The sequence below is a fragment of the Phascolarctos cinereus genome, unplaced genomic scaffold (genome assembly GCF_003287225.1).
Source record: "Phascolarctos cinereus isolate Bilbo 61053 unplaced genomic scaffold, phaCin_HiC Scaffold_726;HRSCAF=1367, whole genome shotgun sequence".
Lineage (NCBI taxonomy): Eukaryota > Metazoa > Chordata > Mammalia > Diprotodontia > Phascolarctidae > Phascolarctos > Phascolarctos cinereus.
The window spans coordinates 288,589,692-288,661,780 of record NW_027556098.1 but is presented as its reverse complement, the minus strand read 5'-3'; the positions used below and the strand labels follow the sequence as shown (position 1 = coordinate 288,661,780).

At 34.9% G+C, this 72,089-nt stretch overlaps 1 pseudogene; it reads left to right on the top strand.

Annotated features, from left to right (window-relative positions):
* The first annotated feature begins 20,082 nt into the window (after nt 1–20,082).
* On the top strand, nt 20,083–26,472 carry LOC110214978 (dihydrolipoyl dehydrogenase, mitochondrial pseudogene; annotated as a pseudogene).
* The last annotated feature ends 45,617 nt before the right edge of the window (nt 26,473–72,089 follow it).

Sequence of the window (72,089 nt, the reverse complement as noted above, 5' to 3'; positions counted from 1 at the left end):
TTGTAGAAGAAGATGTTATCTATGCAAAATCTATCACACCTTCAGCACCACCAAATCCCCCACCTTTATATAGATCAAGCTCAAAAGGAGAAGATAGTGAGGAGACAAGTAAAGATAAAAAAAAAGATGTAAAATATATTGTAAGGGGATATTAGACAAGCAATCATAAAAACAAAGAAAAAAAGAATAAGAGGAACCACACATTTTCAAGCACAAGCGATAGCAGCTGCCTTTAATTATGTCCCAAAGCCTCAATGTACACTAAAATGTTTTAATTGTGGGAAACCAGGTCACCCCAAAAGGGAGTGTAGAATACCCAGAAAAATCTCTCAAAATTCTCTTCGTATGCCCTGGCCCAAATGTGGCTGTGGTAAGCATTGGGCTTTTCAATGCAGATCTTCTATTGATATTGATGGGTAACCTTTAAACTACCAGTGGGCCCACTCCGGCCCCAGCAAGCAATAGGAGCTGCACTGTCTTTTATGCACCCCAGGCCAGCTCTGACTCCTAGATAACTATTGTTCTTGATCTTATACATGCTACCTCTGGTAGTGCTGCATTGGATTTAAGTTCCAATATCTCTACAGAAGTTAGTGATATAGTTTACATTCCCACCGGTGTTTATAGTCCTCCCTCCTGGGACTGGGGGACTTATATTAGGTAGGAGTTCACAGTCACTTCATGGTCTCATGGTTATCCCTGGAGCAATAGATTCTCATTAGGTTGGGGAAATTGATGTTATGTTGTATGTTTTCCCTTGTTGCCACATTTCTATGAAATAAGGGGAAAGGGTAGCTCAAATGATTATCATGGAATATAAAAAGTTAGGAAAAACAGCTAAAAGAGTAAGAGGAGCAGAAGGCTTTGGGAGCACAGGGATGTTTTGGCATAGAACTATCACAGATGCCAGATCTGCTTTAAAGATAAAAGCACAGGGAAGAGATTTACTGAAACATATGAATGTCACCATAAGTAGCAAGAATTTTTCATAGGGGTCACAGCCAAAGATTAAAGAACAGTACAAGTTCCAAAAATAACTTGGAAAGATGGGCTTCCAATATGGCTGGACCAGTGGCTCCTAATCTAGAAAAAATCAGGGCTCTTCAACAGATAGCAGAGGAACAATTAGCTGCAGGACACATAGAACTATCCACAAGTCCATGAAACTTTCCAATATTTGCCATCAAAAAGAGGTCAGGAAAGTGGAGGATATTGAAGATCTGAAACAGAAAAACATGTTAAGAAACATTTGGAACTTAGAAATGTATTTACCAGTTATAGAGAAGTGGTTTAAGCAGCCAGAAGGTGCATCTTTGTAAAGAATTGATTAAAGTAGACCAACTAAAAACAGCTGGAAAAAGAGAAGTGTTATTGGATACCACATACAGGGACGTTTAAATACTCAAAGACTGAACTTAGATGTCAGCAAAATAATATTATAGTACTAGAAGATACAATAAAGTTCAAAATAGGGATTCCTATTATTATGGAACACTAGACAGGAACAGAGATCAAAAACTTTTAACAACAAAATAAGAGGTACAGGCAGCTTAGGTTTTTACTTAAAAACATAATTTTGAAAAGGCAATTTACTTGTACATAGGATATTTTTCCTTCTTTTTAATGAGGAGAGGGAAAACAGTAGAAAAAGACTTTAATAACAAGAGATTTTGAAAGATTTCTTGGTAAGTTTTACAAGAACTGATTCATAGCTAAAATAAAATTCTCCTATTCCTAGTCTTTACATGCTTCATATCATCACTGTCCCAAGTAGAAGGGAAAATCAATTTTCAAAACTTTATCACTAACAAATGGTGGAGGTATAAGCACAAAAATTAGGATCTGGTTATGGTTCTTATTGTGTGTACCTTGTCATGAGGTGGAAAAAATATCTGTCCACTCTTAGAGATTTATTTCACCCCTCCAAGAAAGCAAGATCACATATAATTTCCAATCTAAGCCAATTAAGGTGCTCTACATCAGAATAATATGACTAGCACAACTTAAGATTGAGGGGTATTGGGAAAGCTGTATAGGAAACTTATACTTTCTCCTACTTCTGAATCTGCTTGAGTTTTGACCTTTCAGAAGCATCTAAGTTTTTCAAAAGGAAAAAAAGCCTTATAGAGAGTTTATGTAATCCCTAAATGTTTTTTCAGAGCATATATAGACCTGTAAGAACAATTACAATTGGTTTACCTAAGAGGAAAAAATGAATGTTTCAGATGTTGTCTTTATTTCTGCAAACAGCCAGGGCTCCACACCCATTTGTTCACCAACATGTTTAGAGAGGAGGAAAGCTCAAGTCCCTGAAATGAACAATGATGAAGTAGATAATGAAACTGTACTTAAACTACCACCAATTGTTAACAAGAAAGTAACATCATTGACTCAGACTCCACCGAGTTAAAGAAGAAAGGCAAAGAATAATAAAGAATTATCCTGAATACGGCATCTGCTCAGGGAACTTGGGTTTTGTTATTAGAACCTATTCTTGTATGTGTTGGCAGTTCTGCGTAGTTTTTTTTTAACCATTTGTTGTTTAGAAGGGGTGTTCTTATCAGCACAACCAAAGTACACTCTCCAAACTATCAAAGAATAGGTAGTGGACAAATGGCCAACAAAGAATTCTTTGCACATACTTCAAGGCATTCAAGTGATACAATGACACTATGAGTGACATGTACTACTGTGAACTTAGAGAAATTGAATTTCATGACACTGAGTTTTTAGGATATTTGGAAATTTTTCAAGTTGGATTTTTTCTAGTTAAAAGCACCTGTTTATTGGTTAGAATATCAACTCATGGCAACCTGTTTCACTGAACCACTGTACAAATACAAAAATCAAATCATTGGAAAAAGTTATAAACAGAAGTTCATAGTAAGTGACCATTTTATGAGGAAGTCATTAATGTAGAAGCACTGTTGGAGAATAAGTCCCTGGTTTTTGTTAGCTTAAATTGGAGCTGTTAAGACTTTATTTGGATACAGACACACTCCAAAGGCAATGTGGAATGGATTCATCTTTTGTAATATTTACTGACTTATCTGGTTCAAGTCATCACTGAGTGTGTAAAAAAATATTCTAAGATGAGAAGGGATATAGTGGAAATTTGACTAATATACAGTGACTGCAAAACAGAAGTTTTTAGAAAAACCAATTACATTTAGACTCCTTTGGATGTAATATGTAATATAACTGTTCAAACGCATCTTGGAAAGGAATAAAAACACAGAATAGAGCACCATTGTGTAAGTAAAACAAAGGCTTGAAATATCTAAAGACTATTCCACTGAAGTCCATAATAGTCAAAAACCTAACATACTGTGTATGATACAAGATTTTGTCAGACTCATTTAATCTGTTATCAGTTATATCAGTTAGTAACACTTTACACATTTTCACCATTACAACACTGCATTAACATTCTGCATGTATGTTATATAATCAGTAACTGAATGAAAAGGCCTGTGGTGCCTCCAAAGTATAGGAAGAAATTTGCCAGCATGTATGCCAGATTACTGAATATAAGGTGTACCAGCAGCCCATGCTTGCTTAATTTATACATGAAATGCAATCTTAAAATCAGCGATTCTGCTATACAACACCACAGATAATGCATCTGTTTTCACTAATTCTAACCAGTCTGGTGGCATCGACTGTCCTTTGAATGAAGGGAGAAAAATAATAATGGAATGTTTTTCATGCTTTTCCAAATAAAACACATCACTGGAATCCCATGTAACCCTATGGGACAAGCAATTGTGGAATGAAAAAAAAAAAAGATCCCTGAAAATGCTTCTTCAAAAGCAAAAAGGTGGGAGAAGCAAGGGGAAGGACACAACAAGTGGTATATACTCTGAATTTTCTTTCACCTGGTAGAGAATGCTATACCCTGGCTGAAAACACTTTCAGGTTTAGGGGAAAGACAATAATGAAGAACAAAAGACTCAAAAGAGTCATGTGGAAGACCCCAAAAACCAATCATTGGTTTGGGCCAGATAGGTTATTGACTTGGGGGTGAGGATATGCTTCTGTCTTTCCAGATGGTGCAGAAATCCAGTATGAGTTCCTCAATGGAACATCCGGAACTGCACTCCAAGTAACCCAGAAACTTCAGAAACTCAGACTGCAGAACAAGCTCAGAGACAAAAGAACAAGGAAGGAATGGTCAAGACAATGGGGCAAGACCCTGAAGTTTGATAAAAGCATTGACTCTCATTTTCCCCTGCAGCCTTGAGGTGTTGTTTTTCTTCAGTGCCTGTAAAATGTATTCTTTCATTTTACAAGGACAAGCCGGTCAGAATTGAGTCTCCTCCACCCCACTTGGGAAGTGATTTCTTAAGGGAAGAGTCAACCCCAGGACACATTGCTAAAGTGACTAACATCATACAAGGAGAGTCATGTTTGCATTGCTTACCACCTTGCAGGGGGATTATACCATGGCAAAGGGAAATCCAATATGTTTCCAATGTGTTTTAGGATAAAGGTGACTTTTGATCATTGTGTTATCTGGGATATTATATCCCTTGTATCACTTATTGTCTCATCAATGTCATTTGGCAACAGCTTCATTTTGTTATCTAGGATATTGTAACCTTTGTATATTTACTAGCTTTAAGAAGCAAGAAGCATTGGCTTGAAATTTATCTGATTTGTCTTTTGCTAACAGTCATTTCCCAGGGACTCCACCTCAGAACCTAGCCTGAGAAATTCTGGAAAATTGGGCGTAACCAATATAGTTAAAAAGTACCTGCTGTTTTCATGGGCAACATTGTTTGTTATATCTCACTATTGCTTGTTATATTATCTATGGTAAAATCATGGTTCAAGTATTTGGGTACAGATATTCTTCACCTTAAGTCAATTTATAGAAAAAGAAAAGGGGAGTTGTTGAGGGCCAGAGCTGGAAGTCTAAATATGGGATTAGGAATTTAGATTAGAGCTTGCCTCTTCCCTTTTCCTGCCTGTAAAAGCTTAATTATTCAGACCATTTAGCTCACCAACTTTCTAGTGCCTAAAAGGTTAAAATACTCTGACCCTTAGACTTTGATGGTAAGCAGGTGTAAACAAATAAGGATGCACATAAGGGCCAGGGTTAGTCAAGTAAGAATGGTGAGAATGCCTCGGGGATGATTGTTAGCTTTCCCTACATAATCTAGACCCTCAGAATAATAAATGGCTCAGTCTCGCGCTGACCCACCTGGCCGATATCTTTATTTCACACTCTTCCGTTTGATGCAATTCTTAGTGGCAAGAATCCAATAGTTGTGGAGGAAGCACAGCTCTGCTTCTCTCAAGTCAAATTCATGAACAAGTCAAGACACCATGTTCATGATATCACTGGTCCTCTTCAAGAATGAAAGATGAACAACAACAACTAGTTTACAGGTAGTCCTTGATAAAGTCTTGTTACTCTTGTCAATATAAAGAAATGAGTGCTGGATAGCAGAGCACGTCATTGGATTAAAAACGCTTGAATATTTGGAATAAATAATATTTATTGATGGTTTTATGACAACTTGGAAAAGATTATCTAGTTTATACTCCCTTAGCATATACTCCCTATGCACTCTCTTCCTAATTCTTGTGTCATTAGTGTGGAAATGTGAACAAAACAAACAAACAAACGTGTGAAGTATTTTCCTTTGCTTCTCATACTATTCTTGTGGAAAAGATGGAGAAATATCAACATAGCATGACTCGGCGAAGATAGATGGAATCATGTCTAATTAGACAATGGCTAAGATGGAAATCTCTGATTCAGGTATCTGTGTACCATAAGAAATTGAATATTAGAACAAGGTAGTAGAGAGAAGCTTGGCAGACTTGACACCCATAGAACATGCCCAGGAGAACTTAATGAGACTAGCAGGGAACTAATAGATACAATATAATATAAGCAATTTATCCAGCAGTGACTTCATACCATACCTGGCCAATGGAGGGGAGGCTAAGTAGAATCAGTTCAATGACATCAGGAGACATAAAAATGTTCCCTAGACACGTATTCCTTTTTGTGTTTTTGCACTGTTAGTCTATGAATTCATGCATGTGTCTGAGATTTATGGTGAAATATTTTTATAATTTTTTATGTTCTTTTCTTAATTGGTTTTATTTGAACAATTGAGTCTTCTCTCTGACTAATAGAACTAAATACATCTTTCAAGGAATTTCATGATTTTGAAATTTTCAAAGGCTGAGGGCTAGAAATCTAGAGTAGCTTTGCTGAATGAAACATTCAGCAAATGAAATCAGGTAGGGGGAGAGGCAGATACTACATAGCTACACATAACTAAGGATGAAAGAAGTTCTAAGTTCATCCACACCCTGCCTTTGGCAGGATACATCAACTCTGGGAGCCTAATTTCGTCAAGAATTTTCATTAACTAGAGGTCATCTGGAGGAAGATGATCAAACGTTTGAATCAAGTCCTATGAGGACTGTTTTCTTAAACTGGAGCTATTTAACTAGTAGAAAGGGGAGATTTGCTGATAGCATTATGCTTGCTTTCAGGTATTTTAAAATTATGTTGCAAAAAGGATATTCATATTATTTTACTTGTCCCTGAAACAGAGGCAGATTTGACTCAATGTAAGGAAAATCTTCCCAAAAATTAGAGCTATGTAAAAGCAGACTAGATTTTCTTGAGGCAATCTTGAGAGGTAAATAGGTTTTATTTCAATCGACATCTTCAATCAAAGACTGGTTGTGTGGTTGGTATTGATATATATGTTTTAGAGTAGATGACTCCTTCCAAGTATGACATAATTTGATGCTGTGGGATTAGGTTAGTCCCATTCCATCAGAAGAATAATTCCTGTCAACTCAGTTTCCCTGGTTAAGGTACATAGGATACCAAGATCACCTTTTAGTCTACATCATTCTGTACAGCTAGATCAATTATGAGTTTAAAAAGCCTTAGAATTTAAAGGGACAATATTCACAAGATTGGAATCTTTCAAGATACTTATTTCAATTGTAAATTTTAGACTTCCAAAGCTCAAGTAGGCTTAAAATTAATTCAAATTTCTTCTTCCCTCCAGAGTTGGTAGCATGCTATTCAAGTCAATTTATATGCAAATGTTTATTTGGAAAAGGTATGAAATTATTGGGATGAACATGCAAACTATATTGCAAGTCAGTAGCATTTAAAAAATAAAGATAAAAATATTTCAATTTGTTTTACATATATTGACTTGTATGTGACAGATGTTTTCTTGACTATATAATTTGGAACCAGCTAGATTTCTCAATTGTCTGTGAACTCCAAATGTAATGTCTCTTCATGTTGGCAAAACTCAGACATGTTGGTTCCTTCAGAATGTGAGTGATGTGAAAAAAGGAGCATGGGAACAAACTCTTTAAACTTTACTGCAAGTGCTGAACAGAAACTTTTCTTATATGTCTGGATAGAATCCTGAAATAATCAAAATTCTGAATGTCACAGGACATAGATTAGAAGAAGCCGATGAAGAAATAATTTAAATGGAAATAGTAATACCAATAAAATACATGAACAGAAAACAACAACAATAGCAACAAAAATAAATTTAACTCAGTTCATTTACCAAGCTTAATCCAGAAGGAAGAAAAAAATAGATTTGCCTTCCCTTCTTCATTGGAGAGAAGGACTATGGATATAGAATATCATATGTATCATAAAACTCGATTGTCATTTTTGTGGACCTATTTTATTTTATTTTTTTTTTCTTTTATTTTTATTAGAATATTTTATTAAAATATATGTGGAAATGAATATGATATAAAATAGCAATAAAACAAACAAATAGGAAGTTGGAGATTTGAGGTTATTGGTAAATTGTACAAGACTACAGTGGAGTTAGTTTTAGTGGAAGCTGATGGTCACCAAATCATGCAGATCAGCTTTCAAGATCATTAGTATCGGAGCAGCTAGGTGGCGAAGTAGATAAAGCTCTGGCCTTGGTGTCAGGAGGACATGAGTTCAAATCCAGCCTCAATACTTGACAGTTACTAGCTGTGTGATCACTTAACCCCGATTGTCTCACCAAAAAGCAAAAAAAAAAATAAAATGAGATAAAAAGATCATTAATATTGTCCTTTTTTGATAAGTTGAGAATAATAATACCCTTTTCTAAATAAAGATTGGTAATGCTTCAATGACTTTCCAAATATTGCACCTCATAAATCAGTTGAGTACTCTCTCCACTACATCACAATGATATTTCTTAGCAGTCAACTTTTACAAGTTTCTTACAACTTTATGCCAGAAGACTGTCAGACTCAAAGGTACCTTATCCCACACAATTTTTAGTCTAAGACCAGTCACCTTGGGAGACAATGATGGTAATATGCTAAGTTAAGAGGACATTCAGTTGGCCCACTCTCCAATCAGGACAGCTCACTTTCTTAATAGACACTGAGATGGAAGAGAAAAGATTCCCAAAGAGTATCTCATCAACAGTTCTTTGCCCTGTAGGAAAAGGAAAGGGTGACTCTGGCACCTAATGTATTATGACTACACTGATACCTTGTACTATTGGCTGTGAACCAAGCAAAGACAAAGGATCAATCAGAAACTTTGTTGCTGTATAAAGTTTGGAATGGATGTTCCATAATCAATCATTATGTCTATGGCACAGTCCCAGAGTAGAACTGTAGCTGTAACAAGTTGAGTTTGAAAACTGGCCTACAGTAAGGATGTCTGGGACTCAGGGATGCATAGGGGACCTCAGAGCAGAGGAAAATGAGGAGTGATGCTTCCTAAGTAGTCCTGGCTCCTTTGTTCCCATGGGGCCCAGGGGTGAGAAGTAGCACCCACACCCTCCATGAGACTAATGACAAGGAGAAAAAAAGGGGGCTATAGATTGGCTCACTTTGTGCTGAGTTGTTCTGGCTGGGGAAATCTGAGCTGGACCCTCTGTCTCCTCAGAACCATACCCCTAACCAGCTGACCTCAACCTTCATTTTAGTCTTCCTTTCTGGACACCCTACTAACTATTCTCTACCCACCCCACCATACCCAATCTTGCCTGGTCCTTTACTCTTGGTCCAAGCGGTAGACAGTGACTACTGACTGACTGAGCCTCCCGCTCTGGTTGCCTCAGAATCTACCCATCCCCCATGCCATGTTCCCTTATCCCTTCCTCCAGGTCATAGCCAATTGGGAGGGGCCTGGATACCCCAGTAACTGGTGGAGGTATTTGTTACTTACCAGCTGATCTGTTCTGGAGGTTCTCCTGTGTCTGGAAACCTGAAAAGATAGATGAAACATTGCCTGGAAGAAACTCAGACACTTCTCAGGGAATAGCAAATCAGAAATGTCCAATTCTGAGATTAAAAGCTTGGGTTCCCTTCCTGGAGGGTATTCTTCTGCTTCCTTTGGTACACAGGTGCCCAGAAGAAGCTTCTGCATTCAGGAAAGGAAGTTCACTGAGGTTGTGTTTGATAAGCTATGCTCTGATATCATGCCGAGCTGCCTCTTTGGAGAACTCAAAGTCACCCATGTCTACCATCAGGAAGAAATGATCCTGGCCCAGATCACCAGAGACAATTCTTCTCCTTGCCTTTGGTGGGACATTGGTACTTAGCCTCCCTGGCAAATCCTCGAACATAAAATCACTTTTAAGCTACTGCTACATAAAATGTTGGTTAAAGGGTTATCACTGGTAGAGGTACTCCCTATGACTTTCTTCAGAATATCATTTTTCCAATCAGCTTCCCAAGTACTCTGGGCAAGCTGGTAGATGGCACTTCATATTTGCTATTTGGGATGAGGGGCATGTATTTTTGAGATTTGGGGCAGAGTCCCAGTGGATGATGATGTCTCATGATATCTTAAAGTGCACTAGTTTTTTTTGGGGGGGGTTGTTTGTTTTTTTGAGACAGTCTAGTTGAGTTTGGCAGGGTCTATGTGAATGGTTGTGGTTGTATTCTTTACCAAGAGTGGCATGCTTTGTCAAGGGCCATAAGTAGCAGTTGCTACATGTGTCACTTTGTCTTGTTAGCCTGTAATCAATGGCAGGGCAGCAAACAATGAAACAGGGCAAAGAGGGTTCCAAGAGGCTGCTATTTTCCCTCACTCATCTTTGGATAAGAAAAGTCTTGAGACACAACGAGAAAGGTTCACACATAAAAGGAAGACAGATCTTGGAATTCACATTGAAGCCTGACCATTCCATATGGATCCAACTCAATTATTTCCTTTCCTTTACTGTAACCCTTCTAATCTGCTTACTACTTAATTCCTTACTGCTAACTTTATTCTGCTCCTGCTGGCATCTTGGCAACAACATCCTCAGATCCTTACACCTCAGCCATTGTCCTGGAGGAGCTGTGTGATACCAAGAGGATGGCCATTGCCTTTCTACTATCAGACAAGGCCTTCCATAACTTCCCTTTGGGGCTATCAGGACAGCTGTACTGCTTCTGCTACAACTTTTAGGAAATGCTTCCTATGCGTTTTATACTCCTAGTTGGTGAAGCATGACACTAATCTGGTTTCTCTCATGGATCCTTCCTTCTCTGCTTCTTTATAGGCTGAACTAATAGTACTTTCTTGAAAATAGAAGTAGCATTATGGATTACCAATATCTACATATTGCCTTTGCACATAGTATGTGCTTAATAAATGTGCATAGGCAGCATATTGTATTGAATTCTGAAGGCATATTCAGGAAGACCTGAGTTTGAATTCTATATTAGAGATTTACTGGTTGTATGATGCTGTGAAAGTCACTTAACCACTCAGTTTCATCATCTTTAAAAGTGGAATGATAATAGCATCTCCCTCACAAGGTTATTGTGAGAGTCAAATTGGATAGTAACTGTAATAGAATTTGTGAAACTTAAAAAAAGTATATGAATGCTTATCTACCATTTCCTGAATTGGATAGTATTAAAATTAACATTTGAAGAAAAAGCCTGCCATTTTTTAGAACTAATTTCCTCTTATTTAGGAAAGAAAATAACCTAATTTACTATAAAAATATTTCTTTGAGCTGTGAGCTATGGAAAAGTAAATTAACAAAAAACTGTAAGCGAACTTAAATCATTCCAAGTATTCCTCAACCTTTGAAAGACAATTTTAGTGAAGTTATGAAGCAATAGTAAACCTTTGTGAAAATCTGGAGTGAGGAAGGAAATTATTTGAATTAATCTGTGTATGGGTTGGAACAAATAACTGTATAGCTATATCAAGACACAATATATATCATCCTCAAAATCTGGACAGCAAGATCTCCTTGAAAAAATGAGAAAGTGAATAAAGTATCAGAGCCTGGACTGGGGTTAATTGATATTCAGGATGGTTTCCCAATTAGTTGGGGCTGTGGTTGGACATTTTTATAACAATAAAGGAATGATAAGCTGGAGAGAGAATAGGCTGAGCATCCTAGGACAATTCTGGCAATCCACTACTAGAAATTCAGGATGTAGGAACATATGTAAGGCAGCTCTGTGGTGCTCAATAAGTACATGGCTGGTGGCAAAGGGAGAATCTGGCCAAGCCATGAGCTGACAAAAAAATTAAAAGAGCTTGATTTGCATCATTGACCAGATATTATATTAGCATTCTGATTCTTTTACTTCATATTACTTTCTATATTGACTTTTTCCTTATAAATACATGAAAAAAAAACTTGCATTCACTTATATTTGTATATATTTTTATTCCCAATAGAATTTGCCTAGATTTGAATATAAATTTGTTTAATTGATAACTGAATGAAACATCCTTTGAATCCTAAGGTACCTTTGTAAAGTGAGAAAGGTTGGAAGCTCCAACAAAGAGAGAGGTAGTCCTATAGATATGGTAGGTAGATACCAGTAGGATTAGAACAAGGGGTAGGTAGTACCATTGAGAAGTACCAAGACAGAGCATTTGGCTAGCAGCAAAAAGAGTTATAGGTCAGATAAAATGCTTAAACAGATGAACATGAGAATTGTGAGCCTCTGCTTGAACAGCCATAGAAAAATCTGTGAAGTTCTCAATGACATGTCTATAAATATAGAAGTAAAAATAAATAGAATTGATGCAGAAATATTCTTTGAGAGTAAATGGATGATCATATTCAAAGAGTTAAAAATAAATTAATAAGCATTTATTAAATGATTGTTATGTGTCAGACTCTATCCTAAGCCCTGAAATTAAGAGTAAAACAGTCCCTGTCTGCAAAGATCTTGTGTTCTTGAGAATGATGGGGCAGGAAGAGGAAGTAGAACAAAAGAGTGTTTGTTCTGGCCTTAGGCAGAATTGACTTCAAATCTGCCCTCAGGCCCATACTAGCTGTGTGACCTTGGACTATCACTTAACAGTGCCCTGTTTCAGTTTGGTCATCTGCAAAATGGAGATAATAATGGAACTTATCTCCCAATGTGATTGTGAGGATTAAATGAGCTAGATTTTTTTAAAAAAAGCCCAATATGAATTCTATTCATTATTTGTTGGATACTATATGTATATATATATATATATATATGTATATATATATAATATACGTATATGTGTGTGTGTGTGTGTATATATATATATATATATTATATATATATATATATATATATATATATATATATATATATATATATATATATATATATATACTATGGTGACATTATTCTTTCATTTACTTGAGGTTATGAAACATCTAAAACCAATATATCATTTAGAGTCTAGTAATAAAAAAATCACCTTAGTACAACCTCTAAGAGTAATAATTCTGTTAGACTGTTCATGACTACAAATGCTATCTGATTGGTTTCACTTTATATGCCAATACAACATAGATCCACAGTTTATCTATTGGATAAATGCCTATCTATAGGCAGATGGCAATCTGCTTAAGTGCTTAAAATAATAACATATTAATACAGCATTTTAAATTTTATAAAATGCTTTACATGCATTATGCCATTCAACTCCCACAATAATTGTTGGGTACAAACTATGAGGTTCATTAACTTAGTTTTACAGATGAGAATAACAGGATTCAGAGAAGTTATGAAACTTGTTTGTGGTCAAAAAAGATATTGTACCTTGGAGGGAGATGTGAACCGGGTCTTATTGACTCTAGGTCTAATGCTGTAGTCTATAGGCAACTTTGTCTCTCAATTTCATAGAGTATAAGAAGTCTTCCAAATTAACTGAAATGACATTTTATCATTGTCATCTGAAAAAAAATTATTTGACTAAAGACAGTAAATAATTCTTAAAGTATTTCAGTTCTTTTCAATAAATCTCTGACTATGATTATTTTCTGAATCTATTGCATATGTGCATCATCACTGATATTTGATGCAAGGTTCCTGAAGAAAGGAGCTAAGTCTTATTACTCCCAAAATATCTTATATGGTTCCTTTCACATGGTGGATATTCAACGGAGTTTGAACCATGTGGTATAAAATTTATACCTTCACTTAATTTATTTGTATCTAGGTGGTGCAGTGCATAGAATACTGGACCAGGAGTCAGGACAATGAGTTCAAATCAAGTCTCAATAGGGTAGCTAGGTGGCACAGTGGAGAGAGCACCAGCCCTGGAGTCAGGAGGACCTGAGTTCAAATCAATCCTCAGACATATAACTCACTAGTTGTGTGACTCTGGGCAAGTCACTTAAATCCAATTGCCTCAGCAAAAAAAGAAAAGAAAATATCAAATTACATCTCAAACACTTACTGGCTGTGTGACTTAAATAATTTTACCTCTTTCTTGCTTTGTTTTATAAATGAAGGGGAATAACATTAGCACCTACCTCCCAGAGTTGTTATAAAGTTGTAATGAGAAAATATTCATAAAAATTTTTGCACACTTAAAAAAAAGTTTCCATTCAAAGTCTTGCACTAACCCAGAGGCCCTGAGAGGTGTTTTTCTTGTACTCTAGTGCATAATCACCACTGCTGTGCTTCCTGTTGTATGTTTCCCTCATGATCATCAGTTGAAATCAATTAAGAAGACAGAATTAATTAGCTTTTAGAGATGAATACTTACTAAAATAATATAGTTGATAGAAGCCAGTCCCCCAAAAGTCTGTGATACACTGTGCTATAGATATACACAAAGTCAAGGGGAAAGTGAAATTCAAGTTTAGACTGTGTTAAAGTTGTTTTCTTTTAATTTAATTTTATTTGCTTCTTCTTAATGATATTGACAAGAAATCAAGCCCATTGTCTAGAGGCAACAATTATGGTGGGAAATGTGAAAGACTAGGTGTTTAGGCCCCACTCTGTTGCTACCTTGAAGGATCACTTTGGACCAGCCATTGTTCATTTCTAAATTTCTGTTTCCTCATTTGTAAAATGAAAGGGTTAGAATTTAAACCAAATGATTTCTAATACCTTTTTCAAGTCTGACAATATATCCCTTCATACATAACAATGAGAATCAATTGAGTAAACCAATCACCTCATTTACAATAAGTAGCTATATGTTAATTAAGCCTTAATACCCTAACCACAGTATAATACTGATATTGAATCAATTAATCATAAGTTTTAGAATAAGCATGGATGGGGGAAAATCTTGTGATCAATTTATGTGTCCTTTAAAGCTACTGTATGAACTTGAGAATGTTCAGAGTGATTGAGGAGGTTTTGCCCTGCAAACCTATAAATTTGCAATTCAATTCAGGATCAAGGAATTTAACACCTAGAAATTAGGATGAGTGTTTTCCAACCCAACCCTTGAGAAGGAATTGTGTGTGTGTGTGTGTGTGTGTGTGTGTGTGTGTGTGTGTGTGTGTGTACATTAACGTATGCACATTTGTGTGTTGGATGTGAGGGATTGTGGAAGAAGACTATTTTGGCTTCTGTGTTTCCTCTTTCCCTCCTTGACTGGAGAATGCCTTTTGTACTTCAGAGGAACTAAAATATAGCCTGTTTCTATGGCATCCTAGCAGCATTCTTGGAATAACTTTTATACTTGTAGGAAAGTGCATCATAAACTTTCGGGGGGGGGGTTGTTTTGTACCAAATCCACTATTCAATGTGACACTAGGAGTGGGGGTTAGGAAATAAGTACAAAGAATGCATTATACACATCATCAATAACTTTAAATGGTAAGTCAATAACTGAGGTGCATTGATGTTTTTCTAAGACATTGTTTAATAATAAAGTACATATCGGTGCCTACCTACATTACTCCTAATACCCAATACACATGATGCTGATAATATAATATTGACTGCTCTTTTGTTTTTGCTTCTGAAAGCTAGTATTTTGAACATAGGCTTTAAAATCCATGGTTTCCCTTCATCTTTGTCATCTAAGTTCCAATAGATAATCATTTTTGGTAACAAGGAAAAGAGCTAGTGAGACATAATCTTAATAATAGTGTTGTACCTTAGAAAGCATTTGCTTCAACCTCATTTTATGGATAAACAAACATATAGAGAAAAAGTGACTTGCCCAAGGTGATATCACACAGGTATTACATAGTAGAATTGTGATTTGATCCCATTCTTTGACTACATATCCAACATGTTATTTGCTCAACTGCATCATAAGCCCATTGATATTACATTGCAAGCTCTTCAAACTTTATACAAAACATCAACACAAAAGAACTTTGTAATCACTCCATCAAAAGTGGATTTTACTAAAGGTCATGTATCTCTAATATATGACAAGGTCTAGAGATTTGGTTTTGTCTTTCATTTCTCTTTTCAAATTAAGTATATATCAAATTCATTAATAGCAACACCACATAATACTTCTTTCATTGTATTTTGATTAATTTTGAAATAAAAATACTTATTTTTTTATTATTCCTTTTGCTTTACCTTTTATGATCAAAGTATCAAAATTATATACAAAATATTAATAAAAATAAGAAACACAATTTTTCAAAATGAAGTATAACATAATGGGCTTAAATAAGTCTGATTGCACTATAAACAGAAGCATTAGCTCAAATATGCTACTGCACATGTTAACAAAAGATTGTCAGGTGATTTCCTTTAAAGGCACTGATGATTTCATGCACCAATTAGAGACATTGACTTCAGCATCAGTCTTTATTAGTTACGGTTGTTGACTTTTTATTTAAAATCAAAGAAAATGGCTTCAATTCGCATTTCAGGTGTTTACATGCATGGATACTTGAGTAATTTCGTGAAAACTTTTAAGAATGATACCTTCCAAAGGACATATTTTAGGAATGAAGGATTAAGACTTCAGATATCATGTGGTACAATTTCATTTTATACTTGCAAAAAAAAAATGAGGCCCAATAGGGTAAAATAACTTCTTCAAAGCCATAAAAGTAGTAATGATGTCGTTGAAATTTAAACCTAGTTCCTCTGGGTCTATGTATAATGTTTTTGGTCCATAAGACTATACTGCTCATTTTTCCCAAACAGGAGAATGCAAACACAGACACAAAAGAAGGCTGTTGCCCCAAACTGGCATGATAATTATTAGAAAATCATTAGGAAATTATCAAGCCTTCATTTTGTTCAAAACACTTAAATAAATGTATTTCAAAAGGCTTAGGACTTATAGTGTCTGTCTTCTAAGAGTTCGTGTAAAATCGTAAATAATATTGAGATTTCTCATATATTATAAACATATCTAAATGTGGTAGGTGTAATGGTGGATATGTTAAGGGAGGACAGTAATTACCATATATGAAATAAAGTTAAGTCTTTAGCATTAGCATGATTTAATAGGTTGGGTGGGTGGTGATTTATACCTGACCCTGAAATTAAATTATTTTTATTTAATGATTCAATCTGTATTTGTGGTACTATTACCTGAGACTACTAAGAGCTACTAAATTATGTGTAATAGGCTTCTGTTGTTTTTGCTCATATAGATTATTTAAGTACACATGGGTCTAACTAGATGTGGCTCACAGGGAGGAATGAATAAACATTTCTAGTTTCTCCTGCCCTAACCCTTATCCTGGGGAGATTTTGATTCCTGCTATGAAGGGAAACAGGAGAATCAGACAGAGAATAACCACTCTGCTCTCATTGGTAAGAGGGGAGTTCATATCTGTATTCTCCCTTAACTATTATTAATTTAGTGGAAATAGTTTTAAGGTTTAGACCAAACTCTTCATTACTTCTATTAATATGGAAGGAGTTCCCTAAGTTCAATATCTGAGGATTGACTTCCTTTCCACCAGATGCCAATTCCTCAATGAAAACAAATAACAAATTGTAAATGAACCCATTTATCCAAGTCAGTAGTAAAAAAGGAATCAGAGGTTGTATACACAATATAATATGTTCCAGACAACACAGAGAAAAGCAACATTGACTTTGGTAGCAATATAATTCTGCTCAAACAAGAGAAAGTTTCTCAGATCTCCTGCAAGGGATTCCTTGAAGTCTCTAAAATAGCAACCTAGGGAGAAGGACATGATAGAGCTTGTCAGTTCCTCTCATATCACCTTCTTCCCAGAATTTTTCTCTGCTTTCAGTAACCTGAAGAAAAATTGGAATATTGCATCATCCGTCTTAATTCTGCAACTTACAAAATCTGAAAACCCTAGTATCTCTGTTCTCTTTCACAATTACCAACTCTGGCCCAAGCCTCATGCAGGTGGGCAGCATTGTGTAATCAATACCTGGCAATAAGGAAAGAGTACCCTAAAATTGATCTTTTGATCTAAGGATTACATATGAACTCCCAGTTTAAGAGGCAATGTAATGATGAAACAAGTGATTAATGTGCAAGCAGAAAACCTGTGTTGAAGTATCAACTCAGTCACTTTAACATATGAGTAAATAAAATGAATTTGAATAAGTCACAATTCCTCTCTGGACATTAGTTTCCTCCTTTGTAAAATAAAAAGAGTTTATCTAGACTCTGAATTCTTAACTGTTTTTATGTCATGGATCCTTTATTTTGTCTGAGGAAGCCTATAGACCCCTCAAAATGGTATTTTAAAATTCATAATATATAGTACCAATAAAAATTAATTATATTATAGCTAGCACTTATTTAATGGTTCAATGCTTGCAAATCACTTTGTAGATATTAATTCAATTTGATCTTCACAACAATCCTGGGAGAGAAAATGCTACTATAATGATAAAATTATTATTATATCTACATCTATCTTAAAGATTATATTATCATATTTGTTGGATTAGGTAGTATCATGCCATATGCATTGTTTCATGTCATGTTTTGTTAATTATATTATATTATACAATATTATTTTATAATATGTATTATATATCTTTGTCTAGGTACATATCTATATATTATCCTATTGTTCTCTAAAATAAAGTATAAATATTTTGGGGTACAAAATAATCTTGATTGAAATCATACAGAAGTATAGGGGTTTTGCTGAACTACATATCATTTGTTATTTTTTAAGAAAAAAAAATTCTGGCCACACAAGATGCCTAAATATAAAAGGAAGTAGAGATTGACCAGTTGTTTTGAAATATAAAAATGGAGACATCAAGTACAGAGAAATCACCTCCCCACCACTGTGGAATTGGCCCTTTTCCTGAATTCCTCTGGATTTCAATGTATAACCCCTCTGCTATAGGGTCATCATACAACTTCTTTAAGCATTTGAGGTCTCTTTACCTTGGAATACACTACTATCTCTTTATTTCACTCACCATTAGTTATCTCACCCTCTACCCCAGTCAAGTCCTAACTCCTCCTTCCTATTAGTTGATTCTCCCCAGAGTTCTATTTTGTAGAGGCGTCCAGACAAATCCCTCTTCATTTTCATCCTTAACACCCATGTTGTTGAATTTCTCTGAACTTCAAAAGCATGTCAACAAGCATAATCAAAGGGAGGACCTGGACAGCAACTTTCAAGAAATTATTAAGGAAAACTGCCTTGATAGCCTGGAACCAGAGGGCAAAATAGGCATTAAAAGAATCCATTTATCATATCAGGAAAGAGATCCCAAAATAAAATCTCCAAGAAATATTATAGAAAAGTACAGAATAATCAGGTCAAAGGAAAAAAATATTGAAAGTGGCCAGAAAGAAACAATTCAAATTTAGAGACCTCCATCCCATCTATACTCATATACCTTCCAGCTCCTTTATGTGTACTTCATTCTCTCCATTAGTATATTAGTTGCTTGAGAGAAGAAAGTATTTTTTCCTTCTGTTTTATCCCTAGCATTTAGCACAGATCTCCCTTTCTGCAGCATAAACACAAGGCATTATGACCATTCATAATTGATTTGGAGTTCTGTCAAAACTTCTACATTTTCTTACCTCATCATTGCTTTTGGGCAAGGAAATAAGTGAGGTTTCCATTGATTTTTTCTTTAGGATTCCTTTCTTTATTCGTAAACTGACCCTTTTTACACTGTTGTGTTTAATAAGAACTGTGGCCTAAAACCAGTGTAATAGAAGCACAAATGCCCCAGTAAAAAACAACACATAAGAATGATTGCTATCAACTACATAGAAGATATATAATCCATGCAGTCTGGGCAGGTTGTTAACTCTAGATCCATTTGGGGATGGAAATGCTATTTCATAATTCATGAACTACTATTTCATATTTTACAATATTTTACACAGACCAGATAAATTTATGACTTTAAATGAATCTTGAAATATGTACAAATAAATATTTTAAATTACCTGACAGTGGTAAAGTCACACATGAGATTTAAAATTTTGCTTAATATATTTATTTTTATTTTTTTGCTTTTAGGCAATTGGGGTTAAGTGACTTGCCCAGGGTCACACAGCTAGTAAGTGTCAAGTGTTTGTTCTAAGACTGCATTTGAACTCAGGTCCTCCTGACCTCAGGGCCGGTGCCCTATCCACTGAACCACCAGCTGCCCCCCAAAATTTGTTTAATCCAAAGGAGATTTAATCCACTTTACAGCAGAGAGAAATTATTCTTTTTCTATTATATTGATAATGAATTAATAAATTAGGCCAAGGATTTTTTTCAAGAGCCTATAAGTTGTTCAATGTCTTAAAGATGTTGATGATTGATTTCTGGGGGATGGAGCCAAGATGGCGGAGTGAAAGCAGTGACTTGAGCTCTCCCCCAAACCCCTCCAAATACCTATAAAAAATGGCTTTAAACAAATTCTAAAGCAGCAGAACCCACAAAAAGACATAGTGAAGCAAATTTCCAGCCCAAGACAACCTGGATGGTTGATCCGAAAGGTATATCGCATCAGGCAGTGTGGTGTGGGGGTGCAGGCCACAGCCAACTTGGAGCAGGCCTCAAAGGACTAAATCATGGGCAGCTGTTGTGGTTTCCAACATCTCAACCCATGAATGCCAAAGGCAACTGAGAAGTTCAGTGGGAACAGTCTAATTCTGCGGTGCTGAGAGAAGAGCGTGGGGTATCAGATCCAGTTCCAGAGCATAGAGGGCAGAGTGCAGGCCCTGGGGCTGTGGCTGTGTCCTGAGCTTCTGACCCACAGACTGAGGGGGGAAATTGAGTGGCTGATCAGAGAGGGATGTAGGGATCTCTTTGCCAGTGCTGAGGCGGGAATCTCTTGCTTTGTCTGTGCTTAGATCTGGGTCACAGTTCTGGGTGGCAGTCCTGGAGCAAGGAAGAGCACTGGCATGGTAGACCTTGTAGTGTCTGTGAAGAGGAAACCTTCCTCACAGTTCCCAGACAGAAAGGAGTGCTTGTGGTCACTAATAGACCGCAGCACAGGCCAGGAAAGGAGTAAACACCTTGCCCCTTATCATACCACCTTGGAAGAACTAAAAATTTGCAGGTCCCTACAAGTATCTCTGAAAACAGCTGTACAAACCCCTGAAGCTTGGGACACTACATTCTCCACATTGGAAGCAGACTCTTATCTGAACAAAGAGTTTAAAACTCAAGTAATTGGCTGGATCATGAACAAACAGTGCAAAAAGAGTCAGAGTACATTATCTTATTTTGGTGACAAAGAAGATCAAAACATACAACCAGAAGAAGAAAACAAAGTCAAAGCTCCTACATCCAAAGCCTCCAAGAAAAATATGAATCAGTTCCAGGACTTGGAAGAGCTCAAAAGGGATTTTGAGAAGCCAGTAAGAGAAGTAGAGGAAAAACTGGGAAGAGAAACGAGAGTGATGCAAGAAAATCATGAAAAACAAGTCAACAGCTTGCTAAAGGAGACCCAAAAAAATACTGAAGAAAAAACACCTTAAAAAATAGCCTAACCCAAATGGCAAAAGAGGTCCAAAAAGCCAATGAGGAGAAGAATGCCCTAAAAAGAAAAATTGGCCAAATGGAAAAGGAAGTCCAAAAGCTTACTGAAGAAAATACTTCCTTAAAAATTAGAATAGAGCAATTGGAAGCTAGTGACTTTATGAGAAATCAAGACACTGTAAAACAAATCCAAAAGAATGAAAAAATAGAAATGTGAAATATCTCATTGGAAAAACAACTGACCTGGAAAATAGATCCAGGAGAGAGAATTTAAAAATTATTGGACTATCTGAAAGCCATGATCAAAAAAGCCTAGACATCATCTTTCAAGAAATTATCAAGGAAAACTGCCCTGATATTTTAGAACCAGAGGGCAAAATAGAAATTGAAAGAATCCGATCTCCTCCTGAAAGAGATCCCCAAAGGAAAACTCCTAGGAATATTGTAGCCAAATTCCAGAGTTCCCAGGTCAAGGAGAAAATATTACAAGCTGCCAGAAAGAAACAATTCAAGTATGTGGAAACACAATCAGGATAACACAAGATTTAGCAGCTTCTACATTAAAGGACACAGGGCATGGAATATAATATTCCAGAGGGCAAAGGAGATAGGATTACAACCAAGAATCACCTACCCAGCAAAACTGAGTATAATCCTTCAGGGGAAAAAATGGTCATTCAGTGAAATAGAGGACTTTCAAGCATTCTTGATGAAAAGACCAGAGCTGAATAGAAAATTTGACTTTCAAATACAAGACTCAAGTGGAACATGAAGAGGTAAACAGGAAAGAGAAATCATAAGAGACTTATTAAGGTTGAACTGTTTACATTCCTGCATGGAAAGATGATATTTATAACTCATGAGACCTTTGTCAGTATTAGGGTAGTTGGAGGAAAAAAATATATGTATGTATAGTAGATAGATAGTAGATAGATGGATAGATAGATAGAGGGAACAGGGTGAGTTGAAGATTAAAGGGTCATATCTGGAGGATAAAATTAAGGGATGAAAAAGGAGTATACTAGGAGAAGAAGAAAACAGAAAAGAAAAGGCTCTTACAGTGGAGGGAAATGGGGAAGGTGAGAGGGAATGAGTGAATCTTATTCTCATAGGATTTGGCTTAAGGAGGGAATAACATACACATTCAATTGGGTATGGAAATCTGTCTTACCCTACAGGAACATGGGGGGGGCAAGAGAGCAGGGGTATTATAGAGAGGAGGGCATATTGGGAAAGGTTGTAATCAGAAGCAAATACTTCTGAGGAGCAACACGGTAAAAAGAAAGAATAGAATAAATGGGGGGGGCAGGATAGGATTAAGAGAAATAGATTTAGTTTTTCACAACATGTCTACTGTGGATGTGTTTTGCCTAACTGCGCATGTATAACCTATATTGAGTTGCTTACCTTTTCAATGAGTGTGGATGGGGAGGGAGGAAGGGAGAAAATTTGGAACCCAAAGCTTTAAAAACACATATTTAAAGAAAATATTTTCACATGCAACTGGGAAATAAGAAATAGGGCAAATGGGGTACAGAAGTATATCCTGCCCTACAGGAAAATAGAAGGTGTGGGGTATAAGAGAAGGGGGAGGAGAGATAGAAGAGAGGGCAGACTAGCAGAAGGGGTATTCAGAATGCATGCCATCTTGGGGTGGGGGGAGGTGTGAGATGCAATGAAAATTTGGAATTCAAAATTTTTGTGGAAGTAAATGTTGAAAACTAAAAATGAATAAATTTATATTAAAAATAAAAAAGATGTTGTTGATGAATGAGATTGCCAAAATCACCAAGGTCTTTGAATACTGGATGGGAGACCCCTATAACTAGAGAAACTTACAAAGGATTTACTCTAATTTACTTCCAGGAGCAAAATGGTGGAGTAAACAATAAATCACAATGTATCTCCCATGCTTGGTTCCATACCGCAATAAAATAGCACCCCAAACAAATCCTGGAGTAACATAACCAGCAAAAAGTCAAGGTAAAACAATCTTTAAGGCCAAGCAGGGAAACACCAACACCAGGATCCTCCATGTGCCTCAGCATAGCTCGGGGCAAACAGGCAGCTTCCAGCAGCCAGACCTCCACCTGCTTCCATATATTCCTGGACAAACAGGCAGCTACCAGTGGCCAGATAGACACGTACTTCAGAACACACCAAGGGAAATGCAGAAACACCCCCATTGACCTCAGCACATGCTAGACATCAATACTAGGACCCTGGCTTAGCAAAAGGTAAGCTGCCAGACTCCCAAGGCATAGTGCCAGCGACCCCACAGCACCCCATCATTGCAGTACTGGAAACAAATATCACCCATGGAATTCAGGGCAACATCACTGCAGCAGGAGGTAAACAGCCAGGGTCTGCAGCCAGTGGGCCCAGATGCCGGAGAGAGTACCCCTTCCACTGGAGGAACAGATTTCAAATTTAGAAGAAAGGGGGCACCTATGTGGTACAGTGAATAGAGATTTGGCCTTAGAGTTAGGAGGACCTGAGTTCAAATCCAGCCTCAGACACTTAACACACTAGCTGTGTGACCCTGGGCAAGTCACTTAACCTGGATCACTTTATCAAAAAGGGAAAAAAATAAAAGAAAGGAAAAAAAAGGGAAAAAGATGAGCAAAAAACAACAAAAAAGATTCTTCCCATAGAAAGGTATTATGATGATGGGAATATCAAGACACAAACTCAAAAGAGGGTAATAATGTGAAAACGTCTATGTGTAAAACCTCAAAGAAAAGAGGGAAGTGGTCTCAGCATAATGGAAGAGCTCAAAAAGGATCTTAAAATTATAAAAGTGAGGTAGAAGAAAAATTGGGAAAAGAAATGAGACTGATGTGAGAGAATCATGAGAAATAGTCAACAGCTTTGAAAAAAAACTTCTTAAAAAGTAGAATTAGCCAAATAGAAAATGAAATAAAAATGCTAATTAAGGAAAACAACTCTTTAAAAGTTAGAATTGGGCAAGTGGAAGATAATGATTCTGAGACATGATGACTCAATCAAATTCAAAAGAGTGAAAAAAAATATAAAATACCTCATAGAAAAAAAATAAAACAGAAAGCACGTGCACACACACACACACACACACACACACACACACACATACACACACACACACACACACACAAAGAACTGACCTGGAAGATAGATGCAAGAGAGACAAAATATCAGAGTCATTGGATTACCTGAATGCCATAATCAAAAGGAGGACTTAGCAACTTTCAAGAAAGTATTAAGGAAAATTGCCTTGATAGCCTGGAACCAGAGGACAAAATAGGCATTAAATGAATCCACTGATCATGTCAGGAAAGAGATCCCAAAACAAAACGTCCAAGAAATGTTATAGAAAAATAACAGAATAATCAGGTGAAGGGAAAAAAAATACTGCAAGTGACCAGAAAGAAACAATTCATATATTGAGGATCCAAAATCAGGATTGCACAGGACTTAGCAGTTGCGATATTAAAAGAACAGAGGTCATGAAAAATTATATTCCGGAAGGCAAAGGAGCTAGGACTAAAACCAAGATTCACCTACCTAGTTCTTTGGACTATTTTTAATAATTTTAATATTGTAAAGTCTTTATGAGACTAAAAAGTTTGTGAGCCATTGCCTTAAGCCATTGTCTGTTTTAAATAATACAAGTTCAGACTGGATACACACTTGCAGCACTCTGAGCCTTTGGTAAAGGTGTGGAAGCATTGGGAGGTAAAAGCCCAAGGGAGAGAGGTCAAAAAAGATAAAAATGTGAAAATAGAGCTATAAGGCCTGTGCCCTGCCCAGCTGTGGTCATTTCAGTTCCCCTTAGGACTTATGCAAATTGATTGACTCATATCAATGAAATTGTCAGTGGTTCTGGTCCTGTAGAATATTTTACTACTATTAAAGTTGCTCAACTCATCTTTTAGACAATTTATGTTGAAAAAAATCGAAACAATTGATGAAACTAGTTTGAGTGTTGACTGAATTCCTTCTCAGCCTTTTTTGAATAATTGGCACTTTTGCCATTTGTCTCACAAACATTTTGCATCTAGAAACAATTGAAATTTAAGAAATTCACTTGAATTTAGAGATGATAGAGCATATGAGTAGAGGAATAATGATTTTGATTGGTGCAATTGCTTATTTGTTTAAGAAAAATGAGTTGACCTACAGTTCAGAATGGGGAAAAATATTGGGCAAAAAAGAGGTCATAGCAGTAAAATCCAATGCCAGCTCTACGGTTATTAAAACAAAGAACATTCTCAAAGTCACAAGTTTAAATTTTGATCAATTACCTGGAATCACAATTGATGAAAATACAATTATGTCATCTAACAATCTTGTCATTTATAAGTGTTTTTCCCTTAAAATATATTCCAGAAAAGATGGTTATCTTTGTTGCAGAAGTAATAGATATGTAATTAGATTCAGTTTGGCAATAAGTTGGTACAGATGTGACAATAGTTGGATTCTTTGGCAGTGTTGGTGGTATGGAAATTGACATACAGATCTCTAAAAGTTTAAAACAAATCCTTCAAAAATATAGATTTAAATTTAAACTGAATGCCAAAATTACAGAGACTATCAAGAAACCGGATGTAAATTTTGATGTAGTTATTGAAGCTGCTTCTAGTGGGAAATCTGAAGTTATCATTTGGGATTTACTTTTGATTTGTTTTAGGCAAAGATACTTTACCAAAAATTTGGGACTGGAAGAATTTGAAATTGAGTTGGATCCCAAAGGTTGAATCTTAGTCAATACTGGATTCCAAGTCCAAAGTCAAATATTTATGCTATTGGAGATGTAATTGCTGGCTCCATGTTAGCTCACAATGCAGGAGAAGGCATTATCTGTATGAAAAGATTGATGATGATGCTGTCCACATTGACTATAATTGTGTGTCTTTAGGGATCTATACATAGCTTTAAGTTGCATTGATTGGCAATTCAGAAGAGCAATTGAAAGAATAGCAAACTGAGTACGAAGTTTAAAAAGTTTCCTTTTGCTGCCAAAAGCAGAGCAAAGATGGTTGCTGACCCAGATGGCAAGGTGAAGAACCCTGGGCAGAAATCAACAGACACAGTGTTGGGAACACATATTTTAGGAGCAGGTGTTGGAGAAACAGGAAATGCAGCTGCACTGGAGTATGGAATGTCCAGCGTAGATATTACTAAAGTTTGTCATATCCATTATACTATAACAGAAGCTTTCAATGAAGCAAACCTATCTGCATTTTTTGGCAAAGTTATCAACTTTTTTCCCACTTTATATTTATTTTTTCCGATTACATATAAAAATGGTTTTCAACATTCATTTTTTAAAGATTTTGAGTTACAAATTTTTATCCGTCCCTTCATCTCCTACCACCTCCCAAAGAGAACAAGCAATCTGATGTAGGTTGTACATTCGCAAGCATGTTAAACAAATTTCCAAATTAGCCATGTGACGAAGGAAGAATCAGAACAAAAAGGGAAAACCATAAAAAAGAGAAAGCAGAGAAAGAGACAAAGAGAGAGAGAGAGAGAGAGAGAGAGAGAGAGAGAGAGAGAGAGAGAGAGAGAGAGAGAGAGATCTGTATTCAGACTTTATAATTTTCTTTTTCTGTGGATTTGGGTAACATTTTCCATTATGTGTCTTTTGGAATTGTCTTACATCATTGTATTGCTGGGAAGAGAGAGCTAATCCTATCATAGTTGATCATTACACAATGTTGCCGTTGCTGTGTACATGTTCTCCTTGTTCTGCTCACTTCACTCAGCATCAGTTCATGTAAATCCAGATTTTTCTGAAAACCACCAGGTCATCATTTCTTATAACATAATAGTATTTCATTACATTCGTAAACCAGTGTGTTCATCCATTCCCCAATTGATGGACATTTCCTCAATTCCTAATTCTTTACCACCATGAAAAGAGCTGCTATGAATATTTTTGTACATGTGGACCCTTTTCCCTTTTTTATGATCTTTTTGGGATACAGACCTAGTAGTGTTATTACTGGATCAAAAGGTATGCACAGTTTGGTTGCCCTTTGGGCTTAGTTCCAAATTGCTTTCCAGAATGGTTGGATAAGTTCACAACTCCACCAACAATGCATTGATGTTCCAATTTTCCCACATCTTGTCCAACATTTAACATTTTCCTTTTTCTGTCATATTAGCCAATCTTATAGGTGTGAGGTGGTACCTCAAGGTTGTTTTAATTTGAATTTGTCTAATCAATGATTTAGAGCACTTTTTCATATGACTATAGATAGCTTCAATTTCTTTATGTAAAAACTGCCTTTTCATATCCTTTGACCATTTCTCAGCTGGAGAATGACTTATAGTCTTAAAAATCTATTTCAGTTCTCTAATTACTCTATAGATCACTTTGGTTATTTACTACTGTGCATTATGCACCTAATCTATTACAATTATCTACTACTCTATTTTTTAGCCAGATGCATTTTTTCTGATGGTTACCACTTTATAATACTATGTGAGATCTTTATAGCTAAGCCATCTTCCTTTACATTTTTTTCATTGATTTTCTTGATATTCTTTACCTTTTGTTCTTTCAGTTGAACTGTAATATTTTTTCAAGTTCTTTAAAATAAAAAGCCTTTTTGGTAGTTTGCTATAGAACTAAATAAGTAAATTACATTGGGTAAAGTCATTTTTATTATATCGACTTAACCTACCCATGAGAAATTAATATTTTTCTAATTATTTAGAGATCTGACTGTACTTGTGTGAATAATGTTTTATTGTCATATTGATATACTTCTTGTTTTTTTCATGATAGATATAATTTTAATTATTTTATATTATCTACAGGTATTTTTTTTCAGCCAAAGACAAGGTTTATTAGAACATCTGTCATATTAGGCAGACACTTAAGAAGTCTGAACATTAGTGAACTAGTGCCTAGCTTCTAAAAATCAGAGCAGTGGCTAGATTTTAAGTATCTAAGCACTTTAATGGTGACAAGATGGACCTTATATTCAGAAAGACTGTGGGAGGGATCTAGGAGTGGCCAAATAGTTTGAGGTGACTGGAGGAGGGGTCTGAGGAGGATCTGGATGGGAGGGGCCAGTAAACTGGAATGAAAAGAACACTTGGGACCTGGACCACAAGGCTATGGGAGAATGGAGTCTAGCTAGGATTAAGAGTGGGAAATGGCTTGGGGCTTTAAGGAGGTAAGACAATGGAGGGGAGATTGGGTGTAGCCACAATGAAAGGCCAGTTGATGGGATTATAGCCTCTGGCAAATGCCAGAGATGTGGCCTTCTGGGAAAGTCCAGGGTTTTTCCTTTCTGGGGTCCAGATCCCAACTCCTCATTTCCCCCTCAAACAAATGGGACTGAAATTTTTTGCTATAAAGGGCGAAGATCTTGGCTTCTGAAACTGCTTCCTGCTAGCAAGGGGCATAGAGCTATCCCTGCGTTAAGGGGTACCCAAAGAGGAAGTTGGCCGGAACAGAACACAGGCTGCATCTAGGGAATAATAGGGAGACGTTGGCCAGTACCTGCTGTTTGCTACCAACTGTAGGTGAATGGCCTGTAGTCTGGAAGACACAAATCTGACAGAAAACACTGCAGGGCCCAGATATGACAGGATAAAACATCCACATCTCTGTTTGGGTTCAGATAATTCAGTTTTCCAGCCATGCAGTATCAAATACACCTTATAGTCAGACTCAGGAATAGCAAGGTGGGTCACATTCCTTTTCAAAGGTACGTAATGGGAAAACTGAGCCAGGAGGATCCCATTTTCCACTGAGAATAAAATTGTCCTCTCAGCTTTTCCCAGTGCTGATTTCCCACCAGTATCACATTCTCTGAGTAGCTTGAGGCATTTCTCTCAGAAGGTGGATTACTGATTCTCAATGGATTATTGTGGTTCATCATAACAACTCAAAATGAAATCCTATGAGCTTTTACCTCACAAAACAAGTTTCCGTTTAGGAAATCACAGTTAGGAAAAACTTTTCCAGGATTTACATCTCAAATTTAATTTATCCTGCTGTAAAAAGCCAGTCATTAGAGATTTCTATACACTTAACATATTCTCAGCAAGCCATAAACCAAACAAGCTTTTTGGCTAATCTACACATTAAAACAATAAGCAACAATAGCCAAATTATTTTAGTGTTAACTAAATTATGAAAAGTTGCTCGACATAACTGATACAAAAAGTTCACTAATTTGAAGCCAATTTATTACCAATCAAGTGACTTCAATTTTGTTAAATTTATTTCCAAATTAACTTACATAGAGAACCAACATCTCATCATTAACAGTTAAAACTACAAATTTAGAGGTGCATACTTACCCAAGTTCAGAGGCCAATTTCTTTACCTTGAGCAGGATATGCTGAACCTGGGTGATACTTCCAGAGAAAGGTTGCCCCAGGGTCCAAGCTGCTGCCCTCTCCCCTCCTACCTTTGGTAAGTGGGTGAGGGCAAAATCAAAGGTGAGGGGTGTTCACTTGAAAGTTGGTTAAAGAGACAGTAAGTTAGGTGATAAGTAAATTCATATTGTTTTATTCCCTTAAGTTAACACATGTACCTGGAATCAGAGGTTTAACTCTGATTGACTCGAGCAATTTTAGGAGGACATTTAAACCCTGACTCAGGATGTCTCTGTTACTAAAAACAAAACAAAACAAAACAAACAAACAAAAAAAACAGCTTCCATATGTTTTTTAACATATAGTGTGAGAAAGGAAGTTTTTTAGTTGAGTAGGTTGTAAATACAAAAATATTGACAAAGTGTCAATTGAAATTACAGATCCAGGATATCTGTCTTTCCCCTACATAACATATATCCACAGGATACCAAGATAAGAAATTCCCACTATTCAAGAGAGTGTCTGGTCTCAGGTATCCTGTGCTTGGTGATCACAAACAGGACGAATGCTGATCAGTTCCATCTGGTCCTATAGTTGCTGACACAGGGAGAGGCATTTTTAGTTCAGTCAGAAAAGGTTAATTCAGGTTTTTGGCCCTTATTGGGGCTCAACTGATCTTAAATGATTATCAGAGATTAAGGGTGAAACTCTCTTCTCCTATGAGAGGGGTAAACATACCCTCTTGACTCAAAAGAAGGGAGTGAGAGAAAGGAGTGACCAGGGTTGTGAGGAGTTTCAAAACTCCTTAATAATCAATCACAAAACCTCTAGAATCTGCCAAGATATTATTAGCTGTTCTAACTTTTCCCTGTAACCTCCATAAAGGAGGATTCAGGGGTGCAGAGGGAAGGGAGTAATAAGCCTCAGGGAATCAAAAAGCAATTGCAGTTTCCCCCAATTCTGTAGTGCTGAGAGAACTGACAGAATTGGGCATACACTTCCAGAGAGGGAGTCTATCTTTGTCCTCTATCCTGCAGAAGCCGTAGCCCGGTCCATGACCTCGAGCTGACTCAGTGGACCAAGAGCCTGACAGCATCAGGCCAATTGTGAAACAGCCTCATAGCTATCTGCCCAAAATGCACCTCCAAGCCTTGGTGCTTGGAGAGCAACCATCAACTGCGGAGCAAGAAAGAAGGGTGGAGGGAGGCTTACATACCTTCCAGTTTTGGCTGGAGAAGAACTCGAGGTTAGGCAGTTTCCCCATATGGGCCACCAAAATGCTGAAGTTTAGGGGCTTAGGGGTGCTGGGACCCCAAAATACCAACACAAGGATCCTGCCTGAAAGAATTACATCCAAGCCTTCTTTCAGTCAAAGACAGGTTTATTAGAACATCCATCATATTGGGCAGACTCTTAAGGAGTCTGAATGTTAATGAGTTATTGGCTAGATTTTAAAAATCTGAGCAGCAGCTAGATTTTAAGAAACTAAGACTATGGTTATTTTAAATGAAGATTTTCTTTCTTTTTTTTTTTTTTTTGCTGGGCAGTGAGGTTAGGTGTCTTGCCCAGGGTCACACAGCTAGTAAGTGTTATGTGTCTGAGGCCAGATTTGAACTCAGGTCCTCCGGAATCCAGGACCAGTGTTCTATCCACTCTATTTCTTGACACTGGAAATTTTGGTTAATATATAGAAATAGTGATGATGCTTGTGGCTTTATTTTATCTTCTTCCATGTTGCTAATTTTTTTTATTATTTCGACTAATTTTTTATAGTTGATTCTACAGGATTTTTCAAATATATCCTGATATCATTGGAAAAGAGTGATAATTTTGTTTCTTCATTGCCTATACTAATAAATTCAATTTCTCTTTCTTCTCTTATTGCTTTTGCTGACAGTTAGTAAAATATTGAATAATAATGGTAATAATGGGCATCCTTGCTTCATCTACAATCTTATATACCACTTATTGTTTTAAGGAAAGCTCCATGTATTCCTATGATTTGTTGCTTTAAATAGAAATGCATCTTGCCTTTTTTCAAAATCTTTTTTTTTCATCAAATGAGATAATTATATGATTATTTTTATGATATGGCCAATTTTGCTGATAGTTTTCTAATACTGAACCAGTTATGCATTCCTAGCATAAATCTTACCAGCCCACGGTTTATAATTTTTGTGATACATTGCTTTAATCTCTTTATTGATTTTGTTTTAAATTTTTACATCAATATATGTTAGCAAAATTAGCTAATACTTTTCTTTATTTTAGCTCATTCTGGTTAGGTATAAGCATCATATTGGTGTTCTACAGTGAATTTGGTAAGATTTCTTTGCTCATTTTCCCAAATAGTTTATATAATGTAGGAATTTAATTATTATTTAAGTGTTTAGATAATTCACAGGTACATTCATTTGGTTCTAGGAATTTTTTTTCTTAGGGAGCTCATCTATGTCTAGTTTAATTTCTTTTGCTGAGATAGAGTTAGGTAAGTACTCTATTTCTTATGTTAATCTAAAATTGACATTTTTATCATTGTCAGGCATAATTGTTAGCTTATTGAGATGTATTTGGCAAAATAGCTTCTCATAATTGCTTTGATTTCCCCTTCATTGATGGTGAATTCACCTTTTAAATTTTTGATTCTGGTAATTTGGTTTTCTTCTTTCTTTTTTCATGAAATTAACCAAAAAAAATCAATTTCATTTGCTTTTTCATAGAACCAGCTTCTACTTTTACTTAATATTTCCATATATTTATTTCCCATTTTTTCACTCTCTTTTGCTTTTTATAATTTCCAATTGGCTTTTAATTGGGGAAATTTAACTTGTTCTTTTTCTTTATTTTTCTTTGTTGTTGTTGCATGCCCTATTCATTGATAAGGATTTAGACATATTTTTTCCTTAGTAATGCTTTGTCTGCATTCCATAAATTTTGGTATATTGTCTAATTGTTCACATTCTCTTTAATGAAATATTTTTTTTAATTTCTATGTTCTTTTTTTTAACCTACTAATTCTTTACAATTAGATCATTCAATTTCCAATTAATTTTTAATGTTTTCCTGGATTTTTATTCAATGAATTTTTTGTTGCTTTAAGATCTGAAAAGAATGAGTTTGATATTTCTGCTTTTCTGTATGTGGCTGTGAGATTTTTGTGCCCTAATACTTGGTCTATTTCAGGTAAATATATAACTGAGAAAAAGGCGTATTGCTTTCTGTTCCCATTCATTTTTCAGAGGCCTATCATATTCATTTTTTTCTAAATTTGTATATATCTCCTTACCTTCTTTTTGTTTAGTTTTAGTCAGATTTATTTAGTTCTTAAAGGGGAAAGTTGAGGTCCCCCACTAATATCATTTTACTGTGCATTTCCTCTTGTAAGTAATTTAAGTTCTCTAAGAATTAGGATGCTATACCATTTGGTGCATATATGTTTAGTATCCATATTACTTCATTGTTTATGGTAACTTTTAGCAAAATCTATTTCTCCTACTTATTTATTTCAATTAGATTTCTTTTCACTTGCACTTTGAGATAATGATTGCTACCCCTGTTTTTTTTTCAATACAGCTGAAACATAATAGAGTCTGCTTCATTCTATTATCTTTACTCTGTGTCTGTATCTCTGCTTCAAATGTGTTTCTTGTAAACAACATAATATAGTATTCTAGGATTTAAACCACTCTGTGATCTCCTTTCATTTGATGGGTGAGGTCTTTCCATTCACCCTAGATAGTCTTCTTTCTTTCTACTTTCAACCTACCCCTTCTCAGATGTAATTTACATTTATCACCTCCCCAAATCTGTCTTCCTTTCTATTAGCACTTTTGTTCTCTTATTCCTATCCCCTCCCTTCATAATTCCCTGTTGTATAAAATAGATTTCTGTACCCAGCTGAGTGTGTATGTTATTATCTCTTTCATCCATTTTCAAAGAGAATAAAGTTCAAGCATTGGCCACCACCCATCCACTGTGAAAGCTTTTTTGAACCTCTTTTATATGTGATAGTTTACCCAACTCTACTTCCTCCTTCATCTTTCTTCCAATATATCCCTTATTCTCAACCCTTCATTTTGCTTTTTAAGATATCATTTCACCATACTCGACTCACACCCTTGCCCCCTATCTATCTGCATTCCTTCTAATTCCTCTAATCATGAGTTCTTAGGAGTTAGAAGTATCATCTTCCCATATTGGAATGTAAATTGTTTAACCATATTGAATCTGTTATGTTTTATCTTTCCAAATTCTTTTTTTTATGCTTCTCTTGATTCTTGTATTTGAGCTGTGGTGTTTTTATCAAGAATGATTGAAAGATTTGTATTTAATTAAATGTCCACATTTTCCTCCGAATGTTTATGCTTAGGGTTTTTTTTTAATTAGTTATCTCTTTTTTGTAATCCTAACTCCTTTATCCTCTGGAATATCATAGTCAGACTCCTCTGATCATTTAATGTAGAAACTTCTTGTGTTATCCTGACTTTAGCTACATTTTATTTGAATTGTTTCTTTCTGGATGCTTTCAATATTTTCTCCTTGACCTTTTTAGAACTCTTGAATTTGTTTATAATAATTCTTGGAACTTTTGATTTTGAGATTTCTTTCAAGAGCTTTTGAGTGAATTATTTCAATTTCTGTTTTACCTTATGTTTCTATTATATTTTTTAACTATATCTAGATTATTTCATATTGTGGCTTTCATATAGTTTAATAATTTTGAAATTATCTTTATTCAATCTATATTCCAGATCAGTTGTTCTTCTAATAATAGATTTCATATTTTTTTATTTTTATTGTTCTGATTTGATTTTTGATGTTCCATAAATTCATTAGCTTTAATTTGCCCAATTCCAATTTTTAAGGAATTGTTTTGTTCAGTCAGTTGTGTACCTCACTTTCCATTCAACCAATTTTGATTGAGTTCTTCTCTTCAACAGATTTTCATGCACATCCCTATGATTTTGCTCCTTTCTCTTATAAGTTGTTATTTTCTTAGGTTTTTTTTTAATTTTGTGCTCCTCTATAAATTTATTGGGACTTTTTTGTGATTTTCTTGCATCACTTCCATTTCCTTTTCCAATTTTTTCTTTATCTTTCTCATTTGATTAAAAAAAATCAATCTTTTTTGATTTATTCCTGGGCCTGAGACCAATTCACATTTTTCTTTTCTATTCAGCTCTGGTCTTTTCATCAAGAATGCATGAAAGTCTTCTATTTCACTGAACTTCCATTTTTTCCCCTGAAGGATTTTACTCAGTCTTTCTGGGTAGGTGATTCTTGCTTGTAATCCTATTTCCTTTGACCTTCAGAATACCATATTCCAAACCCCCTGATCCCTTAATATAGAAGCTGCTAAATCTTGTGTTATACTGATTGTTTTCCCACAATTCTTGAATTGTATTTTTCTGGCTCATTGCAATATTTTCTCCTTCACCTGGGAACTGTGAAATTTGGCTATAAAATCCCTACAAGTTTTCCTTTGAGGATCTCTTTCAGGAGGTGATCAGTGTATTCTTTCCATTTATATTTTACCCTCTGTTTCTAGAATATTAAGGTAATTTTCCTTGATGATTTCTTGAAAGATGATGTCTCGTGTCATTTTTTTTATCATGGCTTTCAGATAGTCCAATAATTTTAAAATTTTCTCTCCTGGATGTTTTTTTTCATGTCAGTTGTTTTTCCAATGAGATAGTTCACATTGTCTTTTATTTTTTCATGCTTTTGGTTTTGTTTTATAATGTTTTGGTTTCTTATAAAGTCATTAGCTTCCATTTGTTTCATTATAATTTTTAAGGAATTATTTCCTTCAGTGAGCTTTCGGACTTCTTTTTTTTTTCTGTTTGGCCAATTCTGCTTTTCAAAGCATTCTTCTCCTAGTTGGCTTTTTGAACCTCTTTTGCCATTTGGGTTGGGCTATTTTTTAAGGTGTTTTTTTCTTCAGTATTTTTTGGGTCTCCTTTAGCAAGCTGTTGCCTTATTTTTCATGAATGTCTTGCACCACTCTCATTTCTCTTCCCAGTTTTTACTCTACTTCTCTTACTTATTTATCAGAATCCTTTTTGAGTTCTTCCATGGCTTAGGACTGATTTATATTTTTCTTGGAGGTTTTGGATGTAGAAGCTTTGACTTTGTTGTCTTCTTCTGGTTGTATGTTTTGATCTTCTTTGTCACCAAAGAAAGAACCTATGGTCTGACTTTTTTGCACAGTTTTCTCATGTTCCTAGCCATTTACTTGACTATCAAAATCTTTGTCAAGGTAGAGGTCTGCTTCCTGGGTGGAGGATGTACTGTCCCAAGCTTTAGGGGTTTTGTGCAGCATTTTTCCAGAGATATTTCAGTTCTTCTTCAGTCTGATAAATTTCAGCTGTTCTAAGGTGTTATGATCAAGGGCTAGTTATTTCCTCTTTTCCTGGCCTGTCATCTGGTCTATGAGTGACCACAAGCACTCTTTTCTGCCTTGAAACTGTGAGGAGGATTCCCTCTCAACAGCCACGACAAGCTTCACCATGCCTTGTCCTAGGACTACCACCTAGAACTGTGTCCCAGATCAAAGCCCCAACAAAGTAAGAGATTCCTGTCTCAGCACCTGCAAAGAAATTGCTGGTTCCCCTCCGATCAACCACATAATTCCCCCTCCATCTGCTGACTGAGAGCTCTGGAAGCAGCCACTTCCCCGGGCCTGCATGTGGACTGGGGCTGGTACTGACTTTCTCTCTCACTGAGTTCACAGACCTTTCCCACTGACCTTCTAAGTTTTTTTTGGCATTTATATTTTGAGAAGTCTGGAAATCACCTCAGCTGCTCATGAGACAGTCCCCTGAGGTCCAGACTTTGCTGGCAGGTCCCAAGCTGAACTGTGGTCCTCTCCCATCCTGGTGCAATTGACCTTTCCAATCAACCATCCAGGTCGTCCTGGGCTACGAATTTGTTTCACTCTGTCTTTTTGTGGGTTCATCTTCCCCAGAATTTGTTTAGAGCCATTTTTTTTTACAATATTTGGAGGAGTGTGGTCAATAACTCAAACAAGTAACAGCTTTTACTCTGCCATCTTTGTATGTCCTTTCTAATACCAGCTCAATACTTATGGAACACTGAATTGGCTAGGCTCAAACTTAGCTTAGATCCTACATTGAATTGATGCCATCCAATTTATATCCAGTGATGGTTTTGTTATAACGAAGACCCTGTCTCAACTCTTCCTGAGCTGGGTCCTCAATGCCATTTTTTGCTCTGCAGCACATTGATGCTTGATTGGTTGCAAAACCCTTTCTGTTGAATACTGTCATTCCAGGGTGTCCTGCTAACCTTTTAAACTCACAGGACTGGAAGCTCTGCCCTCCCCACATAGAAGAGAAAACAAGCATATGTGTAGAAACCAAGGATTGAGGCTTATTTCTGGGGACTGCATAGCCTTGATAGGTTTAGACCTCTCCTCTGAGAGCACTGTCTATTACCAGATACTGTGATTAAAGTAGTCAAATCAATGGAGATAATAAAGAGTCTAGGCCAAGAATGACTCAGATATTTTTGGAGGCCCCACCATTTCTGGCTCTGCAGCCTATAAAAATGGTCTTTCCTAACCTTGAGGTTAGTTGACATTAGACAGTGCCAGAATGTCTACATATTTTCTCCAAGAAACTTTTATTCTACCTCATCCTTTCTGTCCTAGTAGCAGTCTCTTTACAGGCCAAGATAACAGCAAAGACACTCCTCAAGTGTGCCAGATACCAATAATTTCAGCAGGATACACAACATATGATCCAGAAAAAAAAGCTTTCTAATTCTTCATCATATATAACATTCCATCTCCCATCTCTGGGCTATTATTTTTCTATTGCCTACAATAGATTGCCTAGAATGGATTCACTTAGAATCTCTGGTTTCCTTCAAAGATTAACTCAACTTCTATTTATTTTTCATGCTTTATCCATCATTGCCTTAAATATGTTCTATAAATATGGTCTTTATAGATTTATAAATGAATATGTTGTCTCTCCTGTAAGATTACTGAGGAAAGAGACTAACTTTTTGTAATTTTATGACAGGCAACTGGCATAGTGCCAGGTAAATACTTATATTTTTGATTGGTCAAGTGACAAAGAGTATTGCCAAAATTAGTTTTACAAAATATTTCTGTTATATCTACATCTGCTGAAGTAATTTTAGAATATATAGTCAAAAGTCATTGATTCAAGATGCAAGTGATTACTGTTTGTACAGCAATAATGTTGCCTATTTAAGTAGTCCTTGTTGGTCGCTAGTAAGCCAGATAGCAGGCCAACAGCAAATAGTTCTTTCTTAAAAAATTAGTTGGTATTTAAGAAATGTCTATATGTCAATAGAAGTAATGTCCAGATTGCTAAATGATCAGTGTTCTCTAGATTTTTGAAGTCAGAGCAGAAAATAAGCAGTTCAAGCACACAGACAGAGAAATGAAAACAATTATCATGTGCTTTATGATAGGGTATCATCGGCTTTTCTTCTGATGTCCACTTGTCTGTCCAAAGACAGTGCTTTTTCACTGTCATTGTTCTTTTGGCAGGGGAATATTCTGCAGTTGGATGATGGGGCTTAAAGAGTATTTCAAATAACCTGGCATGTCAGATGGACCCCATGGTCAATGATGTAGGACTTCTTATCCTAAAATATTTAAATAAATATTTTGAAAAGTATGTCTTATTGTAATTGGTTTCTTTTGTATATTTGTTTCACCAAACTGTCAAAGCGCTCTCTCTCTCTCTCTCTCTCTCTCTCTCTCTCTCTCTCTCTCTCTCTCTCTCTCTCTCTCTCTCTCTCTCTCTCTCCCCCTCTCTTTCTCACACACACAAGTTAAGAATCCTAGATATAAATGTTAACTACTGTTAATGATCATTATTCCCTTATGATTTTATCCGACTACCAATGAAGATTATTGAACATGGAATTAATTGCATGTGTTATTGATTGCATAATATTGAGTGCTGAAGAAAGTTGTTATTGTTTTCAATTTTACCAACATATGACCACATCTGGTGAATGTACTGAAAAAAATAGTAAGTTCCATACATCTGGGCACAGACAGACAGACGCAGCATGTTGCACACATGGTGCAAGTAATATTTGCTCAGTTTCACAAGATAACACAATTGAGGGTCATACAGTTTTGTGGCTTGCCCAAGGCCACAGTGTTACTTATTGGTGGATAAAGGACTGGAGTCCCAATTTCTTGGTTCTTAAGTCCATTGCTCTTTCCAGAGCACAAAGCATACTCCTGAGTTAAACCTTTTTATAAATTCTTGCTATTGTCAGGGCACTTTTATTGCCCAGTAAATCTAACAAAACCCAATTTCTTTGCTTCCAGTGAATCTTAGCCAAAACATTTGCTTGAACTTGTAACTGGGTTATGATTGATTAGAAACCTCAGATATTTGAGCTCTGAGTAAAATACAGCAATTTAAAGGAATTCAGTAACTTATTCCAATGATAGTAACTCATCTTAAAAGACGCATAGCAGAACATATAAAGCAATCAGAACCTTACAATTCTTCCCTTTCTTTAGAAGTAATCTCTCCTACATTTCCTTTTATTGCAGGAGTGTGAACTGAGGAACATAGAACATGAAGGGAATATTGACCTTCTATTCTCTGAGTCAAAAAAAAATTGATTCTTAGTTAAGTTTGGCACTAAAAAGTAGCAGAAATGTCATTCACCTGTAATTCACAGTGCAGCAGTAGTTTCTGTACCTAGAAGTGCCTCCAAAGTTTTCAGCATGTTATGCAGAATGCTATTTCAAAGCCCAGTTCTCTTCCCTCCAGATTTTCATGAATGCTTTGAAGGTGAGCTCTCTGGGTGAAGTGTATAGCAGCCGCTAGAGAAACTGTTTTGTCACCAGCCTATGTAAACAATCTTGCTTCATAGACCTAAGCTGCTTTTTGTTAGAAAGCAAGATGTTGAAGGTAAGCTTGTGAACCAAAGAAGTATACAATGAGATCTGTCTGGGAAATAGAGGAAGTGAGAAAGGCAGAAAGGAAGGAAGGAAGGAAATGAGGATGTGAGGAAGGAAGGAAGGAGGGAGGGAAGAGGGAATGAAAGAGGGGAAAAAAGGACAAAGGAAAAGAAAGAAGGAATAAAGGAGAAGAGTGAAAAAAAATTTAATGAACTAACAGAGAAGCTAATACAGTCTGAGGAGACAGTAGTCCAGGAAAGCTAGCTATAGGTCACTGTGTGTGTGTGTGTGTATACATATACATACATACATATGCATACATATATAAAGACAACAAGATAACACTACTTTACAATGTTCCTTATGCTTTTGTAGCTTAATCCAATGAAATTTTTTTAAATTTTAAATTTTAAATTTAAATACAAAATAAGAAAAGAAAAAAAAACATTGTCAAGTGCACAGCAGAACATGAGAGGATTCAAAATATAAAGCAGTACATTTGCATTTCAATAAAGCCTATATTATAAAAACTACACATTGTGTTTTGAGCTCTCCCTCTTTTCTTTACTTCCTTTTAGGTTGTATTTTGTTTTCTGCTTGCAATTTTTACTTTGTTCTTTTTTCTCCTTAACCTATGTATATATGTGTGTGTGTGTGTGTATGTATACACACAGATATGCATATACATATATACATACATTACACATATATAATACATATACATACATATGCATAGTATACACACAAGTATATAGACAGGCACACATATATATAGACATCTATAATCATACACATGTATACATATATACATTCATATGTATCTATGTAAGATTGTACTATACTTGTTTGTTCTCTGCTTCTCTGAAGGTAGATAACATCTTTCTTCACAAGTCCAATTCTTTCCATAGTTTTTTAAATCTACCAACTCATCATTTCCTACCCCAATATTCCAATACACACAGCAAATAACTGTCTAGTTATTTTAAATATTCAAAAACAATGTTGGTTAATGTGGCTGACGTATAGTGAATATCCCAATTTTTCATTTTGATGAAATCTATTTTATATTTAACTTTGTCTGGGATCATGTTTATGATCCCTGCTTTTTATCATCTAATAAATTCTATTCATGGTGTTTATTTTATGTTTGTGTATATCTCTTATTTCCTATTCCTCATGACTCTGTTACTTTACCCTTCTACCATTCCCTTCTATTACTTGATGTACCTCCCTATATGGATCCTTCCCTTACTTTCTTCCTCACCAACCCTTTTCCCTATTCTATCCCTGCTGCTTTTATTCCTTATACATTTATAAGACTTTGAGAGGATTCTGGGAAGATGGTAGAGTACGTCCAAAAATTCTAAGCTCTCCAAATTTCCCCCACAACAAGATGAAATAGTGCCTCATGCAGAAGGTACAATGATTAAAATAATGATAAAAAAAAAAAGGTTTGGGGCAGAACAGTGGTCCTCCTGGGATAGCTAGGAAAAGATCCAAAGAAAAAGTTTGTTATCAGTAATTGGGTACTTTGAAAGAACTATTGGGGTAGAGCTGAGTATGATCCAGTACTAGAAAGTAAGACCATTTAGGAAAAAATAAAAATAAGTAATTATCTTATACAAATGAGGTGCAAGAGGAAGAACTGATGCAGAGAAATTAGATGGAGGAGGAGGGCTGGTAGTTCAGGAACCCTACTTTCATAGGGAGTGGGGTAAAGAGGGAACAATACATACATACATAAAAACTTATATGCATATACATATACATATATATACATATACATATATATACACACATAAAATATATTTAAATTTAAAAATAATATAGATATAGATATAGATATATCTAGAAGGGTATAAAAGTATTTCAAATTCAGAAAGAAATTTGGAAGATTGCTATTCCCTTTTAAATGTATATATTGTTCTCCCTTTAACCCAGATCTGACATGAGTATACTCTTCTAAATATTTCTATTGTTTCCTCTTTAAACCACTCATGCTGACCCTGTAGAGTTCCAGAGCTACCAGCCTCCTCCCCTATCTAATTCCTCTGCATCAGTTCTTCCTTTTACAACTCATTTGTATAAAACAATTACTCTTTTTACCTTTTCCTATCTGGCTTTATTTTCAGAATAACATAATAGTCTGAACAATGAAGTTTTTTTTTTTGCTAACTTTTGTTTTGCTTTTTTTAGTATTTTATTTTCCTCCAGTAACATGTAAAAAAAACCCCAATTTTTAATATTTGGTTTTTTTATTTAATTTTTAGTTTAATTGTTTTAAAACTTTGGGTTACAAATTCTATCCCTTATTCCTTCCCCATTCCACCCCACAATGAGAAGGCAAGTAATTAAATATAGGTTATACATGTATAGTCAAAAAAAACCATATCCATAATAATCATTTTGTGAAATAAAACAGACAAAAAAGAACTCAAGCAAAAATAAAGTAAAAAAAAAGGATAATTCAATCTGTATTCACATACCATGAGTCCTTTCTCTTGGAATGGATAGCATTTTTCATCATAAGTTCTTCAGCATTGTCTTGGACCTTTGTACTGCTGAGAATAGTTAAATGATTTACACCTGATCATCTTACAATATTTTTGTTACTCTGTACATAGTACATCTCACTTTGCTTGAGCCCGTTCAAGTCTTTCCAGGCTTTTATGACATAAACCTGCTCATTATTCCTTATACTACAAAAGTATTCCATTATAATTACATACCACACATGTTCAGCTATTCCCAAATTGATGGGGAAAATTGAATGGGGTTAGAAAGGAACATACATTTTTCTCGACAGTATGTAGCACATACACAAAAATTGATCATATACTGGGACATAAAAATCTCACAATCCAATCAGAAAGGCAGAAATATTAAATGCATCATTTTCAGATCATGATGCAATAAAAATTATATGTAATAAAGGGCCAAAGAATGATAGACTGAAAAATAATTGAAAACTAAATAATCTAATCCTAAAAAATGATTGGGTCAAACAACAAATCATCGAAATACTCAATAACTTCATTCAAGAGAATGGTCATAATGAGACAACATAACAAAACTTATGGTAGGCAGTGAAAGCAGATCTTAGGGAATTTGTGTATTTCTAAATGCTTACAGGAATAAAATAGAGAAAGAGAAGATCAAGGAATTAGGCGTACAATTAAAAAATCCTCTATTAAACACCAAATTAGAAATCCTGAACACCAAGGAGAAATTAATGAAAGTGAAATTAAGAAAACTATTGAACTAATAAATAAAACTAAAAGCTTTTTTTATGAAAAAAAAAACAATAAAATAGATAAACCTTTGGTTAATTTATTTAAAAAAAGAAGAAAACCAAATTAGTATTATCAAAAATTAAAAGGAGGGGAAGCTAGGTGGTGCAGGGAATAGAGCTCTGGACTTGGAGTCAGGAGTACCTGAGTTCAAATCTGACCTCCGAAGCTTGATACTTATTAGGTGTGTGACCCTGAGCAAGTCACTTAACCCCAATTCCCTTACCAAAAAAAAAAAAAGAAAGAAAAGGGTAAATCTGCCACCAAGGAAAAGGAAAATAAAACAATAGTTAGGAATGATTTTGACCAACTGTATGCCAATAAATTTGACAATTCTAGTGAAATGGATTAATATTTACAAAAATATAAATTTCCCTGATTAACAGAAGAAGAAGTAAAATATTTAAATAACTCCATCTCAGAAAAAGAAATTGAACAAGCCATTGATGAAGTCCCTAGGAAAAAAAATCTCCAGGACCAGATGGATTTACAAGTGAATTCTATCAAACATTTAAAGAAAAATTAAATCTAATATTATATAGACTATTTGGGAAAATATGGGAGGAAGGAGTCTTATCAAATTCTTTTTATGATACAAATATGGTACTGATACCTAAACTGAGAAAAGTCAAAACAGAAAAAACTATAGACCAATTTCCTTAATGAATTTAGATGCAAAATGTTTAAATAAAATTTCAGCAAATAAATTACAGCAACTTCTCACAAGAATAATACACTATGAATAGGTGGAATTTATACTAGGAATGCAGGGCTGGTTCAATATTAGGAAAACCATCAGCATAATTGATCAAACCAACAACGAAGCTGAAAGAAACCACATGATCATCTCAATAGATGCAGAAAAAGCTTTTGACAAAATGCAATACCCATTCCTATTAAAAACACTAGAAAGCATAGTAATAAATGAGGTCTTCCTTAAAATATTAAATAACATGTACCTAAAGCCTTCATCAAGCATCATATGTAATGAGGACAAGCTACAAGCATTTCCAAAAACATCAGGGGTGAAACAAGGATATCCATTATCACCACTATTGTTTACTTGAAATGTTAACTTTAGCAATAAGAGAAGAAAAAGAAATTGAAGGTATTAGAATAGGCAAAGAAGAAACAAAGCTGTTATTCCTTCTAGATGATATGATGATATACTTAGAGAATCCTGGAGAACCAAGTGAAAAAACTAGTTGAAATAATAAACAGCTCCAGCAAAGTTACGGGGTATAAAATAAACCCACATAAATCATTGGCATTTCTATATATTACCAGCAAAGCCCAACAGCAAGAGATAGAAAGAGAAATGCCATTTAATTACTGTAGACATTATAAAATATTTAGGAGTCTATGTACCAAAACAAACCCAGGAACTCTATGAACACAATTACCAAACACTGTTCACACAAATAGAGTCATATCTAAATAATTGGAAAAAACATCATTATTCATGGATAAGGCAAGCTAATATGATAAAAATGATAATTCTACCTAAGCTAATTTACTTATTCAGTACCCTACCATTCAAACTACCAAAAATTATTTTATGAGCTAGAAAAAATAAGAAGATTCATTTGAAAGAACAAAAGGTCCAGCATATTAAGGGAATTAATGAAAAGAAATGCTGGGGAAAGAGGCCTAGCCATTCCAGATCTTAAATTGTATTATAATGCAGCACTCATCAAAACTGTTTGGTACTGGTTGAGAAATACAGTGGTAGATCAGTGGAATAAATTAGGTATGGAAGACACAGTAGTCAATGACTACAGTAGTCTACTCTTTGATAAATCCAAAGACCCCAGCTTCTGGGATAAGAACTTAATTTTTTTTTTTGACAAAAACTGCTAGGAAATTTGGAAAAGAGTATGGCAGTAACTAGGCATAGACCAAAATCTCACACCATATTCCAAAATAAATTCAAAATAAGTTCATTATTTAGATATAAAGGCTGATACTATAAGCAAACTGGAATAGCAAGAAATAGTTTACCTACTAGATTCATGGAGAACAGAAGAATTCATAAACAAACAGGAAATACAGAAAATGATAAAATGCAAAATGAATAAATTTGATTAGATTAAATTGAAAAGTTTTTGCACAAACAAAGCCAATGCAACCAAGATTAGAAGGAAAGTAGAATATTGGGAAAGAATTTTTACAACCATTTCTCCAATTAATAGTGAATTAGACCCACATTTTCACATGACTTTAGACATCTTTCATTACTTCATCAGAAAACTGATCATATATTTTCTTCATTTATCAACCAGTGAATGCCTATCATTACTTTAAATTTGACCCAGTTCTCTATATGTTTGAGAAATGAGGTCTTTATCAGAGAAACTTGCTCCAAATTTGTTTTTCATACTACATATTGCTCACTATTTCTCTACATCCTACTCCCCACTCCTTTTTATTATATTTTCTCTCTCCTTTTTTCCTGTCCCTCCTCAAAACTATTTTGCTTCTAATGGCCTTCTGCTCCAATCTGCCCTCCCTTCTATCACTCCCTCTGTTGTTATCCCCTTCCACTTCTATTTTCCTGTAGGGTAAGATAGATTTTAATACCCATTTGAGTTTATATATGTTATTCCCTTTTTGAGCCAATTCTGCTGAGAGTAGTTTACTCACTTTCCTCGCCCCCTCTTTTTTCCCTCCAAAGTTAAAGCTTTTTCTTGCCTCTTTTATGCAAGATAATTTATCCCATTCTACAGTAACTTTTCTCTTTCTCCCAGTACATACCCATCTCACTCCCTTAATTTTATTTTTTAGATATCATCCCATTCTTTTCAACTCATACCCTCTGTCTATATATAATCTCCTACATATAAACAAGTTGTTGACCCCTTTACCTTCTGTGGGCTAAGAGCTCCAGAAGCAGCTACTGTCACTGCTGCTGCTGATTCAGTCCCTCCTAAGTCCTGCTCCTGGTTTGTTGGAGCCAAGTCTGTGCTGGCATGGACTATGCTGGACTGAGACTCACTACCACCCAGGTGCTATAGTTGTTTACTCCTGACCTTCAAAGTTCTCTTTTGTATCTGTGGGCTGAAAGGTCTGGAAAAGACCACTGCTGTGAGTGATTCAGTCACACTGAGTCCTGCTCCAAGTTTGCTAGGGCCTGGTCTGTACTGGTGTGACCTACACTACACTTCACTTCTCTCTCACTCTGGTGAACTACACCTTTCTTGACAACTTTCCAGGGCATCTTAGGCTGGAAATTTGTTTTCCCCTGACTTTTTGGGTTCTGTTGCTCTAGAATTATTTAAAGTCCTTTTAAAGGTATTTGGAAGGCTTGGGGGGGGGAGGCGTAAGCAAGTCCCTGCCTTTACTGCCCTATCTTGTCTCTGCCTTTAGACTCAATCTTTCTTAAAGACTATTCAATATTAGACATGTATAACATTTCCTCATATGAAAAGAAAACAGTCTGTCCTTATTGAGTAGTCTTTGATGTGTACCTTGTATTTTTCTTGGATATTTTATATCAAATTTTCTATTGATTTCAGTTCTTTTTGCAACAAAATCTTGAAAGTCTGGTAATTTATAGACTATCCATTTTTCTTTTCATTCAGGATTATCTTTAACTAAGCTTGGTATTATATTTTCAGCCACAATGGCAGTTCTTTTGCTCTTCAATGCATAATGTTTGAAGACTTGCACTCTTTTAGTATTGCTGCTGCTAGGCCTTGTATGATTCTCATTGTGACTCGACCATATTTGAATAGTTTTTTTTTTTCTTGCTACTCAAAATATTTTCTCCTTGAGCTGGGGGTTTTGGAATTTGACTATGCTATTCATTTAGGTTGTCCTCATAGGGACTCTTTCATGTGATGACCAGTGATTTTTTTTCTTTTCCTATTTCTCCTTTCCTCTACTGTTCTAACACTTCAGGAAAATTTACTTTAATTATTTTTTCTATTATTGTGTCAAGGTTATTTTTTTTGGTCATGGCCTTCAGGTAGTCTGATTATTTTTATGATTTTTCTTCTTAATCTTTTCTCCAAATCAGTTGTTTTTCTTATGAGATGTTTTACCTCCTCTTCTATTTTTTTTATTCCTTATATTTTGCTTTATTATATCTTGGTCTTTTATAACTTTGCTGGCTTCCCTTTGCCTAATTCTAATTTTTAAGGAGTTATTTTCTTCCTTAAGTTTCTGGATTTCTTTTTCACATTGGTTAACTTTCTTTTCATAATCCTCTTATTTTTTTCTTGGATTGTTCTTATTTTAAAATAAATGAAAAGTATCTTTGGGGGCAGAGTCACGATGGTAAAGTGAAACAGTGACTTGCTTCATCTCTCCCCTAAGCCCCTCCAAATACCTGCCAAAATTTTTCTAAACAAATTCTATAGCAGGTAGCCCAACAAAAAGACAGTAAAACAAATTTCCAGCCCAAGACAACATGAATATTTGATTGGAAAGGCCAATTGCACTAGGATGAGAAAGGACCATAGTTCAGCTTTGGTCCCACCAGCAAAGTCTGGGCCTCAGCAATCCTGAAGCAAGCCTCAGGGGATAATATCATGAGCAGCTGTAGCAGTTTCCAAGCTTCTCAGCCCACAAAGGCCAAAGACAACTTAAAAGGTCAGTAGGAAAGGTCTGTGACCACATTGAGAGAGAAGGTCAGTCCCAGCCCCAGTCTTAGTGCAGCCCCAGGGCATTGGCTGCTCTAAAGCTGTCAGCCAACAGATGGAGGGGGAATCAAGTGGATGATCAGAGGGGAATTGCAGTGGTCTCTTTTCAGGTGTGGAGGCAGGAATATCTTGCTTTGCTGGGACTTGGCTCTGGGTCACAATTCTGGGTGGCGGTCCTAGGACAAGGAGGAGCACTGGCATGGTGGAAATGAACAGGAAATCCTCCTCACAGTTTCAAGGCATAACATAGTGATTGTGGTCACTCATAGACCAGAGTACAAGGCAGGAAATGAGTAAACAACTAGCCTTTGATCATACCACCTTAGAAGAATTGAAAATTTACAGGTCTCTAGAAATATTTCTGAAAACAGCTGTGCAAAACACACGAAGCTTAGGACAGTATATCCTCCACACTGGAAGCAGATACCTACCTTCACAAAGAGTTTAAAAGTCGAGTAATTGGCTGGAAACATAAGCAAACTGTGCAAAACCGTCAGACCATAGTATCATTCTTTGGTGAGAAAGAAGATCAAATCATAAAACCAGAAGAAAACAAAGTCAAAACTCCTTCATCCAAAGCCTCCAATAAAAATAAGACTCAGTCCAAGGCCAAACAGCTCAAAAATGATTTTGAGAAGCAAGTAAGAGAAATAGAGGGAAAAAATGGGAAGAGAAGAGAGTGATACAAGAAAATAATGAAAAACAAGTCAGCAGCTTGCTAAAGGAGACCCAAAAAATTCTGTAGAAAATAACACCTTATTAAATAGACTAACCCAAATGGCAAGAGAGATCCAAAAAGCCAATGAGGAGAACAATGCCTTCAAAAGAAAAACTAGTCAAATGGAAAAGGAAGTCCAAAAGCTTACTGAAGAAAACACTTCCTTAAAAATTAGAATCGAGCAATTGGAATCAACTGACTTTGTGAGAAATCAAGACACTATAACACAAATACAAAAGAATGAAAAAATAGAAAACAAAGTGAACTATTTCATTGGAAAAACAACTGATCTGGAAAATAGATCCAGGAGAGAGAATTTAAAAATTATTGGACTATCTGAAAGCCATGATCAAAATGACACCCTAAACATCATCTTTCAAGAAATTATCAAGGAAAACTTTTCTGATATTTTGGAACCAGAGGGTAAAATAGAGATGGAAAGAATCCACTGATCATCTCCTGAAAGAGATCCCCAGAGGAAAACTCCTGGAATATTGTAGCCAAATTACAGAGTTCCCAGGTCAAGGAAACAATATTGCAAGCAGCTGGGAAGGAACAATTCAAGTATTGTGGAACCACAATCAGGATAACACAAGATTTAGCAGCTTCTATATTAAGGGATTGGAGGACTTGGAGTATAATATTCTGGATGGCAAAACAGATAGGATTACAATCAAGAATCACATACCCAGCAAAACTTAGTATAATCCTTTAGGGGAAAAATGGTGTTTCAGTGAAATAGAGGACTTTCAAGCATTCTTGATAAAAAGACCAGAGATAAATAGAAAATTTGGCTTTCAAATAGAAGACTCAAGTGTAACATGAAGATAAAAAAGGAAAGAGAAATTATTAGAGAGTTATTAAGATTGAACTGTTAACATTCCTGCATGAAAAAATGATATTTGGAACTCATGAGACCTTTGTCAGTATTAGGGAGTAGGGAAAAAATTATATGTAGATAGATAGATAGATAGATAGATAGATAGATAGATAGATAGATAGATAGATAGATAGAGGGCTCAGAGTGAGTTGAAGATGAATGAGTTATATCTGGAGAATAAAATTGAAGAGTGAGAGAGGATTATAAACTGGGAGAAGGAGAAAGGGAGAGGTAGAATAGGATAAATTATATCACAGGAAACATACAAGAAAAGGCTTTTATAGTGGAAGGGAAATGGGGGAAAGTGAGACAGAATAAGTAAATCTTATTCTCATCAGATATAGCTTAAGGAGAGAATAACATACAAACTCAATTGGGTATGGAAATCTGTCTTACTCTATGGGAAAATAGAGGTGAAGGGTATAAGAGAGCAGAGGAAAGATAGAAGGGAGGAAAGATTGGGGAGGGAATAATCAGAAGCAAACATTTCTGTGGAGGCACAGGGTCAAAAGAGAGACTAGAATGAAAGGGGGAGTGGGATAGGATGATGGGAAATACAGTTAATTTTTCACAACATGACTACTATGGAAGTGTTTTGCATGACTGCACATATGTGCCTTGTATTGAGTTGCTTCCTTTCTCAATGAGGGTAGGGAGGGATGAAGGGAGAAAATTAGTTTCACATGCAATTTTGAAATAAGATATATATAGGCAATGGCGCACAGAAATCTATGCTGCCCTACAGGAAAATAAAAGGGGAAAGGAATAAGAGAAGGGGGGTAGATAGTAGAAAGGACAGTTAGGGGAAGGGGTATTCAGAATGCATGCCATCTTGGGATGGGGGGGTAAGGGATGAGGAGAAAAATTGAAACTCAAAAAGTTGTAGAAGTGAATGTTGACAATGAAAAAAAAATGAATAAATAAAAACAAAAGAAAGAAGTTTCCTCAATCTTTATCATTTGACTTTTAAAGTTTTTTTTTATTTCTTCTATGAATTCTTTTGGAGCAGGTGACCATATGATTTTACTTGGGGTTGGCGAGGCTTTTTCCCCTGTCAGTATTCTCTGAGGATGTACCTTGGTCTTTTCTGTCCCCATATTAACTTTTCTGTCCCCATATTCTTTCTCCTGCACCTACTTATTTTTATTTATTTATTTATTTTTATTTCCAGGAGCTTATTATTGTAATCACTACTAGTCATGGGGTATGGAACATGGTGCTTGTGGTCTTATATTCTCCTTTAGTTCTTCCCTCTGGCCTGCAGCTAAAAGGAAACCAAGAACTCTGCCCTCCTGTAAGTTGCCACAGGGAGTGGAATCCCCACCCCACTGCTTCTGCACTCACTTGTCCTATGCTGGTTCCTTTTTGCCCAGGGCTTTGTCTTGGAAGCATAGCTAAGTTTGCTGTCCTTTATTACTAGAGGTTCCCTCACTTTTCCACCACTCAGATGACTGCCTCCACATATTGTCACATAGTGGCGAAAATTCCTGTGCTGAGGCTACCTCTCAAAGTAGCAAGTCCCAGGGCTCACCATTTGCTCTTTCAGTGGAACTACCCTAGAATTATTTATACTTTACCAGGACAAAATCTAGGTCGTGGGATTTTTCTTCTGATTCTTTCCAATTATCCCAGGACTACTCAAAACAATTTAATTCAATTCCACTTCCTGGCTTCTCTATCTTCCTTCAAGTGCTAGCTAAAATTCTACATTCTATGGGAAGTTTTTCCTGACTCCTCTTCTTTCTAGTGACTTCCATCTGTTATTTTCCATTTACCTTGTAGCTAGCTTACTAGTAAATAGTTTATATGTTGTCTTCTACATTAGATTCTGAGCTTCTTGAGAGCAAGGAAGATCTTTTGCCCTTTTCTGTATGGCTAGCAGTTAACACAATGTCTTCCAAACTATATATCAATACCTCAAAGGAGAGGCTGTATTATAAGTTGTTATTTATGATATAGTATGGATTTCTTTTGTGTATGGGATGATTTTGGCAGGCACTAATGTCCCTTTTGTTCTGGGATTCTATGAAAAGAGAAAACAGAATGATTTGGGAAGCAGTAACACTTGAATATATCAATCAACAGACATTTATTTATTTATTTGTTTGTTTATTTGCTCATTTTCTTTGTGTACTTATTTATTCTTTTATTTATCCATTAACTTGTTTATTTGTCTGCTTTTTATTTATTTCTTGCTTTTTAAATTTATTTATTAATTAGTTAATTAATTGAATTATTTATTTATCTATTTACTCATTTAATTATTTATTTATTAAGAGGCAGCATGTGCTAGTGGATACAGTGCTGAACCTGGAACCATGTACCCTTGAAATCAAATTCCAACTCAAACATTTATTAGATGTGTAACTTTTGATAAGTTGCTTAGTTTCTCTGTTCTTCAGTATACTTATATCTAAAATGAAGTGTGACTTGATGACTCTCATGGTCTATTTCAGCTTTACTTCTGTGATTTTATGCAATGTACATTGGGTATTATACGAAATCAAAGGTAGGACTGTGCCAGTCTAAATGAGATGGTATTCTATCAGTGTGAGATAACATAAATATTCATAGTTTTAAATCAAACACGTACAAGTGAGATACAAGGTAATGCTAGAAAAGGCACTAGCTTCTGTAGAGACCTGGACTTTTCTGAAGAAGAAAGTGATGATTAAACTCATTCTTTAAGGATGGAAGATAATTCAAGAGTCAGATGTGAGGATGAAATGCATTCCAGATATGTGTGATGATAAGCATGAAAGGAAAAAGGCATAAAATTGAGTATATTAAGTGGTACAACAAGAGAGAAAGTGTGATTCCACAGTAGAAGGCAGAGAAGAGAATAATGTCTAGTAAGACTGGAATATATATGTATATGTATATATATGAAATGAGGTCAGATTCAGAAAGCCTTGAAAATTTAGAGGACTTTATAATTGTTCCTCATAGTAATAGTTAGCTTCTCAAGTTTATTGACTAGGGGAATAACACATTCATACCTTTCCTTTTAGGAAAATTAGTTTGGAAGCTGAGTGGAGGATGGATTGGAGTTGAGAGATTTGAAGTAGAAAGACAAAATGGAACACTATAATACTATTCTAGGGGAGAGGCATTAAGAGCCTGGATCAGAGCAGTAAATTTATGAGTGGAGAGGTGAGAAGTAATTAAGAAATGTAAAAATGTAGAAATAACAAAGTTTGTCTACTGGTTATATGGGGTGAGAGAAGGTAAGGAGCTGAGGATGTGAATGAAGTTGTGAACCCTGGTTTCTAGAAATATGATAGTTTGAAAGTAATAGGAGATAATGATTCCTAGAAAGGAAATGAGGAATTTCAGGAGGCAGATATTAGGGATAGTCTAGGCATGGGTGACAATATATACAAATGCATGGAGGTGAGAGTTGGAATGTCCTATAAAAATTTATTTTAAGAGGTGCATCGGGTCATGCTGAAGGAATGATACAATTGAATGATTAATTGTGATACACTTTGAACCATCTTATCTCTGAGCATTATTTTAGAAAACATGCTTCTTTACATGCCATGTATGAACAGATAGTCCAGTGTTATATGTAGATAACAATAAAATATTAACTCTCAGAGAAGTTGGTACACAGTTAATATGATATATTTATAGTTCCTGAACAATATTATTGACAGACACCAAGATGTTTCATTTCAGATAAGCACCCCCTATGAAAATTTGTTAAAAGAAGTGATAATTGCTTCCATTCCCAGTAAATGTTAGCTATTCCCAGTAAATGTTAGCCCTAGAAATTGATAAACTACAATATGGCAAGAAATCATTCAGTTCTTTTAAAGCTCATTTCTAGAGGACAACGCAGATTTCTCAGGACAAAAGGGAACTATGATACTTTGAAAGAATGAAGTTCAGACATGATTCCAAGCTTGGTATATGCAAAGTGATACCATAAAGATGAAGAAAACTAACAAATAGAGAGTGTATACTAGATTCCAGTTTTATGTGTGATCTCATAGCCAACATATTGCATGATTTTTTTTATCATTAAGGAGCAAGATGGCAAAGTAACTACTCTAGATGACTGTAACACCCAAACAGCAATTTTAATGACCGGGATGTATTTTATAACATACATCCAGGGCAGCAATGGGGACTACATCCTTAAATCAACTTTTTTAGACAAATTTGTTGTTATGTTGGAGACTGAGTGATAAATCCTTAATAAGTAAACCAGGGACAGGCAGGTGGCAGATAGATAAAGTGCCATGACTGCAGTCATAAAAATTCATCTTCCTGAATTCAAAAACAGCCTCAGACACTTAATAGCTGTGTGACCTTGGGTAGATAACTCAGTTTCCTCATATGCAAAATTAACTGGATAAAGAAATGGTAAACCATTCCATCATCTTTGCCTAGAAAACCCCAAATGAGATCATGAACAGTCAGATATGATGAAAAATGTCTCAACAAAAAATAAATATTTGTTGGCTTAGTAACAAAGCAATAACGGGTAATTCTGGTAATTTCTTCTTTGAAATTAGAATTCGGTTGCTGCTTTCCAAAGGTAGTTTTGGCACCTTTTTTAAGCTTTCTATTTACAACAATTATTATTGCTAACTAAACAAAAGACTCATTTGTTTTTAATCTTGTAGCAAATGTAAGTCTTTTCAGTGACCTCTAAATATCAATGCCCTGGAATGTAGTAAAATATGCCTACTTAAATCACAGCTGTGATTATAGCCAGACTTTTAATCTATACACCTATGTACCTATGTAAAATTAAACCATGAATAAAATGACAATATAAGGCTTGATAATCAAATGGAAGTGTCATTGGAGAGTATCTTTAGGTAGATCTATGAAACCGTGAAGGCTTTTAATAATCTCTATTGTTTGAAGACCAGCAGAGTTAAGTTTGTGAATATTCATCACCATATAATTAGGTCCTAGATAATAATTATTTTTCAACTCCAGCAACTTCTGAAATCCATTTTTCCAAAGCATGGGGGAGTTGCAATCTGTGCAAATGGAGGGTGGATTTACACTGATGAAATCATGAAGTTTTCAAGATTGGAATAAGATAAATAGAAATGTAACAAATTGTCCTGAGCTTGAAAGATTAGCCAAAGAAAAATATCAGTCATCTTTTTTTATGTGCTGTACACAATTAGTACTGAGTTTGCTTTAGATTGCCATTAAAAAATCATCTTTGAAATACTCAAAAAAAGGAATCCGTTTAGAAATAATGAGCAGGTGGTTAATTATGTTTTATTCTCCACTGAAGCTCTGGTTTGTACTAGTTTGAAATCCAGATTTAAAGAGAGAATGCAAAAGCTTGCCTGCACACACACACACACACACACACACACACACACACACACAGCTCACAGTACCAGAGACATTTTTCTTTCTTTCAATATTTTTTCTCCAGTGCATAACTACTTTTAAAAAAAAGAAATATAAGGTCAAAAACATAAATTTTATTTTTCTGTTTTTTAAACAACTTCTCTAAATGATAAACCAAGAGATATGAATTTAGTTCCCTGCTATGAATTTACTAGGTATGAACAAGTTACATCCTTTCTCTGATCCATGGTTTTCATATTTGGAAAACTGAGTCAGAGTGATTAAAATGGATACCCTCTCAGGGTCTTTGAAGATCTTATGTGCTATATATAAATTTGTGGAATGACATTTTGTCTGATAACACTAGACTTTGTTTAGCTAGTCTATTTTTCTGGCATGACTAATATATTTATTTGACTACCCCCACATATAATGTCATATTCATTTATGCATGTATGTATGTATGTATGTATGTATGTATGTATGTATGTATAGAGATACTTACCCATATAATATAATGGCTTTCCCATATACAATAGCATGCATGTTATTTGTGCACAACTGAAAATGATAGGAAAGGGTATGAACATATTTTTGTAGTTTAAAGTCCATATTGTTTCAACATTGGACTTACAAATTTTTTTATATGAGTAGTCACCAAATTTGAATAAGCTGTGTTTCAAAATTCCATGTGAAACATGGAATACACTCACATAAATTATTTTATCCATACTAGATAAATTCTTATCTAGACCCACACAGGAATATTAAACAGTAATGTCTTTTGGGGAATAGTGTTATGCTAATAATACAATAGAACTTGTCTCTAAGAGATTTTTTAAAAGTTATTTATATTTCTCCTTTTTATATCACCTTAATTTCTAACTGTATTGCCCTTACCACTACTCTCAGAAAGCCACTTCTCATTAAATAAATATAAAAAAAGAAGAAAAGGGCAAGGGGTCAGCAACACTAACTAACACATTGACAGAATTGGAAGGTGTATGCAATTCCCCACACCAATAGTAAGTAGTCTGTCTTGAAAAGAAAGGATGAAGGTACATTTTCTTTTCTGTTCTTTGGGATCAAGTTCAATGATTATAATTATAAAATGTTCAGTTTTGATAGTTTTTCTTTTATTCTATCCATATGCATTTTGGCAGTAATTTTACATGCACTAACACATACCATATATTACTTGGTATCATATAAACTGAAGTAACAATGCACACTGAGGGAGATAGAGAAGACAGCATCTTCAAGGCAAGTGAAACCATTACCATCTTGAAAAACATCTCCCTCACACTCAAATAGATATAGCCCAGAATCATGAACTTAAGAGTTTTGAGAATAAAAGTGCCACCAAGTCACCAGATCTGCCTCCAGCCCAGTTCCTCAAGCCATCAATGAAGGAAGAAATCACTGTGGAGAAGGAGCCCCCTACACTATCATAATTAACCACAACTACTGACCAATTGCCACGAAGAGACAGAAAAGCACAATAACCGTAAGTAGAAGCACCCATCAGCATTAATCCAGCTTTCAGGCCATCCCTCAGAGCGCACATCTGGAGAAGTAACTCTTTTGGAGAAAAGGCCCACAACTCTTGATCAACCACCACCAATTAGGTGAAGGCTTCTAGAAGAAACAGCATTATTCCCTAAGGAGAGACAGAAGGAATCATGTACCAAGCAAGTAAAGAAACAACCAATAACACTTGGACAAATATATCCTCTAAGAGTCCAATAAAGATATGCCAGGAACAGGAATCCAGAAATCTTTGGAATAGCAATTCTTCCAGCCTAATATGCGTAGCTGTGAAGCAGCTTCTATAGAGTAGTCTGAAAACTGCTGCTATAGGAGCTACTGCCACAGCTACTTGACAAAGAAAGGAAAATTCTTCCTACCTGATTTCTTGATACTGTCAAGTGATTCACTATCAGAAACTGAAAAGTTTTTATTGATAGAAGAGATATTATCTCAATTATAAGTAAGAGGCATTACTATCCACTTCACTGTTGCACTCTAAGTTCATGATAACTTTCCAACTGACTGATCCCTTCTATATATCTTTTCTCTCCCATTTGAATGTGAACTCCTTGTGAACAGAAACTATTATACTTTTCAATTTGTATCCCTAAAGTTTAACACAGTATTTAATATAGGACCAGTTGCACTGGAAAGACAGAGTGGTCTTGGGTGTCATGGTCTTATTTGGGTTTCAAGAGAACCCAATAGCTTGAATGAGTGCTTCTTCAAATGGAGACTCAAAAGTGAACTCAACAATTAGATGAAGAAATTGTAGGGGTAGAGGGAGTGACAATGTGAGAAGAAGGATGTTGGAGCACAGGTGGTCAAAAGATTTAAGTATGGTTTCTAAGTCAAAAGGACAGTCATAACAAATTATCATATTGATTACTTAATGGGTATGACTTATAATCTGGTTATATGGACATATGCATATGCCCATTCCTTTTATATTTCTTCCTTCGTTCTACTTTTCAGAATTCATGTCTTCAAGAATCTTTATGGACACCATGTCCTGAATGAAGCCTTTTTGATTTACTCTTCTGCCATTCCAAGGTACTATTTCTACTCATTTTCTATTTAGAAAATTTTACTTCAATTTAACTAAGTCAATTTGTCAAGATTTGTCTTCTTTGCTTTTAGTAGTATACAGGTATTTTATACATCTGTCTATATTTCATATCACCATAGCTCCAAAGAAGAATGTAATTATGTATTCTAAGAAGTCATTTTTATCTATATATCCCTATGACAGTGCATTTCCCCAAACAATTAAATACAACCTAATTTTTCCTTATTAAAAAAGTGAAATTTTTAAAGACAAAGAAATGCCCACAAAACAGCATGATTTCACTTAAATTTGAGGCAAAGGAAAACAACAAAAGGTTGACCAGAGTAGGTCTAAAAGAACCAGAAACCCTTATCAAATAGAAAAGGAATATGTTTTAATCATGTTACATCCTATAACATTTACTGCAACACTCCTAGTAGTTATTATGATATCATGAATTGTGATCATATGTCCTTTGCAATTTAGGGAAGATAAGTGAATTTTGAAACTTATATAGGTTTATTTCCAGTCATTTAGGTATCAATACACTTATTCAAACCATTTTTTAACAACTGAACACCAAATACTCAGGAGAACATGATTTTATATATTGGGGGAACTCTAAAACGGCACCATTTTTCAGGAGTGGGGAATCTGCTGCCTTAAAGCCACATGTGAGAGCCTTTTGACTGAATCTAAATTTTACAGAACAAATATTTTTAACACATTTTTGTCTGTTATATTTTTATATTATTTTTAAAATGAATGTATTTAAAATATCAAAGAACAAAATAGGTTTCGATGAAGTAATTCTCCTAGACTGACCAGCACAATGAGAATGTTAGTAAGCCTTGGGGGCAAAATTTACAGCTTACATGTTCATTATTCAGTTCTAACCTCCCCCCCCCCCCCCCCGACAGATGCTATTACTGCATGAAGCCAATTGGCAACAGTTGATGCGGGTGTAGTACACCAGTGTAATATAAGCTTTTGACAATGGTGCACTGTGTTTTTGTTTGAATTGGAATTTGTGAATAGTTGCTCAGCTCAACAATATATATATATTTTAAATTCTGTCTCCTTAACAGCCCATTATGTCAAAGAAGAGCAAGTTAACACTGAAGGAAGAAAACATTTGCTGCTGTTGTTGTTGTTGTTGTTGTTGTTGTTGTTAATGAAGATTGGGAACTGAAATGTTATCTTGTTTCTGCTAAAGTTAACATTCACACTCACAGTTATGATTACTATCTGTGTCTTTCTCTCCATCTAGGTTCCCCTTTTTTATGCTTTTTCTCTCTTTTCTCCCTTTCCCTCCTCACTAAAGTTTTGATGTCAAACACTGCCTCCCTCAGTCTGACCTCCTTCTATTAGCCCCCTCCTTTTTCTTTTCCCTTTCCCATCCTATTTACTATAAGGTAAATTAGATTTCTATACCTAACTGATTATGTTATTCCCTCTTCGAACCAAATCTGATGAGAGTAAGGGTCAGACATCTCTCTCCTTCATTTCCTTCTACTGTAATAGGTTATTGTGCCTTTTCATGGCACAATAATTTACCTTTGTCTGCCTCCTCCTTTCCTCCTCTCCCAGAACAATCTTTTTTCACTACTTAATTTGATTTTTTATCATTACATCAAAGTCAACTTATATTCTTGCCCTCTGTCTATGTACACCTTTTTTAAATGTAATAATAATGACACAGTTCTTAAGAGTTACAAGTGTTATCTTCCTTTGTAGGGATGTAAACACTTTCCCTTATTAATAACATTTGTTTTTTAAATTTCCTGTTTACCTTTTTATGCCTCTGTTGAATCTTGTATTTGAAGATAAAATTTTCTGTTGAGCTCTGGTCTTTTCATCAGGAAAGTTTGGAAGGTACCTATTTCATTGAAGGTCCATCTTCCCCTCTGAAAGATTATGCTCAGTTTCTCTGGGTAGTTGATCCTCAGTTGTAATCCAAGCTCCTTTGCCTTTTGGAATATTGTATTCCACACCCTCCATCTTTTGATGTAGAAGCTGCTAGGTCCTGTGTAATCCTCGCTGTGATTCAACGATATTTAAATTGTTTCTTTCTGTATGCTTGCAAAATTTTCTCTTTGACCAGGTAATTTTGGAATTTGGTTACAATATTCCTTGGCATTTCCAATTTCAGATTTCTTTGAGGAGGTCACCAGTCAATTCTTTCAATGACTGTTTTATAGGACTTCAGAACAGTTTTCCTTGATTATTTCCTGAAAGATGCTATTCAGGTTTTTTATTTAAATTTTTTTTAATTGAAGTTTTCAGGTAGACCAGTAAATCTTAAATTGTCTCTCCTGGATCAATTTCAAGGTCATTTCTTTTATCATTGAGGTATTTTCTGCTTTCACCAATTTCTTCATTCTTTTGTTTCTATTTGACTGATTCCTGCTCTCTCAATAAAGTCATTAGCTTCTATTTGTGTAATTCTATTTTTTTTTAGCTAAGCAATGGGGTTAAGTGACTTGCCCAGGGTCACACAGCTAGTAAATGTTTTGTGTCTGAGGCTGGATTTGAACTCAGTTCCTCCTGAATTCAGGGCTGGTACTCTATCCACTGAGCCACTTAGCTGCCCCAACAATTCAAATTTTTAATAAATTAGTCAATTTCTTAAGGATCTAAGACATTCCTAAAGGCCTCCTGGTAGAAAATGCTATCCACATCCAAAATACGAATTATGGAGTTTGAATGCAGATCAAAGCATTGTATTTGCTACTTTTTCATCCATTGAGTTTTGTTTCCTTTTCCTAGTGGTTCCTCCTATTAGTTCTAATTCTTACTTACAACATCACAAATGTGAATATATGTTCAATAGGAATATATATGTATAGCCTATATCAGATTGTACGCCGTTTTGTGGAGGGTGGTATGGAGGGAGTGGGAGAAAAATTTTAAACTCAAAAGCATATGGAAGTGATTGTTGATAAATCAAAATAAATTAATTAATAAAAGAAAAAAGGAAAAAAATGCTTTCTTCTATTAGATTTTGTACCTTTTTTTCCTTTTGGCCCACTTTATTTTTTAAGGAGTTCTTCTCCTCAGTGAGTTTTTGTGTCTCCTTTTCTATTTGTCCAATTCTGCTTTTTAAGGAGTTGTTTTCTTCAGTGTACTTTTTTTTTCCAGTTGGCCAATTATATTTTTAGGGCCTTGTTTTCTTCAGTGTACTTTTTTTCCCACTTGACCAATTGTAGTTTTTTAAGGACATGTTTTCTACAGTTACTGTTTTTCTTTCCTTTTCTAAGCTACTCTTTCTTGCATACCTTTTTTTCCTTTCCCAAATTTTCTTCTCCCTCTCTAATTTGACTTTTAAAAGCCTTCTTGAGCTCCTTCAAGAAGACTTTTTTTGGGTTTGAGCCCAGTTCATAATCCTCCTTAAATTTTCAGATATGGACATAATGATGATGTTGTCCTGTTCTGAATTTGGGCCTTGATCTTCGCTGTCACTGTGATAAGAATCTATGGTCATCATCTGTTTCTGTTTTTTGTTCATGGTGTTTGCCTATTTCCTGGCTTTTAAAGATGTGATCTCCTGCTGGAGTGCAGGAGGCACTGACCCAAGCTTCTTGTACTGGGAGGCCAGGACTTAATCACAGGCTTTGTGTGCTGGGTCCTCAGGTGCTGGCAGGTGGAGACTGTAGGAATCTTGCAGCTACTGTTGCTGAGCTGGGTCAGCAGAACTGGAGCTCTTGGGTGGAGTTGGAGAGTCTGGACCCTCAAGAATTCCTACTTACTGGGGCTTCTTAAAGCACTGAAATGTCTGTTTTCTGGAGGATGTCTGTCAGCCTGCTGAAGAGCTGGGAGATTTGGCTGGTGTTGAAGCCAGGTGCATGTGAAAATTTTCAGAGATGGTGTGAAGAAGTTGTTTTCTTCAGTGGATTTTTCTATCTCCTTTTCTATTTGGCAGATTCTACTTTTTAAGCAGTTATTTTCTTTTTCAAAGCTGTTAACTCTTTTTTTAAAAAAAATCATAATTCTATTGCATCACTCTCAATTCCTTTCCCAAGCTACACCATGCCAGAGCTCCTCCTCATCCCAGTACTGACATACAGAACTGTGACCGAGATCCAATCACAGGCAAAGAAAGAGAATCCTGCTTCAGCACCTACAAAGAGATCTCTGCAATACCCCTCTCATCAGCCACTCTGTTTCCACTTCCACAAGATTTTCAGTTCCACATTTTCTCCCCACCTTGCTCCTCCCCTCACCCCAAGATCTCATACAGTCTGAGTACCCATTCCCCAAATCTGCCCTCCCTTCTATCATTCCTCCACTCTCTTATCCCCTTCCCCTTATTTTCCTGTAGAGTAAAATAGATTTCCATACCTAATTGAGTGTGTATGTTATTCCCTCCTTAAGCCAAATCCATTGAGAATAAGATTCATTCATTCCCTCTCAACTTCCCCCATTTCCCCTCCACTATAAAAGCTTTTTCTTGCCTGTTTTATGTAAGATAATTTACCCCATTCTACCTCTCCCTTTTGCCTTCTCTCAGTATAATCCTTTCTCACCCTGTAATTTTACTTTTTAGATACCACCTCTTCATCTTCAACTCACCCAGTTACCTCTATTTATATATGTATGTATGTATGTATGTATGTATGTATGTATGTATCTATCTATCTATCTATCTTTCCATATATTTTCGTATCAACTACCCTAATACTGACAAAAGTCTCTTGAGTTTCAAATATTATCTTTCCACATAGGGATGTAAACAGTTTGACTTTAATAAGTCTCTTATGATTTATCTTTACTGTCTACCTTTTTGTACTTCTCTTGAGTCTTGTATTTCAAAGTCAAATTTTCTATTCAGCTCTCATCTTTTCATCAAGAATGCTGGAAAGTCCATGATTTCACTGAATGTCCATTTTTCCACCTGAATGATTATATTAAGTTTTGCTGAGTAGGTAATCCTATCCTGTAGTCCTATCTCCTTTGACCTCCACAATATCATATTCCATGCCGTCTGGTTCCTTAATGTAGAAGTTGGTAAATCCTGTGTTATCCTAATTGTGTTTCCACAATACTTGAGTTGTTTCTTTCTGGCTACTTCGAGAAGAAAATTTGGATATTCAGTTAAGGAGAGGACTTTTAAGCATTCTTGGTGAAAGACCAGAGCTGAATAGAAAATTTGGCTTTCAAATACAAGACTCAAGAGAAGCATGGAAATGTAAACAGAAAGAGAAATCGTAAGAAATTTATTAAAGTTTAACTATTTACATTACTACATGGAAAGATGATATTTGTAACTGATGAGACATTTCTCAGTAGTAGAGTATTAGTGTAGTTGGAGGGAATATATATGTGTATACACACACACACAAACACACATATATACACATATATATAGATATATAGATATATACACATAGACATATGTGTATATATAGATATAGATGTTACACAGTAACAGCAATATTGTTTTATATATTTGTGTTTGTGTGTGTGTGTATATATAGACAGACAGTACAGGATGAGATTAATATGAAGAGATTATATCTAAAAAAATTAAATTAAGGAGTGAGAGAGGATTGTACTGGGAAAAGAGAGGGAGAGGTAGAATAAGGTTAAATATCTCACATAAAAGAAGTAAGAAAAAGATTTTACAGTGGTGGGGAGGAGAGTGGTGAGCGGGAATGAATGAATCTTACTCTCATTAGATTTGGCTTAAGGAGGGAATAACATGCACATTGAATTGTGTATGGAAATCTATCTTATCCTATAGGAAAGTACAGGGGAAGTGGATAAGAAAGGGGCAATGATAGACAGGAGGGAAGAATGGGGGAAGGGATTATCAGAAGCAAAAACTTTTGAGGGGCTGGGTCAATGGAGAGAATAGAATAAATATGGAGGCAGGATAGGATAGAGAGAAATATAGCTAACCTTTCACAACATGACCATTATGGAAAAGTTTTGCATGACTACACATGTATATCAAATATCAAATTGCTTGACCTCTTAATAAGAGTGGGTAGGAAGGGAAAAAGGGAGAGAATTTTGAACTCAAAGTTTTAAAAATGAATGTTAAAAACTGTTTTTAAATGTAACTGGGAAATTTGTTATACATGCAAATGCATATAGAAATCTATCTTGCCCTATAGGAAATTAGAAGGGGATGGGGATAAGAGACAAGGAGGGTGATAGAAAGGAGGGTAGCTTGGGCCAGGGAGTAATCAGAATGTATACCATCTTGGAGTGAGAGGAGGTGGACAGATGGGGAGAAAATTTGGAACTCAAAATCTTTTGAAAATGAATGTTAAAAACTAAAAATTATTTAAAAAAAGGAAAACAGATAAATAGTAGTATGTATAGAATGATGATACATACATACATACATATATACATGTGTGTATTCATACAGACACAAAGACACATGTATCTAATGGTATCTATCTCAGAGGGGAAGAAAAAAGGGGGAAAAAAGAGGTACATGATAATTTTATCATATATTTAAAATAAATAGCTAGTAGTACATAATAAATTTCCAGTTTCATGTGCCATCAATTTTTTTTTATTCTACTTTGTTATTCAGATGCTGGTTTTATTTTAGAAATTATAAATAAAACAGAATTTAAAAATAAGAAAATCACTAAAAATCATTTAACTTTTTTAAGAGATGAAGAAAAAAACTTTTTGACAAAATTCACCTTTCTGTTAAAAACACTAGAAAACATAAGACTAATTTTAATGTATTTAAATGATATATAGTATATATGTAAAAACAAGTTTTACCATTATATGTGGTTGAGATAAACTGTAATACTTTCCAATAAAATAAGGAAGCATTGAATCCTGTTCATTTGCTATTCTATTGGGCATAATAGTACACATACTGACTACATCAATAACAAAGAAAATAAATGGAGTTTGAAAACCACAAATAAAAAAGAACCCTTTTTTGAAACAATGTTAATGTACATTAAAAAAACTTAAAAAGTCAACCAAAATTTGAATGAAACAATAACTTCAACAAATAAGCAAGAAATAAAACAAATCCAGAAAAAATCATCAGCCTTGTTATAAATACCAATAAAATCCAACAGGCAAAGGTAGAAAGTGGAATTCCACTTAAAACAACTACACAATACTTGGGAGTCTACCTACCAAACTACTCACAAAAGGTATATGGGTAGTGCTTGTAAATTAATGTTGATAGACAGATTTATTTGAAAATCTGTTTATTGGGAAAATGTTAATTGTTTTTGGCAGGATATAACAATAGAATCGAGTTACTGTACTAGATAAATTAATTTACTTCTTTATTGCATAACGCTAAAATTACCAAATAAATATTTGAAGGAAGTAGGAAAATAATTTTAAAAATTCATAGCCAAAAAATATACAACTTCACATTACATAATAAAAAATCATGGGAACACAGATGGTCTGGGAATTTCAGTTCTCAAATTATATTACAAATCAGTATTTCTCAAAACAATTTGGTACAATTCAAAAATAGAGATATTTTTTGGACAGATTAGGTATATGACATATAAAAGGAAGGTGCTACATACTATTTTATAAACCAAAGTCTCAACATTATTTAAGAAAAAAAATCTCATGGGAAAATTAGACAGCAGCAAGAAAGAAATTATGTTTAGACCAACACCTTTAACTTTATAAAAGCTCGAAATACATATGGCCTAGACTAAAAAGGTTACATCATAAATAAAATAGAGAAATATGAAAAAATACCTATGAAATTTGGGTATAGAATAAATATCAATTTCCCAAAAATGATTGGAGAGAATCTAGAAGATTAAGTGGATAATTTTGGTTACATAAAATTTAAAACACAAAAGTTAAGATTATAAGGGAAAAAAATTAACTAGGAAAAAATCTTTGCAGTAAGTTTCTGTGATAAAGATCTTATTTCCAAGGTATGTTACAAACTTTCAAATTTGTAAAAATGCATCATTTTCCAACTGATAAATAGTCTCTAAATTTTTAATAGGCAGTTCTTAGGAGATGAAAACAGGATTATCAATAGTCATGGGAACAAAAAAATTGTGAATTAATTATAAGCTATCTCTCTAGCTATTTGTATACAGCCAATGAGGAAATTTGTATTGTTTGACAATGCACAATGATTTAATTTTCCTTTTAGTATTTTTCCAGTGGTATTGAAAGTGAGGAGGAAAGAAATTATATGCATGTGTGTATGTGTGTAATCATATAACCCTGTAAACTATTTATTTAATACTTATATATTCTATCATCCGCTATTTAAATTGAGTCTTTCATTCTTGCCATCACTTCCCTTACCTCACTTTATAACAAACTAATAGGAGAAAAGGGGCCTGAAAAGACTTCCACCTGGCTGCTAGGTGGAACCACATGTACCTTCTCCCAAGGGAATAGTTGAAAATCTATCTATCTTAATATGTGAACTTTTTCACATTTGATAAAATGTATTATTTTTCATACTTTGTTCCACAACTTGGAAGGCTCCCACATTATGAACTCGAATAATTCTGAGTGTGTTGGGGTTAAAAGATGAATAAGCATAAAAAAAAAAAACACATAAGAGATGACAGCTTATTCCAAGCTTAGCAAGCTATAGAAGTTTTTTTTCCCCTTAGTGTGTAACACATTTCTTTTTTTGTTTTTTAGGCAAATGGGGTTAGGTGACTTGCCCAGGGTCATGCATCTAGTAAGTGTCAAGTGTTTGGTCTGAGGCCAGATTTGAACTCAGATCCTCCTGACTTCAGGGCCAGTGTTCTATCCACTGTGCCACCTAGCTGCCCTGTGTAACCCACTTCTTACTATGAGTTCATTTAAATATGATATTACTAGAACTTACTGCATAATTTACTGGTGTTACAGGCAGAATCTGTCTGGAAAATATATCCCTTTACTGTACTAATTAATCCTTTGTATACATACAGGAAGCAAAATTAAGAGAAGTAGTTGTTTAAATGATTCCCCCCTCGGAAATTATCATTTATTTATCCTTGATTATATCACTTAAATCTTCTGAGCTTCTGTTTACTCACATATAAAAGGAAGGAAATGGACTGGAGAGCTTCTAAGGTTCTTTCTAGCCCTAAACTTTTGATCATGTGATTCAGGGGCAAACTTGTTTATCAAAGAATATCAAAGAAGTCAAAAGAAACGGATATGCATGTGTGTATGTACATATATTATACATGCATGTATGTATGTATATTCACACAAGTGTGTATGCTTACGTGTGTATGTGCATTCTGTGTGAAGGTAGCATTTTCATTTCATTTTAGTCCTCATCTATATTTTTCTTGCTGAAGAGAATGCTTGGATGAGAAAACTTCAACTGCAGTCTCAATCAGCACCTAGCAAAATACAGCCTTTTAAAAAAAATAAAAGGTTTTTTACTAATATTTTCTCTTTCTAACATTACCATAGGCATCGTAAATACCTCTTTGTCTCCCCCCAACAGAGACCAATCCTATATGCCAAATAATATTTTAAGAGAGGAAAAAATAATCAACACAATTAATCAATGCTTTGAAAATCCCCTAAAACGTGTAATATAGAAGACTTGTGGATTTCCTATATTCATGAAGGGTGAGGCTGGAGCTGGGGAAATTTTCTCATTTCTTTTCATTTAATTCCGGCTTGATCTTTATAATTTTATTACATTTACCTTTGATTTTTTGGTGTGCTGTGCTTTCCATTTACACTTGTAGTCAGTGTGTACATTCTTTTCTTGGCTCTGCTTATTTCATTCTGTATCAGTTCCTTTAGATCTCTTACAGAGTTGCTTAGCAAACTAAGAAGTCACTTAACTTGTCTAGGATTACAGAGTCAGCATATGATAGAAATAACACTTAAATCTACATGTTTCTGATTCCAGGGTCAGCCTTTTATCCACTATGCTTTGCCACATCTAAATTTAAATACCCACATTCCAAATTAGCTTTTATTGATTTTGTGTCTATTTATCCATATTCATGTTTTCTCTTCTGGTAAAAAGTAAGTTCTCTAAGGACAGGTATGGGTTGATTTATGTTTATCTATATTACTAGTGCTTATAATACTGCCTGTCACATAGTAGGCATTTAATAATGCTTGGTGAATTATTGACTTTTTTGTTTTCACTAATATTTCTTTATTTGTAGCAGACAGCTCTAAAGATGAGAGAAGGGCATCCAACTACTATCATTGTTATGCTGAGAGTATAAAGCACTACATTTCATTTTTATTGAACTCAATAGCATTATGATAAACACTGTATTGTATTACATCAAATGGAAAACAAGCCAAGTTCTTGGGGCTAAAAACCATAAAAAAAATAGAAGCTTGTCACTGTTCTGTGATGTTAAAGGACTAATTTTCCAAACTGTCCCTCCACCTTGAAATATTCCAGTCAGAAAATCCAGGAATCTTCCTTTAATTTTGCTTTATTAAAAAAAATAAAGGAGGGGGAAACACACACATAATACCTGATATCTAAATAGAGTGTCAATATAACCTAAAGGTAAATACCTCAATCACAGAAAGTACCACTGTATTCTAAAACCTATGCCACTCCTTCAGGCTCATATTCTCTGGAGTATTGAGTTCTTGGCAGTTCATCTGATCTTTAGCAAAGTATTCTTTAATTTATTTGAACACACACAAAGGCTATAACCAGCTTGCCAAAAGTGAAAGAAGAGAAGACGAAAGTGTCGTCATTTTTTCTCATATAATTGCATTCAAGATTTGGGTTTAAGACATATTTTTTAAGGGGGAAAAAACTGGCCAAAAATAAAGAATGGAGAATGGAAGGAAAAAGAGCAAGTAATGCCTTTAAGTTGTAAACCAGCAATTGTCGACACAATAGAACATAAAGTCTGTTATTTCTTTCCTATTTGTAGTCCATTTTGTATCAAATGATCTTTTTCTCACTTGTTATTTTTACATGATAAGGGGGAAAAATGCTCCCTGTTTTGCTCAGGTTCTTTTTTCTTTTCTGAGTCATGGAATAATGCAGGTCTTGTCAGCTTATTGCTACCACAATATTTTCCCTCAGGAGAAGACACTATTTTCACTCTCTAAAATTAGCAGAATGTGAAATCACTTCTGATTAGTGTTCTCCTATTTCATCCTGGTTCAATTAGGAGAGGATATTGTAGCTGTGAAATGCCTTTCATGCAAGCTTTTCTGGTATGTTTGCAGTGGTAAATAAAGTATATGCAAAGAATGTTCTATATGCACAAATCCTACAATTTATTAATAAATACGCAATGGCTTTGCAGGGATATTAGCAACCTGAATTAGTCTCTTTATGAATCAAGGTTGCTTATTTTTTCCATTGTGTCTTCATTTTATCCACTACTCTCACTAATCAAAACACCTTCAAAAGAATGGTAATTTCCCTGATTTTGACTATTCAAATGTATCACAACAGTAGGTAGAATCATCAATATTACATTTTAGTAGATTTAAACACCCAATTTTAGATTTCTTTAAAAAATCTATACCTTATTTTGTTGAAAATCCTAAAGTAAGATTTAGGAATTTTACATCTTCACTGAAACTTTATTTTTTTCTCTTAAAATAATCTAAGAAACTACATTATACAGATTTCTTATTTGTGATTAGTAACCTGAAAAATATTTCATGTTGTGTTCATAAAAGACAAGATTCATAATAATACAATACTATCCCATTAACTGATGCAAGTTTTATTCTGAACTTCAATTGTCAATTTCTTATGGGATAAGCAGTGATCTTTGAAGTTGTATATGTTGAAATAAAGCAAAGAATCTATGCTCAGATTGGTGTCATTTGAAGCAACAGTTGTTCAAGGTTTAATACTTCAATGATCTATGGAGGGCTGGAGTTGGAGTTTGGGGACCTTGGCCTAAATTATGCCTCTGACACACTACTGTATGACCCTGGGAAAGCCATGCCTATTATCTGATCTTCTCAACAACTGTAAAATGAGAATAATAATACCAGTGGTCACTCCCTCAGAAGGTTATTGTGAGGTACAAATGAAATAATGCACTTGAAGGGCTTTGCAACACTACGGAAGCACATTGTTATAGTAGAAAGAGACCTGTTTGGAGTCAAAGGAAAGAAAGAAATCCTCTTATGATATATACTGCCTTTGAGATTTTGAACAAATTATTTTGGTTCCATGAGCCCTCATTTACTCATGTATGAACTAAAAGAACTGGACTAAATTACTTCTAAGGCACTTTATAAATCTGTGATTCCATAGTCTCTGTAAATGATTGTTACTATTTTTGATGGAGTCTATTTATAAATCTAGAGTCAAACTAGGGATGCTTTTTATGAATAATAAAACTAAGGTCTAGGGTAAAGAAGAGATCTAGTCAATATTCCACAACAGACAAGGAATAGCATACGAAACAATATATGAACCCATATCTTCTGACCCAAGGTCTCTTTCTACTGGTATAGTTAAAACCCCTTGAATACTTTACTAGACAATCCAATGAGATAGTGTGTTTTAACAAAAAATCTCACTTGATGATGGTCAGACCCTGTCAAGTTTGGCAAGTCTGGCCAAGTTGTGACAGATACATTGTCATTTACCAGTTCCTACTTTAATTATTTACAGAGTTTAGGATCTGATGGATGTAATAGATAATGTTTACTGGATAATATTTATAAATCCAGAGTCATTTCCAGGACATCAGTAAATATCATGTTAGGACTTGACTTTCCTTTTCTCCCACTCACTGCATTTTGTTTTTAGGCTTTTAAAAATTTATTTTCATTTTTCAACATTTACTTTTATAAAATTTTAAGTTTCAATTTCCCCCTCTTTCCTCCTCCCTCCCCAATATGGCAAGCAATCTGATATAGGCTATACATGTATAAACATATTAAATATATTTCCTCATCATTCATGTTGTGAAACAAGAATCAGAACAAAAGGGAACAGCAAAGAGAAAGAAGAAAAATAAGAAAAGAGAGAATATAGTATGCTTACATCTGCATTCAGACTCCATAGTCCTTTCTCTAGATGTAGATAGCATTTTCCATCCATCATGAGCCTTTTGAAAATATCTTAGATCATTTTATTGCTGGGAAGAGCTAATACTATCAAAGTTAATCACCACACAATGTTCCTCATAATGTGGACAATGTTCTCCTGGTTCTGCTCACTTAATTCAGCATCATTTCATGCAAGTCTTTCCAGGATTTCTGAAATCTGCCTGTTTGTCATTTCTTATAGAAAAATAATATTCCGTTGTATTCAAATACAAAAAGTTATTCAGCCATTCTGTAATTGATGGACATTCCCTCAATTTCTAATTTTTTGCCACTAAAGATGTTTTACATTTTTATACATGTGGGTCCTTTTCCACTTTTTTGTGATATGTTTGGGATGCAGACCTAGTAGTGGTATTGCTGGATCAAAGGGTATTCACAGCTACTTTGCCCTTTGGTCATAGTTCCAAATTGTTTTTCCAGAATGTTTGGATCACTTCACAACTCCACCGACAAGGCAGAAGTGTTCCAATTTTCCCACATCTCCAACATTTATCATTTCCCTTTTCTGCCATGATATCTAGTCTGATGGGTGTGAGATGATACCTCAAAGTTGTTTTAATTTACATTTCTCCAATCAAAAGTGATTCAGAGCATTTTGTTTTTATATGACAATAGATAGCTTTAATTTTTTTTCCTCTGAAAACTGCCTGTTCATATGTATTTGACCATGTATCAGTTGGGGAATGACTTACATTCTTATAAATTTAACTCAGTTCTTTATATATATATATATATACATATATATATACATATATATATGTATATATATGTATATATGTGCATGTATGTATGTATATATATATGTATATATACATATATATGTATATATACATATATGTATGTATACATACATATATATGTATATATACGTATATGCATATATATACATATATATGTATGTATATATACATATATATACATATATGTATATATACATATATATGTATGTGTATATATATACATATATATGTATATATATACACAAACACATATGAATGTATACACACACATATATATACTACATATATACAAATCTATACATGTCTATACATGTCTATACATACATACTTAGATGTATACTATATATACACATATACAAATATATACATGTCTATACATACATATATACTATATATACATATATACAAATCTATACATACATACATATATATACTATATATACATACAAATCTATATATGTCTATACATGTCTATACATACACATATATGTGTATATATGTGTATATGTATATGTATGTGTATATATGTATATATATGTATATGTATATATGTATGTGTGTGTGTGTGTATATATATATATATATATATATATATATATATACATATATATATACACACATATATATATATGTATGTGTGTGTGTGTGTGTGTGTGTGTGTGTGTGTGTGTGTGAAATAAGGACTTTACCAGAAACACTGGCTGTAAAAAAATTTCCCAGCTTCCTGCTTCCCTGCTAATCTTGGTTGTATTGGCTCTGTGCAAAAACCTTTTAAGTTAATATAATCAAAATTACCCAATTCTCATTTCATAATGTTCTCTATCTCTTCTTTGGTCAAAAATTCTTCCCTTCTCCATAGATCTCCCAATTTGCTTATGGTATCACCATTTATGTCTAAATCATATAACCATTTTCATCTTATTTTGATATATGGTGTGAGATACTGGACTATGTCTAATTTTGAGTTTTCCTAGCAGCTTTTGTCAAATAGTGAGTTCAATTTATTTTTCTTCTTGTATTGTTAAATATAATATTTCTAGTACAATATTTAATAAAAGTGATAATGGGTATCTTTGTTTCATACCTCACCTCATTGGAAAAGTTTCTGGCTTATTCTCATTACATATAATGCTTGCAGATGGTTTTAGGTAGATGCTACTTATAATTTTAAGGAAGACTCCATTTATTCCTATGCTCTCTGGTGTTTTTAATAAGAATGGGAGCTGTATTTTGTCAAAAGCGTTTTTGAATCTATTGAGATAAACATATGATGTCTGTTAGTTTTGTGATTGATTTTGCCAATGTTGATGATAGTTTTCTTAATATTGCACTAGCTCTGGATTCCTGGTATAAATGCTATCTTGTAATAGTGTGTTATCTTGGTGATAAATTTTTGTAATCACATTGCTAATATTTTATTTTAAATTTTTGCATGAATCTTCATCAGGGAAATTTGTCTATAAATTTCTTTCTCTGTTTCATTCTTTCCAATTTATAATCAGCACTGTATTTCTATTATAAAAATAATTTGGAAGGACTACTTCTTTGCCTATTTTTCCAAATAA